Source organism: Salmo trutta, chromosome 14 (assembly GCF_901001165.1).
Source record: "Salmo trutta chromosome 14, fSalTru1.1, whole genome shotgun sequence".
In the NCBI taxonomy this organism is placed as follows: Eukaryota; Metazoa; Chordata; class Actinopteri; order Salmoniformes; family Salmonidae; genus Salmo; species Salmo trutta.
In genome coordinates this window covers 3,708,409-3,780,497 of record NC_042970.1, presented here as the reverse complement: position 1 = coordinate 3,780,497, position 72,089 = coordinate 3,708,409, and the positions used below count along the sequence as shown (strand labels likewise).

At 42.1% G+C, this 72,089-nt stretch overlaps 1 protein-coding gene across 1 annotated transcript in view; it reads left to right on the top strand.

The window, feature by feature from the left end:
• The window catches only part of LOC115207171 (amphoterin-induced protein 3-like), a 42,749-nt gene extending 42,017 nt beyond the window's left edge, over nucleotides 1-732 (top strand). The window contains exon 2 of the mRNA XM_029774155.1: nucleotides 601-732. Coding sequence (XP_029630015.1) covers nucleotides 601-678 — 78 coding nt within the window. The 3' untranslated portion in view covers nucleotides 679-732. The remainder of the gene's footprint in view (nucleotides 1-600) is intronic.
• The last annotated feature ends 71,357 nt before the right edge of the window (nucleotides 733-72,089 follow it).

Sequence of the window (72,089 nt, the reverse complement as noted above, 5' to 3'; positions counted from 1 at the left end):
CCTATTCCCTATATAGTGCACTGCTTTAGACCAGGGCCCTATTCCCTAGGGTGCCATGTGGGACACAACCCTTTACTGACAAGTGTGTGCTAAGCTAAAAACATCATTTCTGTGCAAAACTGTCTGCTGATATAGTTCAAATGTACCAGTGTCTCAGTCATTTCTCACCCAAGTATGACATCTCTCTCCTCTGTCTCTCTTTCTCACTCTCTCCTCTCTGCACACCATCCCTTTCTCTCTCTCTCTCTCTCTCTCGCTCTCTCTCTCTCTCTCTCTTGCTCTCTCTCTCGCTCCCTCTCTTCCTCTCGCTCCTTCTCTTCCTCTCTCTCGCTCCCTCTCTCGTCTCTGCACACCATCCCTCTCTCTCTCTCTCTCTTCCTCTCTCTCTCACTCCCTCTCTCGTCTCTGCACACCATCCCTCTCTCTCTCTCTCTCCTCTCTTTCTCTCGCTCTCTCTCTCCTCTATGCACCATCCACCTCTCTCTCCTCTCTTTCTCTCTCTCTCTTTCCCTCTCTCTCTATCCTCTCTGCACCCCATCTCTCTCTCTCTCCTCTCTGTACCCTCGTCCCTCTCTCTCTCTTTCCCTCACCCTTCTCCAGATGTGTCAAGCTACCTTTACTATCACCGATCAAACTTCTCGTCTGGGAACATGGAACAATCTTCCGTCACCACGGTAACATCAGACCGGCAGGGCAACCGACAGAGGCAGACTCCGGATGACGTCACAAAAACAACAACAACCAATTTCCTGAAAAAGAGAGAAGACTAAAGTCCTTAAAGTAGGACTGAATAGTCTTCTATAACCAGCTTCAATAAAGACCACTGTCTCCTGTATAGGCACAGAGCGGTTTCTCCGTACACCACAAATAAGAGCCAACTACCTATGCACCTCTCACTCTATCACTGTGAATTGTAATGCTTTTAATGGAGCCACAAGGCCAAAGATATCAGTATTATTAGGCTATAGCACGGTGAAATATTATTATGTAGATAGTGAAAGTAGTCTAGAGTAACATAGTATAGAATGACTGACCTATAATAGTGCAGTATTATTTGCAGATTATTTAATGTAGATTATTTGCAGATTATTTATTGTAGATTATTTAGTGTAGATTATTTAGTGTAGATTATTTGCAGATTATTTAGTGTAGATTATTTGCAGATTATTTAGTGTAGATTATTTAGTGTAGATTATTTGTAGATTATTTAGTAGATTATTTAGTGTAGATTATTTGCAGATTATTTAGTGTAGATTATTTGCAGAATATTTAGTGTAGATTATTTGCAGATTATTTAGTGTAGATTATTTGCATATTATTTAGTGTAGATTATTTACAGATTAGTTAGTATAGAATCTTTGCAGATTCTGTAGATAATTGGGACAAGATGAGGGTTGGGTGAGCAGGGGATGGGAAATAAATTAATGGGATTAAAATTGAGAAAGTGCTTGAATATATCAGATAAATAAAACATATGTAACATCTATCTATTCATTTTGTTCTGACTATGCGTGATGATCATGTGCTCTTCGCATTAAGTGGTAGAAAACATATGATTTACTACCACAACTGGGGCTGTGGCGGTCATGAAATTTTGTCAGTCGGTGACTTCAAGCAAATAACTCTGTAATTGACCCTTAATGAACATGAACACATTTAGCGTCTCCTGCCTTCCACGCATAGCCTAAAAGCCACTGACGCAGACCTTTGGAACATCTACATAAATACATGTAATATAGCCTACAACCATTATAATAAATCCATTATTTATTTTAGTCAGGTCTATTTCAGAAGAACAGAAGAGCATACTCTGACTTGTCCTTATGTTAGGCCCTGATCTGGTTATGCCATATGGCTGTGTGCTACACTCGTTCATTAGGCAGACAACTTTTGCTCAGAATTCCATGGCGTTATTCTATATTATTTTATAGTATGAAGAATACAATTGAACATAGCTGAATAAAACAGAAAGGATATTTTCTCCAAACTATTGCGCACGTGGCTATTCTGTGTTGAGCAGTTAACAAAGACGGCTTCATTTAGAGTTATTTATGCAACTTTAGTTGTGATACAAACGTTGGGCTGTATGTGTTGATTTTTAATACATTCTGAAGTATTATGATGAGACTTATGATGCTTTGAAAAAGGTTGTATGAAAGGCATGAGCACACTCTTCATCAGTCTCTCATTTACAATTTGACAAGCACTTGATAATGCCTCGAATTTTCGAGTGGCATCACCTTTGAGTGGTCGTAATAACCACAAAAAAAATCCACACACATCTCTCTCTCTCTCTCTCTCTCTTTTGCACCCGATCACTCTCTCTCTCTCTCTGTCCGTCTCTCTGTCTCTCTCTCTATCCTCTCTGAACCACCATCTGATAATGAATTGCTCCCACCTGGTGTCCTAGTTCTAAATCCGTCCCTGATTCGAGGGGAAGAATGGGGGGAAAAAAGCAGTGGAACTGGCTTCGAGGTCCAGATTTGAATTTGAGGGATCGAAACACAACACATTGCAGGTATTTCAAGCCCGAAGAAAGTTTTATTAAAGAAGTTGTGGACAGAGTTATTTTTTTCCATAGACAAAACCTGTCCACTGAGAAGATAGAATGACTGACTGACTATACTCTCAAGAACATGTCCTTGTGTCTACCTGCTGAAGCTATAAACTTATCATATTATTCTCAGACAACTGAGCAAAAGAATATGGATAGAATGCTAGAAAGACACATGTAGAAAAACAACAATTTAAACTACGGTATGTGTGTGTGTGTGTGTTTTGTGTGTGTATATATGTGTGTGTGTGTGTGTGTGTGTGTGTGTGTGTGTGTGTGTGTGTGTGTGTGTGTGTGTGTGTGTGTGTGTGTGTGTGTGTGTGTGTGTGTGTGTGTGTGTGTGTGTGTGGTCTCTACTGATGTTTCAGTTCTTTATGCCTAAAGTGGCTTGCGAAAGTTTTCACCCCCCTTGGCATTTTTCCTATAATGTTGCCTTACAACCTGGAATTGAAATGGATTTTTTGGGGGTTTGTATCATTTGATTAACACAACAAGCCTACCACTTTGAAGATTTTATTTTTTATTGTGAAGCAAACACGAAATAAAAGAAAAAAACTGAAAACTTGAGAATACATAACTATTCACCCCCTCAAAGTCAATACATTGTAGAGCCACCTTTTGCAGCAATTACAGCTGCAAGTCTCTTGGGGTATGTCTCTACAAGCTTGGCACATCTAGCAACTGGGATTTTTGGCCTTTCTTCAAGGCAAAACTGCTCCAGCTCCTTCAAGTTGGATGGCTTCCGCTGGTGTTGTCATAAGCGTCGTAATGATCGGACCAAAACGCAGCGGGTGCAGTGCTCATCTTCTTCTTTTATTTTACATGAACAGTTAACAAAAAATAACAAACAACGACGAAAACAGTCCTGTAAGGCTACACAGCTATACATAGAAACAACTACCCACAAAACCCATGGAAAAACACCCCAACTAAAAAGGACCTTCAATTAGAGGCAATGAGGAACAGCTGCCTCAAATTGAAGGTCAGCCCAATAAACTAAACATAGAAATACAAGAACTAGAACAAACATAGAAATATATTAACATAGAACATAACCCCCAAAAAAACGAAACACACAAAACAAACACACCCCTGCCACGTCCTGACCATACTACAATAACAAAATGACCCCTTACTGGTCAGGACGTGACAGGTGTACAGCAATCTTTAAGTCATACCACAGATTCTCAATTAGATTGAGGTCTGGGCTTTGACGAGGCAATTCCAAGACATTTAAATGTTTCCCCTTAAACCACTCGAGTGTTGCTTTAGCAGTATGCTTAGGGTCATTGTCCTGCTGGAAGGTGAACCTCTGTCCCAGTCTCAAATCTCTGGAAGACTGAAACAGTTTTCCTCAAGAATATCCCTTTATTTAGCGCTATCCATCATTCCTTCAATTCTGACCAGTTTCCCAGTCCCTGCCAATGAAAACCATCCCCACAGCATGATGCTGCCACCACCGTGCTTCACTGTGGGATGGTGTGTTCTCGAGGTGATGTGAGGTGTTGGGTTTGCGCCAGACATAGCGTTTTCCTTGATGGCCAAAAAGCTACATTTTAGTCTCATCTGGCCTGAGTACCTTCTTCCATATGTTTGGGGAGTCTCCCACATGCCTTTTGGCGAACACCAAACGTGTTTGCTTATTTTTTCTTTAAGCAATGGCTTTTTTTCTGGCCACTCTTCCGTAAAGCACAGCTCTGTGGAGTGTACGGCTTAAAGTGGCCCTACGGACAGATACTCCAATCTCTTCTGTGGAGCTTTACAGCTCCTTCAGGTTTATCTTTGGTCTTTTTGATGCCTCTTTGATTAATGCCCTCCTTGCCTGATCTGTGAGTTTTGGTGGGCGGCCCTCTCTTGGCAGGTTTGTTGTGGTTCCATATTCTTTACATTTTTTAATAATGGATTTGATGGTGCTCTGTGAGATGTTCAAAGTTTCTGATATTTTTTTTATAACCCAACCCTGATCTGTACTTCTTCGCAACTTTGTCCCTGACCTGTTTGGAGAACTCCTTGGTCTTCATGGTGCCGCTTGCTTGGTGGTGCCCCTTCCTTAGTGTTGTTGCAGGCGTGTGTGTGTGTGTGTGTGTGTGTGTGTGTGTGTGTGTGTGTGTGTGTGTGTGTGTGTGTGTGTGTGTGTGTGTGTGTGTGTATACTGAGATCATGTGACAGATCATGTGACATTTACATTGCACACAGGTGGACTTCATTGAACTAAATATGTGACTTCTGAAGGTAGTTGGTTTCAGCGGATCTTATTTAGGGGCGTCATAGCAAAGGGAGTAAATACATATGCACTCACCACTTTTCCGTTTTCAATTTTATTTTTTTATTTTTTTAAAGTCATTTTTTTTCATTTCACTTCACCAATTTGGACTATTTTGTATCTGTCCATTACATGAAATCCAAATAAAAATCCATTTAAATTACAGGTTGTAATGCAATAAGAATAAGGAAATAGGAAAAGCAACAAGGGTGATGAATACTTTTGCAAGGCATTGTATAACACCACAACTGTTTAATTATATCACATAGATATACATACAGACATAATATTCTTCACCTCTATGTCACAAATTACATCCTATTCCCATTTAGTGCACTACCCATAGGGCTCTGGTCTAATGTAGTGCACTACCCATAGGGCTCTGGTCTAATGTAGTGCACTACCCATAGGGCTCTGGTCTAATGTAGTGCACTACCCATAGGGCTCTGGTCTAATGTAGTGCACTACCCATAGGGCTCTGGTCTAATGTAGTGCACTACCCATAGGGATTTGGTCTAAAGTAGTGCACTACCCATAGGGCTCTGGTCTAATGTAGTGCACTACCCATAGGGCTCTGGTCTAATGTAGTGCACTACCCATAGGGATTTGGTCTAAAGTAGTGCACTACCCATAGGGCTCTGGTCTAATGTAGTGCACTACCCATAGGGCTCTGGTCTAATGTAGTGCACTACCCATAGGGCTCTGGTCTAATGTAGTGCACTACCCATAGGGATTTGGTCTAAAGTAGTGCACTACCCATAGGGCTCTGGTCTAATGTAGTGCACTACCCATAGGGCTCTGGTCTAATGTAGTGCACTACCCATAGGGCTCTGGTCTAAAGTAGTTCACTACCCATAAGGCTCTGGTCAGAGGTAGTGCACAATTTAGAGAACTGGGTGCCATTTGCGACGCAGACTTGTGCTAGCAGTTACCATACACTTCCAGTCATTGCGCTAACGCTAGTTGCTAACACTAGTTAACGCTAGTTAGTAACTTCCTTCAAATTAAACGCGGAAACATGAAAACGGTATTCACAAGTTAACCTTTCTCTGGGGAAGTAGAAGTACTATAAGAGCTTCATTGCCAAAAAAAAATCTGAAGTGTCCCTTTGACAGAGTGTAGTTTTCTAGGTTTGTTATGTGCTGCGTATCCGGACTACAAATCTCAGGAGTCAGTATACATCTAAATTACCAATAAAAATGTATCGCCCAGCATGGTCTATTACTGAGAAGATTGTAATTCAATCATTCACAACAACACAGGTGCCGCTGTAAGTAAGTCAAAGTCGAGTTCAATGATGCAGCTGGTGTTAGAATGAACTCCTTCACTATCTCTCTCAGTGGTGTTGTTGATTAGTACAGGCCTGATGCGTCCTACCTTTCAGAGCCGTGCGCTCAATCAGCTGAGGAGTGTTTGTGTGTGTGTGTGTGTGTGTGTGTGTGTGTGTGTGTGTGTGTGTGTGTGTGTGTGTGTGTGTGTGTGTGTGTGTGTGTGTGTGTGTGTGTGTGTGTGTGTGTGTGTGTGTGTGTGTGTGTGTGTGTGTGTGTGTGTGTACATGCGTTTACATGTGCACGTTTGTGCGTTCGTGCGTGTTGTGTTAACATTTGTTCAGTTTAGCTCCCCTCTGTGGAAGAGAGCTCCGTGGGAAACCAAACAAACCTTGAACGGGAAAGGAATCACTTCTATCAACTCCTATCAAAGGAACAAGGCATAAAAGTATTCACTTCTATCAGCCCCCATCAGATGAACGAGGCATGACACCAAGAAATAGAGATGTAGCCACAGACATAACAACACTTCTGTACTTCTTCTATACTAGAACATGGAAAACAGTTTAGCACGAGAATTGTTGTTACTTTCAGTACTTGTGTCAAATGTGTCTCACAAACCAAGTCTGTCTATCAGAGCAGCGGATGTCCCACTTATAGCATGAGCACACTGTGCCTTCTCCACTTAGCCTCCACTGGGAGTCTGGGCTGTTTCATGTTAGCTCAACACTTAGCCTGCACTGGGAGTCTGGGCTGTATCATGTTAGCTCAACACTTAGCCTGCACTGGGAGTCTGGGCTGTATCATGTTAGCTCAACACTTAGCCTGCACTGGGAGTCTGGGCTGTATCATGTTAGCTCAACACCTAGCCTCCACTGGGAGTCTGGGCTGTTTCATGTTAGCTCAACACTTAGCCTCCACTGGGAGTCTGGGCTGTATCATGTTAGCTCAACACTTAGCCTCCACTGGGAGTCTGGGCTGTATCATGTTAGCTCAACACTTAGCCTGCACTGGGAGTCTGGGCTGTATCATGTTAGCTCAACACTTAGCCTGCACTGGGAGTCTGGACTGTTTCATGTTAGCTCAACACTTAGCCTCCACTGGGAGTCTGGGCTGCATCATGTTAGCACAACACTTAGCGTGCACTGGGAGTCTGGACTGTTTCATGTTAGCTCAACACCTAGCCTCCACTGGGAGTCTGGGCTGTATCATGTTAGCTCAACACTTAGCCTCCACTGGGAGTCTGGACTGTATCATGTTAGCTCAACACTTAGCCTGCACTTGGAGTCTGGGCTGTATCATGTTAGCGCAACACTTAGCCTGCACTGGGAGTCTGGACTGTATCATGTTAGCTCAACACTTAGCCTGCACTGGGAGTCTGGGCTGTGTCATGTTACTATAACTCAACCATAGTCTCTTGTAGTATATAAAATTCCACATAATTCTCCCTCCTCATGATACCATGTATTTTGTGAAGTGCACCAGTCCCTCCATGTGACGCCCGTCATAGAGAGGGGACCAAGGTGCAGCGTGGTAAGTGCTCATGATTACATTTTATTTATACTCAGAACACTAAACTTGTGGAGGTCTTGGCTGATTTCTTTTGATTTTCCCATGATGTCAAGCAAAGAGGCACTGAGTTTGAAGGTAGGCCTTGAAATACATCCACAGGTACACCTCCAATTGACTCAAATTATGTCAATTAGCCTATCAGAAGCTTCTAAAGCCATGACATCATTTTCTGGATTTTTTCAAGCTGTTTAAAGGCACAGTCAAATTACTGTATGTAAACTTCTGACCCACTGGAATTGTGAGACAGTGAATTATAAGTGAAATAATCTGTCTGAAACAATTGTTGGAAAAATGACTTGTGTCATGCACCAAGTAGATGTCCTTACCGACTGCCAAAACTATAGTTTGTTAACAAGAAATTTATCGAGTGGTTGTAAACGAGTTTTAATGACTCCAACCTAAGTGTATGTAAATTTCCGACTTCAACTGTACATCTCATGTCTGAGCCATTTAATTGCAACTCCACTTTGTCCCTGTGCTGTCTTTATGTCCCTTTATGATTGCGTTGCAGAGGGCATAGCTAGTCTGTTTGTAAACGTCCATGTTCCCTGTCACCTGGTCACATGGTTAAATGCGATGGTTTGCACAGTTTTACGCAAATGCTGCAATCTATCCACATTTTTTGGTTTGGATAAGTTATAATCGTCACAGTGGGAACAACATCCTCGATTATTGATAAACCCAGTCACAGAGTCAGTCAGTGGAGGACAGGGAGGACCATCCTCCTCATTGAATTTCATAAAAATAGTTATCCTTTAGATAAAAACTATACAAAATATGTTCACGCAACCAAATAATTGTTAAAACACACTGTTTTGCAATGAATGTCTACAGTACCCTCAACAGCACTCTGTAGGGTAGCACCATGGTGTAGCCAGAGGACAGCTAGCTTCCATCCTCCTCTGGGTACGTTGACTTCAATACAAAACCCAGGAGGCTTGTGGTTCTCGCCCCCTTCTATAGACTTACACAGTAATTGTGACAACTTCCGGAGGACATCCCCCAAACCTATCAGAGCTATTGCAGCATGAACTGATATGCTGTCCACCCAATCGAAGGATCAGAGAATTAATCTAGTACTGAAAGCATAAGCTACATAAAATGTGGTGAGTAATTGACTCAGAGAGAGAAAGAAAATAGCTGAACAGATTTGAGCAACTTAATATCTTCAAAAATGAAGAAGTGAGAGAGAGCTAGCTAGCTAGCCATATTTTGTCATATATTTTTTTCACTTTCACCTTCACTTACTTAGCTAGCTAGAGTAGCCTACTCAAACACCCAGCTGAATAGAGAGGAATGCTATGTTAGCTAGCTGGTAAAGGCTATCCAAAACTGGAACTCTTCCAATTCAAGGTAAGCTTTTGTTTTTATTAATTTATTGCCATTGGGGCCTGTCGGTGTAACTGCTAAATTGCTTGCTGATGACTGTACACTGTACTGCAAGATTGTAGAGGGTTTACTAATGCATTAGTTCTTGTAGCTATGTTGATTATGACGTTACTATGGTGACAACGAACGATGTAGTCTGAGTGTAGCGCTTATGATATGAAGGTTTGGAAAGATTTTTACTCCTGGTCACAGACAGCTGATTTGTTCTGCACTGAAGTCCACAAGCGAAGGGAAAAGGTGAGAGGAGGAGAGCGCGTAGATGTGAGAAGGAATTATACAACGATCAAAGGGATCATGCTGTTTGTATGTGGCTGCTATGAAAGGGATCATACTGTTTGTATGTGGCTGCTATGAAAGTGAACTGTGTTTGTGTGTGATCAGGGGTGTATTCATTCTGCCGATTATGCTTAAAAAAAAATCTTAAATGCAAAAAAAATAACAAAATGGGGAAAAACCTAACTGAATTTGTCCAATATAGACTCTCGTTTGCTAATGATTACATCCTAGATCAGCTACATGCAAGCAAGAATGTGCAAGGCGGTATAGAATGTGTCATTGTCTGTCACCTCTAATGTTTCTCTCAACCTGTGTACACCTACGTTCATTCATAGACTAGGTTGTAGCAACCTCATAATGGGTACAGGGAAAATGTGTGTATCACGTAGAAGCCTAAACCTTTCGATGTTCCATTTAACTGGGTTGTCACGTTGGTATGATATGGGTTTTATATTTCACCCAAATTACAGCGTGCCGCGTAAGGGCACTGGGACGAAGACCAAAGAAACCCGTAACAAAAACACAGGCTTGAAACCCAAACAAAAGAGTGAGGAGTACCTTGAATAAATAACCCACGTGCACAATGATTAACCCACGGGACGAGACCCGTAATCATCTGCACAATCCACAAGGGCACGAAAGCCAAAAACACAAAGCACAGGTGCTGACACGCACCATCGGACATTGTAACAATAATCGACCGCACAATGGAAAACAAAGGGCACATTACGTTACGTCCTGTTCAACAGCCTGACTGGCCGGACTTCTATCGCTTTCTGTACAGCTTCTATGAATGGCAGTATGCCATGACAGGTGAAAATGCTATGAGGCCTGAGCCTAAAAAGCGACAGAGAGAGAGAGAGAGAGAGAGAGAGAGAGAGAGAGAGAGAGGTTTTAAAAGGGTGACTGTTATCTGATCTATCTACGTATTACAGATAGAGTGGTAACACATAACCAATGGTCACGTCAATATGAATGGCATCTAATCCAATTCTCTTCTGCTGCTGCGAGGTGTGAACGGCATTGTGTATTCTCTATTACACACCGACACTGTACTAGCTAATAGACATGGGTTCAAATAGTATTGGATTTAAAAAATATATATATATACTTTTGAGCTTGCTCTAGCCTGCATGGATTGCTTTGCACCAGGCAAGCTCAATCAAACACATCACAGCTACAACTATTAATAACAGTGTCAGACCCAGGTCGCCCAGCTATTAATAACAGTGTCAGACCCAGGTCGCCCAGCTAATTATAACAGTGTCAGACCCAGTGTCGCCCAGCTAATTATAACAGTGTCAGACCCAGGTAGCCCAGCTATTATTAACAGTGTCAGACCCAGGTCGCCCAGCTAATTATAACAGTGTCAGACCCAGTGTCGCACAGCTAATTATAACAGTGTCAGACCCAGGTTGCCCAGCTATTATTAACAGTGTCAGACCCATGTCGCCCAGCTAATTAAAACAGTGTCAGACCCAGGTCGCCCAGCAATTAATAACAGTGTCAGACCCAGTGTCGCCCAGCTAATTATATCAGTGTCAGACCCAGGTCGCCCAGCTATTAATAACAGTGTCAGACCCAGTGTCGCCCAGCTAATTATAACAGTGTCAGACCCAGTGTCGCCCAGCTAATTATAACAGTGTCAGACCCAGGTCGCCCAGCTATTAATAACAGTGTCAGACCCAGTGTCGCCCAGCTAATTATAACAGTGTCAGACCCAGTGTCGCCCAGCTAATTATAACAGTGTCAGACCCAGGTCGCCCAGCTATTAATAACAGTGTCAGACCCAGGTTGCCCAGCTAATTATAACAGTGTCAGACCCAGGTTGCCCAGCTAATTATAACAGTGTCAGACCCAGTGTCGCCCAGCTAATTATAACAGTGTCAGACCCAGGTCGCCCAGCTATTAATAACAGTGTCAGACCCATGTCGCCCAGCTAATTATAACAGTGTCAGACCCAGGTCGCCCAGCTATTAATAACAGTGTCAGACCCATGTCGCCCAGCTAATTATAACAGTGTCAGACCCAGGTCGCCCAGCTAATCATAACAGTGTCAGACCCAGGTCGCCCAGCTATTAATAACAGTGTCAGACCCAGTGTCGCCCAGCTAATTATAACAGTGTCAGACCCAGGTCGCCCAGCTATTAATAACAGTGTCAGACCCAGGTTGCCCAGCTAATTATAACAGTGTCAGACCCAGTGTCTAACTCACTGGATTAACAACTGGGGTGACCTCCCATCGAAACATTACTGAGCCCCTACTGATAATAGGGCAGCAGGCTCATAGCCATTAGACACACACACATACACACATACACATACACACACACACACACACACACACACACACACACACACTTAGAGCCATTAGAGAGGGTTGATGACAGGAGGAGAGCAGGATTATTACAGTTGGGGTGATGGTTGATGCGACCCCGGTGAAATGAAGACCGATAAGAGGGCTAATTTCAGATGATCGGTAATGATGCCTTTGGATTGGAGTTACAGTCAGTGTCATTCAAATCTTCTCTGATGTCATGTAACCGTTAGTAGAGAAGAGAAGAGAAGAGTGTTTGTCATCGCAGTCAGGAATAACAAGGTCTGCGTATCAAATGCACCCTGTTCGCTACTGCTCTGGTCTCCAACAGTATTCAGTTGGTAAGATACAGACATTCAGAAAATACCAGGAATAGTGTTCACCATCTATATGTTTGTCACGTCCTGATCAGTAAAGGGGTATTTTGTTATTGTAGTTTGGTCAGGACGTGGCAGGGGGTGTTTGTTTAGAGTGTCTCGGGGTTTGTTGGTCTATGTGCTTATGGAAGAGTGGATGTTTGTTTAGTGTCTGGGGGTTTGTTGGTCTATGTGCTTATGTAAGACTGGGTGTTTGTTTAGAGTGTTCCAGAGTTTTTAGTCTATGTTCTATGTTAGTGTATTTCTATGTTTAGTCTAGTCTATCTATTTCTATGTTTAGTTCATTGGATTGACCTTCAATTGGAGGCAGCTGTTCCTCGTTGCCTCTGATTGAAGGTCCTATGTATAGGGGTGTTTTTGTAATGTGATTTGTGGGTCGTTGTTTAGTATACGTGATTTGTTTGTTTTTTCCTTCTTTTGATTTAATAAAGAAGATGAGTATACACATTCCCGCTGCACCTTGGTCCAATCGTTACGACGCCCGTTACAATGTTATCCAGACAGAAAAGAGAAATAGGCAAAATAACATTTCGATTTAGAGCAATAAAGAAATTGAATCATTTAGGAAACCAGAAACATTTCAATATAGAAATTTAAACAATACTTTAAAACCATTTAAATATAATTCATAGGAAAGTTGTGCTGGACTATGGTAGATGAAGAATCAATATTTTTAGACTGATAGAGTATTTATCTGGTCAATATGTTTGTGTATTATGTATGGCACCCTGTTCACTACTGCCCTGGTCAAATGGCACCTTGTTCACTACTGCCCTGGTCAAATGGCACCTTGTTCACTACTGCCCTGGTCAAATGGCACCCTGTTCACTACTGCCCTGGTCAAATGGCACCCTGTTCACTACTGCCCTGGTCAAATGGCACCCTGTTCACTACTGCCCTGGTCAATTGGCACCTTGTTCACTACTGCCCTGGTCAAATGGCACCCTGTTTACTACTGCCCTGGTCAATTGGCACCTTGTTCACTACTGCCCTGGTCAAATGGCACCCTGTTCACTACTGCCCTGGTCAAATGGCACCTTGTTCTCTACTGCCCTGGTCAAATGGCTCCCTGTTTACTACTGCCCTGGTCAAATGGCACCCTGTTCACTACTGCCCTGGTCAAATGGCACCCTGTTCACTACTGCCCTGTTCAAATGGCACCCTGTTCACTACTGCCCTGGTCAAATGGCACCTTGTTCACTACTGCTCTGGTCAATGGTGGCACACAACATATATAATATGGTGCCATTTGGGATGCAGCCAAGGGGTCATGTGACGGAACGTTATTACTTCCAGAGGTTTCAAAGAGATGGGATTGTGGAGGGAGAGCAGAAAGTTGAGTGAACCTAAAAGTGAACACTGAATAGGCCTACTTAAACGGAACACTGAATAGGCCTACTTAAACGGAATACTGAATAGGCCTACTTAAACGGAATACTGAGTAGTATTCAATTAAGGCAGCCCTCCGCACCTTTCTGATTCAGAGGGGTTGGATTAAATGTGGAAGACACATTTCAGTTAAATACATTCAGTTGAATACATTCAATTGGACAACTGGCTAGGTATCCCCCTTTTTTTTAAGCCGATATAAAAAATTGGCGCAGGCCAATTGTTTGGGAGAAGAAGAAAAAAATCCCATTACGAAACAATGCTTTTAAGCCTACTGAATGATGTACCAGCAATTTGCATAATTTAGTGGAATTAAATTGTCGCTTGTACAGTATATTCTTTCTGTATTTTATTTATCACACACATACAGCATACAGATACAGGGCCTTTGAGTAGAGAATCTGGCACACAGTGCAAGAGCTGCTGCAGCATATTGTGCTACTTTCAAGACAACTGGGAATTCGAAAAATACGAGGTCAAATCATGACGTCAGTGATCTTCATGTCGGAATGTCAGAGCTCTAGAAAGAGGCCTGAGTTGGAATTCTGAGTTGGATTACCAGTTCCCAGTTGTTTTCAACTCACTGAAGTCGGAAGTCTAAGATTTCCGAGTTCCCGGTTGTTTTGGAAGGCAGGCTTCATCAGCGCGTCACACACCACTTTGCAATGAGCTGGAGGCAGAATGCATTTTGAAAACATATATACTTACTTGTTTGAAACCTGAACGTTAGAATACACATTATGAGGCATGTCTCACCTTGCTTCAAAATAGTCTATCAGATTTGTAACGGATCATTTTCTCCCTGTCACATGAAATCGTTCGCATGTGCGGTACCCTTTTTTTGACAAAAAGTGTTTTCCCGCTAATTGCATTATTGAACCAACATTCACACGTAGCCTACTGCCATGTGTGCATTGCTGCTCATATAATCTGAAGAAATAATAGTTGATCAAGCTAAATGTTCTGATCTGTTGCTTTTTATGGAGCCTAGACCTACTGGTTGTATGAATTTGGGATCTATCGTTCCACAACTGTCCTACAATCAGTTTTGAATAGGCCATTTTTTTCCCGGACAAACTGACCAATAGAATAGGTAGCCTAAACCTTTCTACTATAGTAGATTGATATAGGTTAGTGATCTTTGCCGTTCATACTCGTCTTGTTGGCTGAGAAAAAGTAAATCTGGACAGTTATTCTAACATGTTCAACGTACACATCCGAATCCGGTAAGAAGGACCACACATTGTTGCATTCTCAACATCATTGCCTCCAGCCAGCCTCCTTGCCCATCCAACATGTCCTTATCTCCCACCCCTTCAAATGTGACTACCCCCGATGCTCCTCCCTCTTTTTCCCCTGCCCCGCTACAAAGTTTCTCCCTGCAGGCGGTCACTGAGTCCGAGGTGCTAAAGGAGCTCCTGAAAATTGACCCTAAAAAAACATCAGGGTCAGAAGGTTTAGACCCTTTCTTCTTTAAGGTTGCTGCCCCTATCACCGCCAAGCCTTTAACCTGTCTCTCCTCTCTGGGGAGGTTCCCATTGCTTGGAAGACAGCCACGGTTAGTCCTTTATTTAAAGGGGGAGATCAAGCTGATCCTAACAGTTACAGGCCAATTTCTATTTTGCCCTGTTTATCAAAAGTGTTGGAAAAACATGTAAACAATCAACTGACTGGCTTTATTGATGTCTATAGTATTCTCTCTGGTATGCAATCTGGTTTCGGCTCAGGTTATGGATGTGTCACTGCAACCTTAAAGGTCTAAAATTATGTCACCATTGCCCTTGATTCTAAGCAATGTTGTGCTGCTATTTTTATTGACTTGGCCAAAGTTTTTGATACGGTAGACCATTCCATTCATGTGGGCCGGCTAAGGAGTATTGGTGTCTCTGAGGGGTCTTTGGCCTGGTTTGCTAACTACCTCTCTCTCAAAGAGTGCAGTGTATAAAGTCAGAACAGCTGCTGTCTCATCCACTGCCTGTCACCAAGGGAGTACCCCAAGGCTCGATCCTAGGCCCCACGCTCTTCTCAATTTACATCAACAACATAGCTGAGGCAGTAGGAAGCTCTCACATCCATTTATACGCAGATAATACAGTCTAATACTCAGCTGGCCCCTCCCCGGATTTTGTGTTAAATGCTCTACAACAAAGCTTTCTCAGTGTCCAACAAGCTATCTCTGCCCTTAACCTTGTTCTGAACACCTCCAAAAAAAAGGTCATTTGGTTTGGTAAGAAGAATGCCCCTCTCCCCACCGGTGTGATTACTACCTCTGAGGGTTTAAAGGTTGAGGTAGTCACCTCATACAAGTAATTGGGAGTATGGCTAGAAGGTACACTGTCCTTGTCTCAGCACATATCAAAGCTCTATCGTAATAGCTCCTCTTTCACCCCAGCTGCTAAGCTAACTCTGATTCAGATGACCATCCTACCCACGCTAGATTACGGAGATGTAATTTATAGATCGGCAGGTAAAGATGATCTCGAGCGGCTAGATGTTCTTTTCCATTCGGCCATCAGATTTGCCACCAATGCTCCTTATAGGACACATCACTGCACTCTCTAATCCTCTGTAAACTGGTCATCTCTGTATACCCGTCGCAAGACCCACTGGTTGATGCTTATTTATAAAACTCTTTTAGGCCTCACTCCCCCCTATCTGTGATATCTACTGTAGCCCTCATCCTCCACATACAACACCCGTTCTGCCAGTCACATTCTGTTAAAGGTCCCCAAAGCACACACATCCCTGGGTTACTCCTCTTTTCAGTTCGCTGCAGCTAGCAACTGGAACGAGCTGCAACAAACACTCAAACTGGACAGTTTTATCTCCATCTCTTCATCCAAAGACTCAGTCATGGACACTCTTACTGACAGTTGTGGCTGCTTCGCATGATGTATTATTGTCTCTACTTTCTTGCCCTTTGTGTTGTTGTCTGTGCCCAATAATATTTGTACCATGTTTTGTGCTGCTTCCATGTTGTGCTGCTGCCATGTTGTGTTGCTACCATGTTGTGTTGTCGTGTTTTGCAGCCATGCTATGTTGTTGTCTTAGGTCTCTCTTTATGAAGTGTTGTGTTATCTCTCTTGTTGTGTTGTGTGTTTTGTCCTATATTTATATTTCATTTAATTTTGTATTTTTAATCCCAGCCCCGTCCACGCAGGAGGCCTTTTGCCTTTTTGGTAGGCCGTCATTGTAAATAAGAATTTGTTCTTAACTTAGTTTAAAAAATAATTAAACGTACATGTTCTGTTAATACGAATGAACATATTCTAAATGTGATTTGTCATTCTGAGCACTGTGGGTGGACGCCCTAATCAGGTTAAGCACCCAATGCATATGGGTCTGGTACGTTTCAATTCTCAAATGTCTGGTAAATTAGAATGTTTCAGGTCAAATGTCAAGGCGCTACATTTTCTTAATGGAAACCCAGCTCAAAAGGTCAAGTGAAGTGTGGTGACACCAATGAAAGGTGTTTCTTGATGTGTTTGATGTTGAGAACAGAGTACTGAAGATGGTAAGGCAATAGGCATTAGAGGTAGACCAGTAGCCAAGACGGGTACTTTGTGTCATTATCTCTGGGAGACAATAGTGTGCCGTGTTGCACATGAATTACTGCAATTGTTAGGCCAATACAGAAGCTGTTTACTGCCCACAAGTGTAGGTCTATACAGTAGGGATCCCCTCTTATTTCAGTGGGATAGCCTACTGGGATAGCCTACTGCGTGATAGTCTACTGAGATAGCCTACTGTGTGATAGCCTACTGGGATAGCCTACTGTGTGATAGCCTACTGGGATAGCCTACTGTGTGATAGCCTACTGGGATAGTCTACTGGGATAGCCTACTGTGGGATAGCCTACTGGGATAGCCTACTGGGATAGTCTACTGGGATAGCCTACTGTGTGATAGCCTACTGGGATAGCCTACTGTGGGATAGTCTACTGGGATAGCCTACTGGGATAGTCTACTGGGATAGTCTACTTGGATAGTCTACTGGGATAGTCTACTGGGGGATAGCTCACTAGGATAGTCTACTGGGATAGCCTACTGGGATAGCCTACTGTGTGATAGCCTACCGGGATAGCCTACTGTGGGATAGCCTGCTGTGTGATAGCCTGCTGTGTGATAGCCTACTGTGTGATAGCCTATTGTGGGATAGCCTACTGGGATAGCCTACTGGGATAGCCTACTGGGATAGCCTACTGTGATAGCCTACTGTGTGATAACCTACTGTGTGATAGCCTAATGCGTGATAGCCTACTGCGTGATAGCCTACTGTGTGATAGCCTACTGTGTGATAGCCTACTGTGTGATAGCCTACTGGGATAGCCTACTGTGTGATAGCCTACTGTGTGATAGCCTATTGTGGGATAGCCTACTGTGTGATAGCCTAATGTGTGATAGCCTGCTGTGTGATAGCCTAATGTGTGATAGCCTAATGTGTGATAGCCTACTGTGTGATAGCCTAATGTGTGATAGCCTACTGTGTGATAGCCTACTGTGTGATAGCCTACTGTGTGATAGCCTAATGTGTGATAGCCTACTGGGATAGCTTACTGTGTGATAGCCTGCTGTGTGATAGCCTAATGTGTGATAGCCTATTGTGTGATAGCCTGCTGTGTGATAGCCTACTGGGATAGCTTACTGTGTGATAGCCTGCTGTGTGATAGCCTATTGTGTGATAACCTATTGTGTGATAACCTATTGTGTGATAGCCTACTGTGTGATAGCCTACTGTGTGATAGCCTATTGTGTGATAGCCTGCTGTGTAATAGCCTATTGTGTGATAGCCTGCTGTGTGATAGCCTGCTGTGTGATAGCCTACTGTGTGATAGCCTACTGTGGGATAGTCTATTGTGGGATAGCCTACTGTGTGATAGCCTACTGTGGGATAGTCTATTGTGGGATAGTCTATTGTGGGATAGCATAATGTAAGTGCGTTGTCCCCCAACCAACCCCAGCTATCCTCACTAAACCCATTACGCTGCGGAACAATCTGATTAGCTTAGCACTCAGCATTAGCTGCATCTAAAGCCTTTTAGGCAGCAATAACGGAGCACAATTATCTACATAGATTTTCTCCCCTAGATGACATGAGGGGTGGGAGCTGGGAGAGCGGTAGGGATGGGGAGTTATATATATATATATATATATATATATATATTTATTTATTTTTCACCTTTATTTAACCAGGTTGGCCAGTTGAAAACAAGTTCTCATTTACAACTGCGACCTGGCCAAGATAAAGCAAAGCAGTGCGACAAAAACAAACAACACAGAGTTACACATAAACAAACGTGCAGTCAATAACACAATACAAGTCTATATACAGTGAAAGAGAAGAAGAAGGTGGTTGGGGGGGTTCATTTTTCACACAGCCTTCCCTTCCTTACTGTATAGCTGTTGAGTTGAGGGGAGAAAAGGGAGAGGTTGGAGGTTTCGTTTAGACCACTCAGTAGTGAATAGGTCATACAAATAAGATTATTTACTTCCTGTATATAGCTCCACATTGATCTTGTACTGGTACTCCCTGTATATAGCTCCACATTGATCTGGTACGCCCTGTATATAGCTCCACATTGATCTGGTACTCCCTGTATATAGCTCCACATTGATCTGGTACTCCCTGTATATAGCTCCACATTGATCTGGTACTCCCTGTATATAGCTCCACATTGATCTGGTACTCCCTGTATATAGCTCCACATTGATCTGGTACTTCCTGTATATAGCTCCACGTTGATCTGGTACTGGTTCTCCCTTCATAGCTTTATTCTTGTATATTTAATTGTATTATTCAAGTTAGTATGTTTATTTCTGACCTCTGCATCGTTGAGAAGCGCTCCTAAGCAAGATTGTCACAATAAAATCTACACCAGTTGTATTAGGCACATATGACAAATATATGCCAGACAGTTTTTGGTCGGAGCAGGTCTCCGGTGTCATTGGAAGAGCGCGTATTAATCCTGCTGCAGATATCATTATGGCCAGCAGGTCAAAGAAAGGACTTAAATTAAAAAGTCAGTCAGAAAAACGAATCATGACTCTGGAGTCATTAAAAAGCGTTGTTCAAAAAGAACAATCAATTTGCGAGCTTTACGTCACTGCCATTCAGTCATCCTGACTAGGGGTGTGACATTCAAATGAGTTTGGGATCGTTAACGTTCAGAAAAAAAAAACATTTAAAATATTTAAACTGTGACTTTTTTTTATTAAAATCAAAATGCAGTTAGCTATGAATACCAGGCCTGGTTTCCCATATGTTTCATAGTTTTCTATTGTTTCAAGTACTTGCTTTATCTCCAATGTATAGTCCATATAAAAAACCTGTCCAACTAGGATGAATAATATCCAACAATACCTTTTTAATTCTATGTGCAATGCGTTTTGGTACATTTTTTTGCCTCACAATACTGAAGTGTAACGGGCCTCCAGCTGTTTAAATGGACTGGATCATAAAATATTTACCTCCTGGGTCATGTTTCAGTAAAACGGAAATCAAATCCTTCTTGTTGAGTGTCTGATAATCTATCATTTTCATAGGAGTGGTTAAAACATGCTAATAAGGGTCCATCAAAGAAAGGTTTTGTATACAGGGCATTCGGAAAGTATGCAGACCCCTTCCCATTTTCCACATTATGTTACGTTACAGACTTATTCTAAAATGGAATTTCAAAAAAATTCTCATCAATCTACACACAATACCCCATAATGACATCACAATACCCCATAATGACATCACAATACCCCATAATGACATGGTGCTATTATGTTTGTGTTGCTTCACAGTCCCCACTGTTCCATAAGGTGTTTTTAATCTGTTTTTTAAATCTAATTTTACTGCTTGCATGAGTTACTTGATGTGGAATTGAGTTCCATGTAGACATCGCTCTATTTAGTGCTGTTCGCCTTCCATAGTCTATTCTGGACTTGGGGGACTGTGAAGAGACCTCTTGTGGCATGTCTTGTGGGGTATGCGTGAGGTCCTTGTGCTCATAAATGTAGGTCGCAACCCTTTAGTGAAGGCAATTCTTGAACTGCTCGAGAAGTATGAGAGTCTTTAAATCTTCATGGTCCTTGACCTCTTGAGACATGCTTCTTCCCTTGTGAACTCGACATGGCTTTGTGATTCTTTCGTAATTGAACTGTTGTCTGTATGCCTCTGGGACCAACTCGTAAGCCCAAAGGACAGCAACTAACAGTGTCATAATTTGAACTCTAGTCAAGAGATAAAGCGGTGTACACTTTCTGAACTTTTCCCACAAAAACACTTTGGAGGAGCAGTGACTAAATAGCTCATGCCCGTTTTAGGGATGTGGCAATCTGCTCAAACAGAATAAACTGTACATCCACCTCTTTTTAATTAAAAGGCGGCACAAGCCAGCTGTTCCGACCAAGATCAAACTCTGTTGATGCAGGATGGCCTGACTGGATTCGGAGTGTTTCCAGATCTATCGCTCTTAGTCAAATGGCATGCATCTCTTTCCTTTAGCTCTAATTTCTGTTGTTCCCAGTTTGCCTTTAGTTCTACCTCTCTCAGTTGCACATCTCTGGGGTTTACTCTACCACCTGTAGGACACTTTGGACCCTTTTCATCATCCTTCCTGTCCGGAAGAATTTCCCCCTCCACCAAAGCGGTAACGATCAACTTTTTGACTACTGCTTTTGGATCACCAGATGCCACCTTGATGTCATAATGCTTTGAAATGACGAGTAAATTCGCTTTTGCTTTTGTAAATTTATCTAGCGTCTCTCATGTAGAGTTTCCCACAAATTTTTCCAACTTAAAGTCCATGGCTTTATTTATTTATTAAGCTGTGTTTTTATTCAACATTCAAAATGATTTCCCCAATTTTATAACCCCTTCGTGTGGATGAAAGTGACAGAAACTCAACCACAAAAGGGTATTTTGAACACTCAAAGATCTGGTTACAGCAGAGCATTGGAGCAGGTGATTAGAGTGACTACCATACTCATGGGACACAAGATCCCAGACGAGCCCACATTTTGTTACATTCCCACAAGACAAACTCAACATGTCGCTCACAACAAAGAGTAATAAAAAATAAATCACTTTGACAACCAAAACAAAACAGAAAGGTGCTCAGAAGGGGTTCTTAAAGACACCCATGCCTATTGAAAGTTGTAATGGGTTCATGGATGCACACTAGGTTTGCCTCATGTCACCTGGGCCAGCCAGTCTTAAATATCACCTGGGCCAACAAGTCGGTGAGGACATCTACTTTGTGCATGACACAAGTCATTTTTCCAACAATTGTTTACAGACAGATTATTTCACTTATAATTCACTGTATCACAATTCCAGTGGGTCAGAAGTTTACATACACTAAGTTGACTGTGCCTTTAAACAGCTTGGAAAATTCCAGAAAATCATGTCATGGATTTAGAAGCTTCTGATAGGCTAATTGACATCATTTGAGTCAATTGGAGTTGTACCTGTGGATGTATTTCAAGGCCTACTTTCAAACGCAGTGCCTCTTTGCTTGACATCATGGGAAAATCAAAAGAAATCAGCCAAGACCTCAGAAAAAAAATTGTAGACCTCCACAAGTCTGGTTCATCCTTGGGAGCAATTTCCAAACGCCTGAAGGTACCACGTTCATCTGTACAAACAATAGTATTCCAGTATAAACACCATGGGACCACGCAGCCGTCATACAGCTCAGGAAGGAGACGCGTTTTGTGATGAACGTACTTTGGTGCAAAAAGCGCAAATCAATCCCAGAACAAAAGCAAAGGCCCTTCTGAAGATTCTGGAGGAAACAGGTACAAAAGTGTCCTATATCGACATAACCTGAAAGGCTGCTCAGCAAGCAAGAAGCCACTGCTACAAAACCGCCATAAAAAAGCCAGACTATGGTTTGCAACTGCACATGGGGACAAAGATCGTACTTTTTGGAAAAATGTCCTCTGGTCTGATGAAACCTAAATAGAACTGTTTGGCCATAAAGACCATTATGTTTGGAGGAAAAAGGGGGAAGAACACCATCCCAACCGTGAAGCACGGGGGTGGCAGCATCATGTTGTGGGGGTGCTTTGCTGCAGGCGGGACTGGTGCACTTCACAAAATAGATGGCATCATGAGGCAGGAAAATTATGTGGATATATTGAAGCAAAATCTCAAGACATCAGTCAGGAAGTTAAAGCTTGGTCGCAAATGGGTCTTCCAAATGGACAATGACCCCAAGCATACTTCCAAAGTTGTGGCAAAATGGCTTAAGGACAACAAAGTCAAGGTATTGGAGTGGACATCACAAAGCCCTGACCTCAATCCTATTGAAAATTTGTGGGCAGAACTGAAAAAGCGTGTGCGAGCAAAGAGGCCTACGAACCCGACTCAGTTACACCAGCTCTGTCAGGAGGAATGGGCCAAAATTCACCTTATTGTGGGAAGCTTGTGGAAGCCTACCCGAAACGTTTGACCCAAGTTCAACAATTTAAAGGCAATGCTACCAAATACTAATTGAGTGTATGTAAACTTCTGACCCACTGGGAATGTGATGAAAGAAATAAAAGCTGAAATAAATCATTCTACCATTATTCTGACATTTCACATTCTTAAAATAAAGTGGTGATCCTAACTGACCTAAGACGGAATTTTTACTAGAATTAAATGTCAGGAATTGTGAAAAACTGAGTTTAAATGTATTTGGCTAAGGTATATGTAAACTTCTGACTTCAACTGTAAGTCATTATTGTGGAGTCATTGCAATGTTGTTGATCCATCCTCATTTTCTCCCACCATTATGGTGACATCCCTAAGCAGTTTCCTTCCAGAAGGATGACTGTATCTTTGATGTTTCTAGGTTAAAGATATATTCAATGTCTGATTTGATATTGTTACCCATTTATCAATTACTGCCCTTCTTTATGATGCCGTTGAAAAGCTCCCTGGTCTTTGTAGTTGAATCTGTGCTTAAAATTCAGATGTTGTATGTATGGGGGACAGAGGAAGGGGTAGTCATAAAAAAAGCACGTCAACCTCTATTATTTAACACAGAGTGAGCCCACATAAATTATTATGTGATTAGTTAAGTAAGTAATTAAGTAACGACTATATTTTAGTTACTTATATTTTACTATTTTGTTAAAGTGTTTTGAATTTTCTTTTCACTGTGACATTATGGAGAATTTTGTGTAGCTCAATGACAATTTTTTTTTTAAATTAAATCTATTTCAATCCCACTGTGTAACACAACATGTTACAAAAGTTCAGGGGTGAAGGCTCTGTGAGTCTATATACAGCGGCTTTCCAAAGTATTCACCCCCCTTTGGCATTTTTCCTATTTTGTTGCCTTACAACCTGTAATTAAAATAGATTGTTGGGGGGTTTGTATCATTTTATTTACACAACATGCCTAGCAAATATATATTTTTTGTGAAACAAACAAAGCGATCTTTAAGTCATACCACAGATTCTTAATTGGATTGAGGTCTGGCCTTTGACTAGGCCATTCAAATGTTTCCTCTTAAACCACTCGAGTGTTGCTTCAGCAGTATGCTTAGGGTCATTGTCATTGTCCCAGTCTCTGGAAGACTTAAACAGGTTTCCCTCAAGAATTCCCCTGTATTTTGTGCCATCCATCATTCCTTCAATTCTGACCAGTTTCCCTAGTCCCTGCCGATGGAAAAACATCCCCACAGCATGATGCTGCCTCCACCGTGCTTCACTGTGGGGATGGCGTTCTCGGGGTGATGAGAGGTGTTGGGTTTGCGCCAGACATAGCATTTTCCTTGATGGCCAAAAAAGCTACATTTTAGTCTCATCTGGCCAGAGTACCTTCTTCCATATGTTTGGGGAGTCTCCCACATGCCTTTTGGCGAACACCAAACGTGTTTGCTTATGCAATGGCTTTTTTCTGGCACTCTTCCGTAAAGCCCAGCTCTGTGGAGTGTACGGCTTAAAGTGGTCCTATGGACAGATACTCCAATCTCTGCTGTGGAGCATTGCAGCTCCTTCAAGGTTATCTTTGGTCTCTTTGTTGCCTCTCTGATTAATGCCCTCCTCTTCTGGTTCGTGAGTTTTGGTGGGCGGCCCTCTCTTGGCCGGATTGTTGTGGTGACATATTCTTTCCATTTTTTAGTAATGGATTTTATGGTGTTCCGTGGGATGTTAAAAGTTTCGGATATTTTTTTATAACCCAACCCTGATCTGTACTTCTCCACGTACTTCTCCTCAACTTTGTCCCTGACCTGTTTGGAGAGCTCATTGGTCTTCATAGTGCTGCTTGCTTGGTGGTGCCCCTTGCTTAGTGGTGTTGCAGACTCTGGGGCCTTTCAAAACAGGTGTGTGTGTATATACTGAGATCATGTGACAGATCATGTGACACTTAGATTGCACACAGATGGACTTTATTAACAAATTATGTGACTTCTGAAGGTAATTGGTTGCACCAGATCTTATTTAGGGCTTCATAGCAAAGGGGGTGAATACATATGCACACACCACTTTCTCTTTTTTTTATTTTATGTAATTTTTTGAAACAAGTAATTTTTTCACTTCACCAATTTGGACTATTTTGTGTATGTCCATTACATGAAATCCAAATAAAAATTAAATTAAATTACAGGTTGTAATGCAACAAAATAAGAAACATTTCAAGGTGAATGAATACTTTTGCAAGGCACTGTAAAACACTACCAATGGCACTCCCAATCACAGCCAGTTGTGATACAGCCTGGAATTGAACCAGGGTCTGTAGTGACACCTCCAGCACTGAGATGCACTGCCTTAGACCACTGCACCACTCGGGAGCCCCACATTGACAATAGTCTGATTGTAGTCTGATGGGACAACCAAATAATTATTTTTCTGATAGCATATATGAAACGTGTTTATTAGACTATTAGAAGGTTGAAGTCAAAATGACGGGTCATTGGCTCAGAACAGGATGGTTCGAGGACAGGCTTCTGTCTTAACAGCCCGGCTGTACTGAGAGGTATCCTAGGCTGTAAATCTCCATTCGAAATCTCCTTCATCCGTGTTCATGTAAATCCTTTATAAAGTATTGTAATGATATATTCATCACATCACTGGTTCCGCTGCCGACTGTACGCTACCACAGATGCCTGAGGGAAGGAAGATAAGTTTTTTTTTTTTTTAATGAAAATCTATTCAAGACTGTTCACTACTAGTCTCTATGCACCCTGCCTGAGTAACTTGTGGTATTGTAGTGTTGATATGTCCCATACACACTGACACAATAACAATGCACACAATAGCTAAGATATGGAAAGTCCAAATACTTAATAGGTGCTTGATTCAGCTTGTCTGGCTTAATGGACCAATAGAATAGTCCCCAAAGTGCAAACCCCAACCCATCTGGCACATCCAGGCAGGCTAAAGCAAAACACTCAAAATATTTGAAAGAATTCCGTTAGTGTTTGAACCCAGGTCCGCATAACATGGCCAATCCAGTTTCATTACCCATAAACCTTTTACTCAAGCTTCACCCTAATGAAGGTAAAATATGATGGCTATTGAACCATATTCAGACTAGACAGCAGGCTGCTACGTCACACTCTTGAACTGTTCTTTGGAAATACTGATTGTTTTCTTCTGAATTCAGCTTTGGGTTGATTAAATCAATACACATTTGAGGACCTCATTTCAGTCAGAGTGCCTTCAAAGAAAGTGACGGATAAGGCCATGATTAAAAATAAGAAATGAAACAGTATTATTATTTAGCGGTAGAGGGAGAATAAAAAAGCTAACCAATATCGTGGGATGAATCATAACCTACTGTTCTATTACAAATGATCTAGCTGTAAAACATAATGAAATAGAAAACAACTTGACACCTCACTGTTGTGTAAGAGGGAAAGAGATGGAAGGAGAAAGAGAAAAGACAAGAGATTTCATTGTACTATCGAATCAACTCTACCCTTTCATTGTACAGTCGTGGCCAAAAGTTTTGAAAATGACACAAATATTAATTTCCACAAAGTTTGCTGCTTCAGTGTCTTTAGATATTTTTGTCAGATGGTGCTATGGAATACTGAAGTAGAATTACAAGCATTTCATAACTGTCAAAGACTTTTATTGACAATTACATGAAGTTAATGCAAAGAGTCAGTATTTGCAATGTTGACCCTTCTTTTCAAGACCTCTGCAATCCGCCCTGGCATGCTGTGAATTAACTTCTGGGCCACATCCTGACTGATGGCAGCCCATTCTTGCATAATCAATGCTTGGAGTTTGTCAGAATTTGTGGGTTTTTGTATGTCCACCCGCCTCTTCATCAGAGAAAATGACTTTACCCCAGTCCTCAGCAGTCCAATCCCTGTACCTTTTGCAGAATATCAGTCTGTCCTGATGTTTTTCCTGGAGAGAAGTGGCTTCTTTGCTGCCCTTCTTGACACCAGGCCATCCTCCAAAAGTCTTCGCCTTACTGTGCGTGCAGATGCACTCACACCTGCCTGCTGCCATTCCTGAGCAAGCTCTGTACTGGTGGTGCCCCGATCCCGCAGCTGAATCAACTTTAGGAGACGGTCCTGGCGCTTGCTGGACTTTCTTGGGCGCCCTGAAGCCTTCTTCACAACAATTGAACCGCTCTCCTTGAAATTCTCGATGATCAGATAAATGGTTGATTTAGGTGCAATCTTACTGGCAGCATTATCCTTGCCTGTGAAGCCCTTTTTGTGCAAAGCAATGATGACGGCACGTGTTTCCTTGCAGGTAACCATGATTGACAGAGGAAGAACAATGATTCCAAGCACCACCCTCCTTTTGAAGCTTCCAGTTTGTTATTCAAACTCAATCAGCATGACAGTGATCTCTAGCCTTGTCCTCGTCAACACTCACACCTGTCTTAACGAGAGAATCACTGACATGATGTCAGCTGGTCCTTTTGTGGCAGGGCTGAAATGCAGTGGAAATGTTTTTTGGGGGATTCAGTTCATTTGCATGGCAAAGAGGGAATTTGCAATTAATTGCAATTCATCTGATCACTCTTCATAACATTCTGGAGTATATGCAAATTGCCATCATACAAACTGAGGCAGCAGACTTCGTGAAAATGTATATTTGTGATATTCTAAACTTTTGGGCACGACTGTACTATAAAATCAGCTATGCCCTAAAGCAGAATGAAACCAATATCACCGTCTAATTCCCTGTCTCATTCACTGGCAGGTTTTAAACTTTTTAAAATAGTGAAATGTACAAAGCTATTATATACATAGTGTGCATTGCAAGTAAGACATCCTAATAATATAAAGTGCATGACCATTGTAAAAGACTGGCAACATGACCTACCGGTGATTTACTACATATCACCTAGGGTATACAACAGTTCACACTTGAGCTTTGAGAGAATATCACTCTCCCAACTTCACACAAGAACAGCGGGTTGTCTGGGAAAGAGCCGGAACGAGGTGTCTCTTCCCCATCTCTCCATTCAGTGTTCCGGGAAATTAATTAGCAACTGAGACAGATGAACTCTCACTCACTCACACTAGTCTGAAAGGAGAATAGAGGTGTCCATCACACCCTACACGACATTGTTCTCCCTATGAAAACTATCCTCAACTACCATTATTTAAATGGCTGTAATACCAATTTTAACCCAATTATTGGGTACACTGTAGCCTCGTTTTTTTTCTTCTCAAAAAGTAGAATTTTATATAATTACAGTGTTATATAAGCTTCCGAGTGGCCCAGCGTTCTAAGGCACTGCATCTCAGTGCTAGAGGCATCACTGCAGTCCCTGGTTCGAATCCAGGCTGTATCACATCCGGCCGTTATTGGGAGTCCCGTAGGGCGGCACACAATTGGCCCAGGTTTGGCCGGAGTAGGCCGTCATTGTAAATAAGATTGTGTTCTTAACTGACTTGACCAGTTAAATAAAGGTAAAATAAAAAAATTGAGACTGATTTGATAACACTTCGCTTCCCTGGATATCCCATATATCAGGAGACTTGAAACTACCCACAAAATGATTGGAAAAGTCCACAATGCACCACACAGGCTTAAAAATCCTTCTTTAATCTTCCTGTTCATCTACACTGTGACAGAGGTGGATTTAAGTGACAATCAATAAGGGATCACAGCTTTCACCTGGTCGGTCTATGTCATGGAAAGAGCAGGTGTTCTTAATGTTTTGTCCACTCACTGTAGAATTTATAAATAGTCAAACATCAAACATCATAAGGTATCATAAGGTGAATGCACCAATTTGTAAGTTGCTCTGGATAAGATCGTCTGTTAGCCCCATTCCCCCATTCTGTTTTCCCTGTCCTGTTAGCCCCATTCCCCCATTCTGTTCTCCCTGTCCTGTTAGCCCCATTCCCCCATTCTGTTCTCCCTGTCCTGTTAGTCCCATTCCCCCATTCTGTTCTCCCTGTCCTGTTCTCCCCATTCCCCCATTCTGTTCTCCCTGTCCTGTTAGCCCCATTCCCCCATTCTGTTCTCCCTGTCCTGTTAGTCCCATTCCCCCATTCTGTTCTCCCTGTCCTGTTAGCCCCATTCCCCCATTCTGTTCTCCCTGTCCTGTTAGCCCCATTCCCCCATTCTGTTCTCCCTGTCCTGTTAGCCCCATTCCCCCGGGATGCTTGTTATATATGAATCCTACCATTGAAATAGTTTAGTAATCCATTAAGGTGGTTAGAGCGTTGGGCCAGTAACCGAAAGGTTGCTGGATTGAATCCCCCGAGCTGACAAGGTAAAAATCTGTCGTTCTGCCCCTGAACAAGGCAGTAAACCCACTGTTCCCCGGTAGGCCGTCATTGTAAATAAGAATTTGTTCTTAACTGACTTGCCTAGTTAAATAAAGTTTATATAAAAAATATATATAAAATAAAAGGCATCTCTGGTAATATAGAACCGTTTAGGATAGAGAGACAAGACCTCTGGTAAAATAGAGAGACAAGACCTCAAGTCATATAGAGAAACAATACCTCAAGTCATATACAGAGACAAGACCGCTGGTAATATAGAGAGACAAGACCTCAAGTCATATAGAGAAACAATACCTCAAGAAATATAGAGAGACAAGACCTCTGGTAAATGGAGAGACAAGACCTCTGGTAATATAGAGAGATGAGAACTCTGGTAATATAGAGTCAAGACCTCTGGTAATACAGAGAGACAAGACCTCTGGTAATATAGAGAGATGAGAACTCTGGTAATATAGAGTCAAGACCTCTGGTAATACAGAGAGACAAGACCTCTGGTAATACAGAGAGACAAGACCTCTGGTAATATAGAGAGACAAGACCTCTGGTAATATAGAGAGACAAGACCTCTGGTAATATAGAGAGACAAGACCTCTGGTAACATAGAGACAATACCTCTGGTAATACAGAGACAAGACCTCTGGTAATACAGAGACAAGACCTCTGGTAATATAGAGACAAGACCTCTGGTAAAAATGGAGAGATGAGACCTCTGGTAACATAGAGACAAGACCTCTGGTAATATAGAGTCAAGACCTCTGGTAATACAGAGAGACAAGACCTCTGGTAATATAGAGAGATGAGACCTCTGGTAATATAGAGAGATGAGACCTCTGGTAATATAGAGACAAGACCTCTGGTAATACAGAGAGACGAGACCTCTGGTAATATATAGAGACGAGACCTCTGGTAATATAGAGACGAGACCTCTGGTAATATAGAGAGATGAGAACTCTGGTAATATAGAGTCAAGACCTCTGGTAATACAGAGAGACAAGACCTCTGGTAATACAGAGTCAAGACCTCTGGTAATACAGAGAGACAAGACCTCTGGTAATATAGAGAGACAAGACCTCTGGTAATATAGAGACAAGACCTCTGGTAACATAGAGTCAAGACCTCTGGTAATATATAGAGACGAGACCTCTGGTAATATAGAGAGACAAGACCTCTGGTAATATAGAGAGACAAGACCTCTGGTAATATAGAGAGACGAGACCTCTGGTAATATAGAGAGACGAGACCTCTGGTAATATAGAGAGATGAGACCTCTGGTAACATAGAGACAAGACCTCTGGTAATATAGAGAGACAAGACCTCTGGTAATATAGAGAGACAATAGCGAGGGCTATTAAGGGATGCTGAGAGAAGCAGGTGAGTGAGGGTGGGTGGGAGATGCTGAGAGAAGCAGGTGAGTGAGGGTGGGTGGGAGATGCTGAGAGAAGCAGGTGAGTGAGGGTGGGTGGGAGATGCTGAGAGAAGCAGGTGAGTGAGGGTGGGTAGGGGATGCTGAGAGAAGCAGGTGAGTGAGGGTGGGTAGGAGATGCTGAGAGAAGCAGGTGAGTGAGGGTGGGTGGGAGATGCTGAGAGAAGCAGGTGAGTGAGGGTGGGTAGGAGATGCTGAGAGAAGCAGGTGAGTGAGGGTGGGTAGGAGATGCTGAGAGAAGCAGGTGAGTGAGGGCTGGTAGGAGATGCTGAGAGAAGCAGGTGAGTGAGGGTGGGTAGGGGATGCTGAGAGAAGCAGGTGAGTGAGGGTGGGTAGGAGATGCTGAGAGAAGCAGGTGAGTGAGGGTGGGTAGGGGATGCTGAGAGAAGCAGGTGAGTGAGGGTGGGTGGGAGATGCTGAGAGAAGCAGGTGAGCGAGGGTGGTTAGGGGATGCAGCTGTCTGATTACAGCTGCCACGAGTGATATGCGCATTAAAGTGAAATCAATATTATTAGACCTGCGCATACAGGAGACTAATGGCTGTTGCTTGAATTCAACTGGATTTATAAACAAACCCTGACTTTATAAACATTTCATAACAGGCACCAGCAGGTTTTTAGATCGGTAGGGCTGAAGAACTTGATAGTATTAAATGAAACGTTACTACGGTATCCTAAAATGTTGGTATTATAAGTTGTCATGACGTTTTGGTACTGTGATATTACCGCGGTACCATGCAACACCACCGTTAACTACTAGATATTTCTCAATTTGTCCGAGGAGCAGGTGTTAAATGCAACCTCCAGCCTCCAGCAGCAATACTCTAGTCGTATCTTGTCTGATACGTGGCTTCTGTTCTTTTATATCTCAGTAACTGAAGTTTCTTGACACTGTCTCATATCCACAGTTCAGCTTTGGCTGTAATGAGTGCTATTGTGAGGGGGAGTGTGAAGACTCAGTACAAGGGTCCTTTTACAGACGGGGGGGAGGGAGGGTTGGAGGGAGAGGGAGAGAAAGAGAGAGAGAGGGAGGGAGGGGGAGAGAGAGAGAGAGAGAGAGAGAGCGAGGAGAGAGAAGAGGGACGGGGAGAGAGAGAACAAGAGGGTGAGAGAGAGAGAGAGAGGAGGAGGGGGTGAGAGCGAGAGGGTGAGAGAGAGAGAGAGAGAGAGAGAGAGAGAGAGAGAGAGAAGGAGAGGGAAGGGTAGATAGAGAACAAGAAGGTGAGAGAGAGAGAGACAGAGAGGAGGGGGTGAGAAAAGTATATAAAAAGAAGAGGGAATAATAACATCTTCATCTAGCTGCCTGCCTGCCTGCCTGCCTGCCTGCCTGCCTGCCTGCCTGCCTGCCTGCCTGCCTGCCTGCCTGCCTGCCCCTGCCTGCCTGCCCCTGCCTGCCTGCCTGTCTGCCCCTGCCTGCCCGCCCCTGGGTGACTGTCAATGTGAAGTGCCTCTGTGTCTCCAATCTTCTCGTCTCTCTCCAGGTGAAAGGATAAGAGACACATTGACACGCCAAATCACCAGGCAGCCATCTTGTTTCAACAGCGACTGCAGAAGTCAGAGCTACATCACTCTGTAGACTGGGAGTGCTACAACTGAAGAGACAAAATCTGAACTTATTTACATGGTCTCTTTGGAGAAAGGGGAGAGAGGGAGGGACGGAATGTGGGAGGAAGAGAAAGAGAGAGAGAGAGAGAGAGAGGGAGAGGGAGGGGTGAAGTAGGGCAAAGATAGAGAGAGCAAGACAAGCCAGACAGGCAGACAAAGAAGCTTGCCATTTGTAAAAGGTTTGAAGAAGTGAGGAAAATGTCATCCGGTTTAAGTGAGCAAAAAAAATCCCAAATTTGGTAAATGTATTATATGTTACACATTTGCAAAAAACGTATGATATGTTATGAATTCTAGCTAGGTGGCTAACGTTAGCTAGGCTAGGGGTTAGGGGAAGGGTTATCTAAAAGGGTTAAGGTTAGTGGAAGGGTTAGCCAACATGCTAAGTAGTTGCAAAGTAGCTAAATGGTAGTAAGTAGTTGAAAAGTAGCTAATTAGCTAAAATGCTAACGTTGTGAGATTTGAACTCGCAACCTTACGTCATACGCCTACCCATCCACCCTACTTTCGTTTTTTTGCGTTAAGTAACCATCTGTCTTATGTAACCATACTAAACGTAACACATCATGCTAATTTGAGTGTCCCGGATTTATGTTTACTATGTTACGTCGAGTCTATGAGACCAGGCTGGCCTCGGAGGCAGTGTAATCCAGTCTATGTATGACAATCAAAAAAATCCACTCAGGTTCAAAATGTGATTGTAGAGTACATCCTTGACAGCTTGTAAAAGGTTATGTCATGTTAAAATTATACACTGGCAACACTTTGACAGACAGAAAAATACTCCACCACTTCACACCAGAAACACTTAAAAGCACATGTGAAAATACAGACTGTGTTCCCAGTGCATGTGAACAAGAGTCCCGCTCATCGATCATGTCCTTTCCTTCCACAATGCTCCATGTACTCCGCTAAAAATAAAAAACGCTCCGAGAGAGAAAAAAACTGCTGCTCCAAATTCTCTCCATTCATTAAAAGCCCAATTTAACCAACACCCATCTATTTCTGTGACTACCTGGACCTACCAATTGGTTTTTGAAGTATTGAAACCAAACCATATGGATTTGAATGAAAAGTATTTGGATAAACATGAAAAAGGTGAATGTAAGAAGCGAACATCATTTTAAATAGGCTACATGTTATATTAAAACAGCATATAAACACTCTAAATAGGTCAGGAGCCAGACAGGGAGACTAAGAACGAACAAAAAATGAATTATTTAGGCTACATTATTTCAATTATTTTCAAGGCTAGAGCCTACAAAGGAATACATTGTGAAGCATTTGCCAGTGTGACACAATAGGCTGGTAGGGACGTTAAAGCAGTCCGCATTTAAACAACATTTCCTTTTATTAAATCATTACAGTCTATAAATTGAGGATATAGGCTGTGACTTAGAATTAAATACAAATTCAATTAAAAATGACTTATTAGTGTCTTTGAATTCAATTTTAGAAACAGGAGTTTGGTCAGTCTGGGGCTTCAGGCTCATGTGATGGTGCCTGGAGAGACGGCCAGTGTCTTCAGACTCATGTGATGGTACCTGGAGAGCCGGCCGGAAGCAGAGAATATCCTGTCCTCACTTACAGAGCCACTGGGGATGATAAACACCCTTCTGGCCACTCTTGCCAGGCTGGGCAGAGATGCAGAGTTGCTGCATAGAAGGCCAGCATCCCGGAGTCGCCTCTTCACTGTTGACGTTGAGACTGGTGTTTTGCGGGTTCTATTTAATGAAGCTGCCAGTTGAGGACTTGTGAGGCGTCTGTTTCTCAAACTAGACACTAATGTACTTGTCCTCTTGCTCAGTTGTGCACCGGGGCCTCCCACTCCTCTTTCTATTCTGGTTAGAGCCAGTTTGCGCTGTTTTGTGAAGGGAGTAGTACACAGCGTTGTACAAGATCTTCAGTTTCTTGGCAATTTCTCGCATGGAATAGCCTTCATTTCTCAGAACAAGAATAGACTGACGAGTTTCAGAAGAACGTCTTTGTTTCTGGCCATTTTGAGCCTGTAATCGAACCAACAAATGCTGATGTTCCAGATACTCAACTAGTCTAAAGAAGGACAGTTTTATTGCTTCTTTAATCAGAACAACAGTTTTCAGCTGTGCTAACATAATTGCAAAAGGGTTTTCTAATGATCAATTAGCCTTTTAAAATGATAAACTTGGATTAGCTAACACAATGTGCCATTGGAACACAGGAGTGATGGTTACTGATAATGGGCCTCTGTACGCCTATGTAGACACTCCATTAAAAGAAAATCTGCCATTTCCAGCTACAATAGTCATTTACAACATTAACAATGTCTACACTGTTTTTCTGATCAATTTGATGTTATTTTAATGGACATAAAATGTGCTTTTCTTTCAAAAACAAGGACATTTCTAAGTGACCCTCAAAACTTTAGAATGGTAGTGTAAACGATGAAGCTCATCTGCATTTCCTCAGTAACTAATTAAGAATGATCGAATTAAGATCCTACACCTGTTGGTCCAGCCCACAGCAGAGAACTGACTGGTGTTTAATGTCACTGTGCTAGAAAATAATGGGGATGTCTGCAGGACAGCTCTCTGGTCTCTCTCTATGAGTGCCGTGTGCGTGTGTTTTTGTGTGTGTGTGTGTGTGTGTGTGTGTGTGTGTGTGTGTGTGTGTGTGTGTGTGTGTGCCTGGATAGCGGTGGCATGAGAGACATAACAGGCAGCCTGCTCTCCTCCCAGTCTGGTCCTGACCAACACCCCAACGTGTAATTAATAGTGAGAGGGTTTTAATGTGAGAGGACCTCTGTCTGTTTCCTCACAAGCAGAAAGAGATCGTTAACCATAAAAATACAGACTTTGAAATGAGAAATACATACATCCAACTGAAATGAGAAGGTTTTATACACATCCAACTGAAATGAGAAGGTTTTATACACATCCAACTGAAATGAGAAGGTTTTATACACATCCAACTGAAATGAGAGGGTTTTATACACATCCAACTGAAATGAGAGGGTTTTATACACATCCAACTGAAATGAGAGGGTTTTATACACATCCAACTGAAATGAGAAGGTTTTATACACATCCAACTGAAATGAGAAGGTTTTATACACATCCAACTGAAATGAGAGGGTTTTATACACATCCAACTGAAATGAGAGGGTTTTATACACATCCAACTGAAATGAGAGGGTTTTATACACATCCAACTGAAATGAGAAGGTTTTATACACATCCAACTGAAATGAGAAGGTTTTATACACATCCAACTGAAATGAGAAGGTTTTATACACATCCAACTGAAATGAGAAGGTTTTATACACATCCAACTGAAATGAGAAGGTTTTATACACATCCAACTGAAATGAGAGGGTTTTATACACATCCAACTGAAATGAGAAGGTTTTATACACATCCAACTGAAATGAGAGGGTTTTATACACATCCAACTGAAATGAGAGGGTTTTATACACATCCAACTGAAATGAGAAGGTTTTATACACATCCAACTGAAATGAGAGGGTTTTCCACCCATCCAACTGAAATGAGAGGGTTTTATACACATCCAACTGAAATGAGAGGGTTTTATACACATCCAACTGAAATGAGAGGGTTTTATACACATCCAACTGAAATGAGAGGGTTTTATACACATCCAACTGAAATGAGAGGGTTTTATACATATTGCCCTGCAGCTGGACTAAGCAAATGACTACTGTAGAGAAACAAGTAATGTTTACAGATCAGCCAGGGAGCACAGGCCTCCTGCTGGACCCACAGTCACTACTCTAATACCTGCTGGACCCACGCTGTGTAATATACAGTCATTACACTAATACCTATTGGACCCACGCTGTGTAATATACAGTCATTACACTAATACCTGCTGGACCCATCCTGTGTAATATACAGTCATTACTCTAATACCCGCTGGACCCACGCTGTGTAATATACAGTCATTACACTAATACCCGCTGGACCCACGCTGTGTAATATACAGTCATTACTCTAATACCCGCAGGACCCACGCTGTGTAATATACAGTCATTACACTAATACCTGCTAAATCAGCTCGCCAGGCTTGAACACATGAGTGAGGACACCGGGCAAGAGACAGAATACACCGGACCCAGATCACAGAACCCAGGACCCAGATCACAGAACACAGGACCCAGAACACAGGACACAGGACCCAGGACCCAGGAACCATAACACAGGACACAGGACCTAGAACACAGAACACAGAACACAGGACCTAGAACACAGAACACAGGACCTAGAACACAGAACACAGGACCTAGAACACAGAACACAGGACACAGGACTCTGGGCCCATAACACAGGACACAGGACCTAGAACACAGAACACAGGACCTAGAACACAGAACACAGGACCTAGAACACAGAACACAGGACCCATAACACAGGACACAGGACCTAGAACACAGAACACAGAACACAGGACCTAGAACACAGAACACAATACCCATAACACAGGACACAGGTCAAGGGACACATGATGTGGTTACTGTTAAGCACTTTGTCACATTTGTAAAAGTGCCATATAAATATGAAATATATTATATTTTTTCTTTGCTTGATTTGAAGGCAGCAGGATACAGAGTTTACACAAAGAGAAGGGCCAACAGACTTTATTGTTTTGGGGGAAATAAGTCAGTGGATGACAAAGGGTTTGATACATTTAGATCAGTGTGATATTCCAGATCAGTGTGATATTCCAGATCAATGTGATATTCCAGATCAGTGTGATATTCCAGATCAGTGTGATATTCCAGATCAGTGTGATATTCCAGATCAATGTGATATTCAGATCAGCGTGATATTCCAGATCAATGTGATATTCCAGATCAGTGTGATATTCCAGATCAGTGTGATATTCCAGATCAGTGTGATATTCCAGATCAATGTCATATTCCAGATCAATGTGATATTCCAGATCAGTGTGATATTCCAGATCAGTGTGATATTCCAGATCAGTGTGATATTCCAGATCACAGATCAATGTGATATTCCAGATCATTGTGATATTCCAGATCACAGATCAATGTGATATTCCAGATCAGTGTGATATTCCAGATCAGTGTGATATTCCAGATCAGTGTGATATTCCAGATCAATGTGATATTCCAGATCAGTGTGATATTATTACCCATATCCAAGGTGAACAGCCTCTGGCATGGTAGAACAATGTAGGTAAGGGAAGTCGGCACGTCAGATCCGTAGCAAACATTCAAATGAGAATTTTGATTGGTCAAAATGGAGAAGGGTTCCATGTGAACAGCAGTTGAACGTGGGTCAGTCGTTCCTAAGAGACGGGGTAAACGCCGTTCGGAAGGGAGGGGCGATGGCCTCCGTCGCACCCGGCCGATCGAAAGGGAGTCGGGTTCAGATCCCCGGATTCGGGGATAACGCTACCGATCCCGATCAGAAGCTGGTGGGAGACCAAGGGAGAGTTCTCTTTTCTTTATGAAGGGATCTATAGTCTCGACAGTCTCTATAGAGTCTACAGTATCTATATTTTCTATAGTCTCTATAGTCTCTCAGTCTCTATAGTCAGAAATGCTATAGTCTCTATAGACTCTATAGTCTTGCCGCTTCCTATACATATAGAGCTTCGCCTCGTGCACCTTATGCTATTATCAGTGGTTCTCAAAACCATGTAGATACTTCTCATAAATACCTACATACAATTGTCAGTGGGGATTTTCTTTCCCTCACTCTAGCCTTCTCCTGAGACTAGTTATGTCCTTCTCCTAAAAGACTATGTTACCTTTTCCTCATTTTTATGGTCAGTTTGAATGGTTTATTATTATTATTATTTATTTATATAAATTCATTTAAATTGACTAGCTGAAATCAGTTGAGTTGTCCTTCTAGGTTTTGTAGATGTTGTGTTTCCTCCTAGACTTGTCCCATGCGCGAGTCCTCGTGCTCTTTTAGTGAGACGAGAAGATTAAAAATCAGTTTGTGAAGGCAAACTTGTTGTGGAAATCCAACACCTGAAGTCAATATTAAATGAATCACTCTGCGCTCAGTACAGGTTGATCGGAAGCTCCGCCATGGCGGTCCCTTCAGTTCTCTTGCACTATATACGGCTACACTGAAAAGTTATATTTGTATGGTTTACATTATTCATTATTTATCATTAATGTTAATTCTGCACGTGACTGACCAATACCTCACAAGGCTTCTTCTCTCAAAGCTGAGACATTGAAACTGAGATACTGCTTTTTGGTTCCCAGAGCAATGTTCTGGGCATACTGTCTTCATTTCTTATACAGTGATAGCGAGGTTTCCTCCAATACACAATCAATCAGTCACTTGCATGAACCGAACCGAATTAGCTATTAGAAAAGCAGCATTTGGTGGCGCGGATATGACATTGAACTGAGCGGACGTGTTTTTAATTAAGTGCTCTCCTGTCAATTTCAGCTAAACTTCTTTTAATCTCTTATTTTAAATCCTCGTAACAGGAATTTTCTTGGACAATTTCAGGCGTATCTTCATCCATTATGAATCGACTTAAACAGTCCCGGGGAAACGTTTTTGTTACTTACAACCTCATGCTAATCACGTTAGCCTACGTTAGCTCAACCGTCCCGTGGGCATTGGGGACACTGATCCCATTATAGGCTTTGGATGGATATTTGTACTCTGCTCCCTTTTAAGAAGCTAAAGAAGAATACTGCTAATCCCTTTGTTAAAAACACCCTAAATATATGGCACGAAGTACAGCAATATCTGGGCGACTTCCCCTGTATTATCCAGTTTTGCACCAATTTGGGGCAATGACAATTTCACACCCGGGTAAAAATGACTTGAGGGTTTTAAAGAACGTGCAAGGAAAGGTATTGTTAAAATAATGGATTTATAGAATGAAAAAAAAGGGGCTCATGTCGTTTGAAGAACTAAAAGGGAAAGATTTAACTTACCACAAAAGTATTTTTTCAAATACTTACAATTGAGAAGCTAAACATTTTTTCCAAAACAAATCGGCCCCGTCGACCACTTTAGAACCACTCTCTGTTAGTATGTGTTAAGGGAGAGGACAAATGACGTCATTATATGGGAAAATGGTAGCTACTCATAAAGACAACTCTGATAGTTAAAAGACTTCAGTGGATACAAGATATTTCAATCAATCAAATCAAATGTATTCATAAAGCCCTTCTTACATCAGCTGATGTCATAAAGTGCTTGTACAGAAAACTCAGCCTAAAACCCCAAAGAGTAAGCAATGCAGGTGTAGAAGCATATCCCAGAGGACTGGGGTTTGATACGCTCTAGACCTCAGATACAGACAATAAAACACCCGCCTGAGATTGTTGCAATACAATTGGATAATGACAACATATGTCACCCTTGTTAAACTCCACATGTGTGTTAAATCTAACACGCATTTAGGCACCTTCTCTCATTGCCTGTGGGAATGTGCTAAGATACAAAAGTTTTTGAGCTCAGTACTGCTGTCACAGATTTCTTCGTCGTCAGACGATATAGCGAAATCATCGTCGGAGAAAGTGGACCAATACGCAGCGGGTGGCGTGTTCAACATCATATTTATTTAAAGACGTTGACCAAAACAAGAAATGCAGACAATACGACAGGAGACAGTTTCGCAGGCTATACCTAGCAGTGCAAAAAACAACTTCCCACGAAACACAAAGACAAACACACCCTACTATATAGGACTCCCAATCAAAGGCAACTCAACACACCTGCCTTCAATTGGGAGTCCAACCCCAATTAACTATACATAGAAAAACAAACCTAGAACCTATACCAACAACTAACACACCCCACTACACCACACACAAAACCCCATAATACAAAACAAAATATACCTCTGCCACGTCCTGACCAAATATAATAGAAATAATACCTAAATATTGGTCAGGACGTGACAACTGCGCTATATCTCTGAGATCACCTCTACCCCAACACCAGTAACTACGCATTTTTTAACCTTTATTTAACTAGGCAAGTCAGTTAAGAAAAAATTATTATTTTCAATGACAGCCTAGGAACAGTAGGTTAACTGCCTTGTTCAGGGGCAGAACGACAGATGTTGTACCTTGTCAGCTCGGGGATTCGATCTTGCAACCTTTCGGTTACTAGTCCAATGCTCCAACGCTGCCGCCCCAAAATCTTTACCCAGAGGATATCTCTTTACATAGGAGAGAGAGAAGAAAATGGTTGACCTCTGTCTACTACAAGCTAGACGTTCAATTTCTCTCCACAAGGAAGTATGTCAGTTCCCCTCTCACTTGGTCATTGGTTAAAATAATTAGCGTCAAGCCTGGCTCTTGTAAAAGGTTCATTTATATAGTGAAAAAGAAAGAAAAAAGAAAGCCCCAGATGTTTCATGATATTTGGGATCTGTTTTGTGAGTTTTTTGTAAACATCTAATTTACATTGGAATTGGAATTCTGTATATCCTCAATTTTTGGGGGGGTGAATATTGGCTATAGTGGAAGCGTAATCTGCATTATCTGCGACTGCATATTATACTTTTTATGTATTTGTATTTTTGGAAATGTGAGGCCTTTATTTATAATGTATTTTTGTCTGTGATTGTTTGGTTGTTATGTTTTTTGTCTGTTTGGGTTGGGGAGGGAGGGGGGTTGTATGTGTGAGAAATGTAATTATTGACTGTCCTATTTGTATTTAATAAAATATGTGTTACAAAAACATAATGATATTAAAAAGGCTGCATTGATGCTGAACAGACGATCTGATACACAGAAGCAGAAAGCAGGTGCTTCTACACCTGCATTGCTTGCTGTTTGGGGTTTTAGGCTGGGTTTCTGTACAGCACTTTGAGATATCAGCTGATGTAAGAAGGGCTATATAAATACATTTGATTTGATTTGATTAGTAGAGAACCCTGCTGACCAACCAGCAGTGAGGTGCCAGAAGAGACACACACACACACACACACACACACACAATTCCTAGGCCCTACTGAGCATCAGTAAGCCCATTGAACAAAGTGGCCATGAATCATGTATCACATCGCCTCTACATTGTCATGTCAGATAAATGGCTCTGCTGTGTTGGATCTAACCTCAATTTCCTGCATCTTTACACTTCAGACAGAGACTACTTTACCCTAGCCTAGCCTAGCCTAGCCTAGCCTAGCCTAGCCTAGCCTACACTCACCAAGGGCTTGGACTGGAACAGCCATTCTAACAGAACAGTGTAATATTGATATAGCCTGGGGCAGGAGAACAACAGAGGGGTGGTACTAATTGCCTTCTTTTCGTTCAGACTGGGTGTGATCTGTACTGCTTTCCACAGAGGTACAGCATATCTAGTCTAGATCCAAACAGACGTGAAAAGATGGCCAGACTGATTCAGTTTGGATCCAGGTCACAGTATACCTGCATTACCGTAAGACATGGTTTAATAATGGTACCTGGGAGTCGTAGGTTGACCACACAATCAGAGAGGTTCCTTTGTACAGTCACTCTGTTTAACACCTGGTTCATAAACTGGAGGAGAAGGAAAGGGAGGGAGGGAGGGAGGGAGGGAGGGAGGGAGGGAGGGAGGGAGGGAGGGAGGGAGGGAGGGAGGGAGGGAAAAAAAGAGAAGAGTGAGTTTAAAACTACTCAATACATTTTTACTTCAGTGAACTTCAGTCTAAATAGTATCATTTGTTTGTGTTTTTCCAATCTCTGGTACTGAATCAATCCATCCTGCAGTTGATGATTCATTCATTCATTCATTCATTCATTCATTCAGCCATAATTAGAGTGTTTCATTATCAGCACTAGGCTGGCATTGGTACACTGCGTGGGTGAGGGAGGGCGGGAGAGAGAGAGAGAGAGGATAGAGATGAGAGAGAGAGATGAGAGAGAGAGAGAGAGAGGATAGAGATGAGAGATGAGAGAGAGAGAGAGAGCGAGAGAGAGAGGGATGAGAAAGGGAAGTAGGGAGAGAGAGAGAGAGAGAGAGAGAGAGAGAGAGAGAGAGAGAGGATAGAGATGAGAAAGGGAAGTAGAGAGAGAGAGAGAGAGGGATGAGAAAGGGAAGTAGGGAGAGAGAGAGAGAGAGAGAGAGAGAGAGAGAGAGAGAGAGAGATATGATTGAGTAGAGAATGGAACTGATGATAGAGTGTGGAGAGAATGTGTGTGTTTGTGTCCAGGTCTGGAACAGAACACTGTGTTCTGAAACTCTCCTTTCCACTTTAACCTCTACGGGATTGGTGTCCCCCCCCCCCCCCCCCCCCCACGGATGGTTGAGCTAACGTGGGCTAATGTGATTAGCATGAGCTTGTAAGTAACAAAAACAAATCCCAGGACATAGACATATCTTATGTGAGCAGAAAGCTTAAATTCTTGTTAATCTAACTGCACTGTCCAATTTACAGTAGCTATTACAGTGAAATAATACCATGCTATTGTTTGATGAGAGTGCACAATTGTGAACTTGAAAATGTATTAATAAACCAATTAGGCACATTTGGGCAGTCTTGATGCAAAATTTTGAAGAGAAATGCAATGGTTCATTGGATCAGTTTAAAAGTTTTCCCATACACTGCTTCCATGTAGTGGCCAAAATCTACATTTCACCTGGGCTAGACTAATTAATTCTGGCCTTTTTCTTGCATTTCAAACATGATGGTACAAAAAAATGCATATTTTTAATGTGATCTAATGTTATATTTTTTTACTTTTATTTAACTAGACAAGTCAGTTAAGAACAAATTCTTATTTACAATGATGGCCTAGGAACAGTGGGTTACTGCCTTGTTCAGGGGTAGAATGACAGACTTTTACCTTGCCAGCTCGGGGATTCAATCTAGCAATCTTTCGGTTACTGGTCCAACACTCTCACCATTAGGCTACCTGCTGCCCCATTAATTTCACATTTCCACAAAACGTCAAAGTGTTTCCTTTCAAATGGTATCAATAATATACATATCCTTGCTTCAGGTCCTAAGATACAGGCAGTTAGATTGTCATTTTAGGCGAACATTGGAAAAAAAAGAGTAGGATCCTTAAAAGGTTTTAAAGACTTGACATTAACTTTTTTGTTACTTGTTCTTCAGACAAGTAGGACAGATTTTGTTACTTGTCCCAAAAATAAAAGATGGTCTGTAACACAACGCTCCAAAAAGGAATGTATGATGCAAGGAAACACTTCATTAAATAAACATCATTATTATCACTGGAAGGCTGCTGGTCTCTGATCTCATGTATTATATCTCCTGCCGTTGGAAGGTCTGTCTGTCTGTCTGTCTGTCTGTCTGTCTGTCTGTCTGTCTGTCTGTCTGTCTGTCTGTCTGTCTGTCTGTCTGTCTGTCTGTCTGTCTGTCTGTCTGTCTGTGTCTCTCTCTCTTTCTCTCTTTCTCTCTCTGTCTCTCTCTCTGTCTCTCTCTGTCTCTCTCTGTCTCTCTCTGTCTCTCTCGGTCTCTCTCGGTCTCTCTCTCTCTCTCTCTCTGTCTCTCTCTGTCTCTCTCTGTCTCTCTCTGTCTCTCTCTGTCTCTCTCTGTCTCTCTCTGTCTCTCTCTGTCTCTCTCTGTCTCTCTCTGTCTCTCTCTGTCTCTGTGTAACCATGCCAACCCAGGACCTCTACATCTTCTTCACCAACCACCCGGACAGCTGATTAAACTGAGGAGTATTTACGTCTGTAATAATGCCCTTTCCTCATATGAACTATAACTTAATAAAATAGTTGTAATTGTTACATGTTGCGTTAATATTTTTGTACAGTATATATATGACCTCCCCTACTCTACACAGTAAGGAAGACATTCATTCACACTGTAATATTACTTGACCTTTTCCTCCTAAGACCATATTTCTATGTTAAACCTTCATCTTGATGAAAGCCTGTGGCTCTGTGTGTCTCTGTGGCTTTATGGCTGCCCTCTACCAACCAGTAATCCCCTAGGCTGGTCCTCTCATTCCAGTCCTCGAGGGCCTGATTGGTGTCACAGTTTTGCCCCCAGGTACCCAGCTAACACACCTGATTCCAATAATCACCTAATCACGATCTTCAGTTTAGAATGCAATGTGATTAATCAGCTTGTTTGCTAGGGATGGAGAAACAGTGTGACACCAATCAGGCCCTCAAGGACTGGAGTTTCCTACCCCTGTTCTACAGGGGTGGGAAATGTGACCTGTTTCAGAAAGATGGGCTCACTAATTCACAGGAGAGGCATTTTATATATTTTATTTTTTTGCAGAAATGTCTTCTTGTTAACTGGTATGTGCCTTAATAACAAACTAGTATGTCATATTTAAATTCGAATAAACATTTTAAATTACAAGACTAGTTCATTTAGACACAGAAAAAGCGAGGAACCTTCCCGCTAGCCATGATTGGCTGAGATAATGAATGGGCTGGATATGCCAAGAGATGAGTTCTGATTGGTCTGCCATGTAGCACGCTTCTGTCTGTAATGTGAGCTGCTCAGTATTTGTGGATACTCTATTCTACCATGTCTTTTTTATTTAAAGATACAGTATAACGTTAGCCAAGGAGAACTGAAAAGGTGTTGCTAGTGCTCTCAATAACATTACTGCCCTGAATTAAGCAGGTGATATCGACAAAAATCAGTGGGAAAAAGCTCAGATTGACTACTTTCTGGAGGAAAGGACGAACGTGACTCTGCTGACTAAAAATGAATCTGACGATGAGTAAATCCCTTAGGTCAAATCGTTTTTCATTGAACCAGACATTGTAGAGTCTTCCGATGACAGTGATGGGAGAAGAAAATGGAGATCAACAGTGTTGATGTCGTCACGGAAGAAGTTGACCGAGTTTTGAAATCAGTGGAATGCCCGGTGGAGTATGAGTAGGAGATAGAGAAGATTCTGACAAAAAGAGTCGAAAGGAGAACACAGAAGGCCATTGTATAAAACACCTGTCCCTGGATTACATCTTCAAACTAAGAGCAACCATGGCCGTGAAGCATTCATCCATGTATATGGGTAAGAGTCTAGCTACATTTTCACATACTATACATTTCTAATTTTGTCAGAAAGTTGTTTTCATTGCCAGTCAAAGTGTACTGTTAGCTAAATGTTAGCTAGCTGGCTCGCTAGTTACGTGTATGTTCTGTGTAGTAATATTATTAATATCTCAGAAATTCATTTGCATTGCAAGTTATAGTCTAATGTTAGCTAGCTAGCTAACATTGAACCTAGTTGGTTAGCTTTAGCTACCTGCAGATTTATACTTCATCATTTTATGCATGGTGGCTAGTTATGACAATCCGTATTTCTACTGGGTATCAGTTGGAATTATAGTTAATTGTTTTAGCGAGTTAGCTACATGTCTAAACAAAACACTCCACTTCGTCAGGTGTTTACATGACCCATTAACTTAGCCAGTTGTTCGGGAGTGATTACCGCCATCTATCGTATCACATGAACATGTGAACAGGACTATGGAATAGAGACCCATCCACCTAGCTAGATGTGGCTAAGGGGTGGTTATAACCTCTCTTTTATATGACCCATCAATTTAGACAAGTTTGTCTGGGTAAGCCTCATCTAATAATGATACAACAGTCTTATTAATAGAATTTGTCTTTCAGCATCAGCAGAACACACCTGTCTCTCCTCCACCAGTCAATACAAGGAGAATGGTCTAATGCCTCCCATCAAAAAGACAGCAGGCCCAAACAAGCACAGGTTACACCTGAAGCATGAGGACTTGCAGCGAGTGGTGAACTTCATCAACAACCACGCAGAGGATAATGCAATAGTATTACCAGGACGTCACCAGCAGGTCACCTAGGGAAAAAAAAACTTGTGGAAAGCTGCTGCCATCTCATGTGACTCAAAAATATGCCTTGGTATGTAAAGCAGAAACCGCCAACATGATTGGCTTTTATTGAGCTTACATTCTTTAATGCGTTTGAGCTGTCACTGTCAATTCTAGCAGAGGTCCAGTAAACATGCTGATGAAGTGTATACCAACCACACAGTGAAGAGGAATGAGGAGACTGTCCTATTTCCAATGGATCTTTATCACTTTACCTACAGTATCTTTCATCTTAGCTCCAGCACTACTGTATAAATACATACTGTGGTCTGGTCTGCCTTTCTGACGTCACTACTAACATCCTCAAGGGAAAGATCAGTATTGTTTTAGACTCAGACAGAAAAATAATCTCACTCAGACTTGTGTACACACACACACACACACACACACACACACAAACAAAACAAGATGGGTTTAATAAAGTGAGAGAGCAGGACAGAGAGGAGGAAGAGGACAAGACTTACTCTGCATACTGGGTAGGTTGATGTCCTATGTTTTAGTTTTTCAGCAGATGGGGCTAGCTTTGTGTACCTGTACCCAAACCCACCGCTATGTGGGAGAAACCATGGTGACACTGGGGTTAGTGAGGACAATGAAAAAAAGAGGTCAGAGGGAAAGAGAGAAAGAGAGAGAACTCAGAACCCAAAATACACGACAGCAGCATGGTGTTTATGGGGTGAATTCAGGAACAGGCAACGTACACCTCCCTCCAAACTCTGTGTGTGTGTGTGTGTGTGTGTGTGTGTGTGTGTGTGTGTGTGTGTGTGTGTGTGTGTGTGTGTGTGTGTGTGTGTGTGTGTGTGTGTGTGTGTGTGTGTGTGTGTGTGTGTGTGTGTGTGTGCATTGCAGCCATTTTACGGGCTCCTGTCCAATTCAATATTTTGTGTGTTTGTCTGATCGTAATTTGTTTTTTGTACATAATGTTTCCACCATCATTTCCTGTGACCCGAAAAGAGCTTATGGACATCAGAACCGCTATCACTAACTTTGATTTGGATGAATATTTGAACGGCGGCACAGAACATACTGCTCACCCCGGACCAGGCCTCGACACTCGGAAGAGAAAGATGGACCCTGATGAAGCTACGGAGTAAATAAACCATCCATTCTATTGACGAATCACTGGAGAATAAACTGGACAAGCTCCGTTCAAGATTATCCTATCAACGGGACCTGAAGAACTCTAATATCCTATGTTTTCTCTGAAACTTTTCTGAACAAGGAAATTGATAATGGTCCAGCTGGTTTTTCTTTTTATTCCCCCATCGGCAGAACAGAACGGCAGTGTCAGGTAAGCTCAAAGGGGTGTCTTTTTGTTAACAACAGCTGGTATGTGATCTCTAATATCAAGGAAGTCTCAAGGTTCTGCTTGCCTAAGTTAGAATACCTCATGATTAACCTCTAAACCATATTATTTAGCAAGAGAGTTTATCCTTGTTGTTTTTGTAGCTGTTTATTTACCACCACAAACGGATGCAGACCTCACTCAACGAGCTGTATACCGCCATAAGTAAACAAGACAATGCTCATCCAGAGGTGGCGCTCCTAGTGGCCGGTGATTTTAATGCAGGAAAACTGAAATCCGTTTTCCCTCCTTTCTACCAGCATGTCACCTGGGGAACTAGAGGCAACACAACTCTAGATCCCCTTCACTCCACACACAGAGACGCATACAAGGCCCTCCCTCGCCCTCCATTCGTCAAATCTGACCATAACTCTATCCTCCTGAATCCTGCTTAGAAGCAAAAACTCAAACAGGAAGTACCAGAGAAGTGCTCAATACAGAAGTGGTCTGATGAATGGGATGCTAAGCTACAGGACTGTTTCGCTAGCACAAACTGGAATATTTGACCTCCTCCCTATAGTTTACCACATTAGTCTCCGGCTTCATTAATAAGTGCATCGACGACATCGTAGGTGCATATCCCAACCAGAAGCCAAGGATTACAGGCAACATCCACACTGAGCTAAAGGTTAAGGCTGCTGCTTTCAAGGAGAGGCACAGTAACACCGACCCTTATAAGAAATCCCGCTATGCCCTCCGACGAACCATCAAACAGGCAAAGCGTCAATAAAGAACTAAGATCGAATCCTACTACACTGGTTCTGACCATTGTCGGATGTGGCAGGGCATGCAAAAGAAAAAAAATAAACAACGCATTTCAAGAAATAGTTAAGATATTAATTACTAAAAGTAAAAAAATCTAGTCAAATCAAAAAGTAAAACAAGAAAAAAAGTTTGGCCTTCCTTTTCCTGTAGTCCACAATCAGCTCCTTTGTCTTGCTCACATTGAGAGAGAGGTTGTTGTCCTGGCACCACACTGCCAGGTCTCTGACTTCCTCCCTACAGGCTGTCTCATCATTGTCGGTGATCAGGCCTTCCACTATTGTGTTGTCAGCAAACTTAATGATGCTGTTTCAGTCATGCTTGGCCATGCAGTCGTAGGTGAACAGGGAGTACACTGAGGGGCCCCAGTGTTGAAGAACAGTGTGGCAGATGTGTTGTTGCCTACCCTTACCACCTTGGGGCGGCCCGTCAGGATGTCCAAGAATCAGTTGGAGATGGAGGTGTTTAGTCCCAGGGTCCTTAGCTTAGTGATGAGCTTTGTGGGCACTATGGTGTTGAACGCTGAGCTGCAGTCAATGAACAGCATTCTCACATAGGTGTTCCTTTTGTCCGGGTGGGATGGTGCGATTGAGATTGTGTCATTTGTGGATCTGTTGGGGCAGTAAGCGAATTGGAGTGAGTCTAGGGTTTCCAGCATGATGTTGTTGATGTGAGCCATGACCAGCCTTTCAAAGCAGTTCATGGTTACCGAGGTGAGTGCTACGGGGCGGTAATAATTTAGGCAGGTTACCTTAGTGTTCTTGGGCACAGGGACTATGGTGGTCTGTTTGAAACATCTAGGTTTTACAGACTCGGTCAGGGAGAGGTTGAAAATGTCAGTGAATACACTTGCCAGTTGGTCAGCGCATGGTAATCTGGTAATCTGTCTGGTTCCGCGGCTTTATGAATGTTGACCTGTTTAAAGGTCTTGTTCACATCAGCTGTGGAGAGCATGCTCACGCAGTCGTCCGGAACAGCTGATACTCTCATGCATGCTTCAGTGTTGCTTGCCACGAAGCGAGAATAAAAGGCATTTATTATCTGCCACTTTATTCCTAGTTATATGTACACATATCTACCTCAATTACCTCGTACCTCTGCACATCAACTCTGTACTGGTACCTCATGTATATAGCCTAGTTATCGTTAATCATTGTGTATTTATTGTGTATATATTATTACTTGTATTATTATGTGTTTTACCATTCTATTATTTCTCTATAGTCTTTCTCTCTGCGTTGCTGGGCCCTGTAAGTAAACATCACTGTTAGTCCACACCTGTTGTTTACAAAGCATGTGACAAATGAAATGTTATTTGATTTTGATTAGGTGTGTGTGTGTGTGTGTGTGTGTGTGTGTGTGTGTGTGTGTGTGTGTGTGTGTGTGTGTGTGTGTGTGTGTGTGTGTGTGTGTGTTAGACATTTTAGTAATTTAGCAGACATTCTTATCCAGAGCAACTTATTATTATTATTATCATATTCTGATTGGCTGGGCCTGGCTCCCAAGTGCAATTATGCATTCATCTTAAGATAGAGACAACCACATGTCTCTGTTGTAGCAGGTACATTTTCCCTCAATGAAGTAGTTGTCATCCAAGTCAGTGGTAGTAGGAGAAGAGGGGTTTTGGGGGGGGGGGGGGGCTGTGGTATTAACAGAGTACGTACCCTCCATGATTACTGCATACAATAGCTGTAGAATTAACAAAAGTGTTCAGGGCAATTAGGCGGACATAAATTAAGTTACATTGTGTCTGCCGTACACCCCTTAGGATAATGTACATTTGATGCAGCATTTATGACGACTCATTGTCACAGCGGTAGGGATTAACTGAGCTGGTCTTGGATCATTGAAAAGTCATTGTTTCAAACGCAGCCTTGAAATGAGTCCAGGAGCCATTTTTTGATTTGGATGGACTCTGTCATTCCTGTAACCAAGGAGGGTGGGTTTAGCGAAGGCTCAATTGTTCATTGACATATTTGCTACATCATAAGAGCTAGTACTTTCACAAAGTAGAAGACGTAGCTTGGAAGATATATACATGTAGCTGACAATAAGAGACAGGAAATTATATCTGGTGCTGTGCTCTATTTTTGATCTGTTAAGAATACCTTGAGTAAAGAACACACACAAAAATACACACACACACACACACACACACACACAGACACACACACGCACACACACACACACAGACACAGAGAGAGACAGTACTCACTCTTCCTTTGGGATTCTCTCTACAATCCTGAGGGATTGTGGGTAGCACAAATGAATGGCCATATCCTGCACAAGATCTACGGGTAAAGAAATGAACAAACACAAACACAAACACAAACACAGAGAGAAACAAACAGAGTGAAAATCAAAATACAGACTACTTTACCAGACAGCAGAATCGACCATGTTTCTGGGGAAATGTTTAATTCAGAGCTGATCCTTATTCCTCTGTCCTCATTTCACTCTTTGTTTTTATCCTCCGACCACTATGTAGTTTCTGGGCCAATCAAGGTAGCCTATTTGTTGTGAGCCCTGGGACTGGGAGGGGACTAGGAGAGGACTAGGATAGATAAGACTAGGAGAGGTAGAACTGGGAGAGGAATAGGAGAGGTGGGACTAAGAGATATAGGATTAGGAGAGGTAGGACTAAGAGAGGTAGGACTAGGAGAGGTAAGACTGGGAGATATAGGACTAGGAGAGGTAGGACTAGGATAGATAAGACTAGGAGAGGTAGGACTAGGACAGGATTAGGAGAGGTAGGACTAAGAGAGGTAGGACTAGGAGAGGTAAGACTGGGAGATATAGGACTAGGAGAGGTAGGACTAGGATAGATAAGACTAGGAGAGGTAGGACTAGGACAGGATTAGGAGAGGTAGGACTAAGAGAGGTAGGACTAGGAGAGGTAAGACTGGGAGATATAGGACTAGGAGAGGTAGGACTAGGATAGATAAGACTAGGAGAGGTAGGACTAGGAGAGGTAGGACTAGGAGAGGTAAGACTAGGAGAGGTAGGACTAGGAGAGGTAGGACTAGGAGAGGTAGGACTAGGAGAGGTAAGACTAGGAGAGGTAAGACTAGGAGAGGTAGGACTAGGAGAGGTAGGACTAGGAGAGGTAAGACTAGGACAGGACTAGGACAGAGAGGACTAGGAGAGGTAGGACTGGGAGAGGACTAGGAGAGGTGTGAATAGGAAAGGTAGGACTAGGAGAGGACTAGGATAGATAAGACTAGGAGAGGTAGGACTAGGAGAGTACTAGGATAGATAAGACTAGGAGAGGACTAGGAGAGGTGGGACTAAGAGATATAGGACTGGGAGAGGTAAGACTATGAGAGGTAAGACTAGGAGAGATAGGACTAGGAGAGGTAAGACTAGGAGAGGTAAGACTAGGAGAGATAGGACTAGGAGAGGTAAGACTAGGAGAGGTAAGACTAGGAGAGGTAAGACTAGGAGAGGAATAGGAGAGGTGGGATTAGGAGAGAGAGACAGATAGGTATCCACATGCTGTGCATTGTTACAGAGACAGGACACTGGACTCAATATGTGAATATCTGAAGGGTTTAAAGCTACAGTCTGGGTTTTGGGAATCTGCTCAAAGATCAGATGTTTACGAAAACCAGTGCTGGGTTTGTTGTTTTGCTGAGAAATGTATCCCAGAGTGTAGCTTTAACAATTCATGACTGAACTGAATCACAACTAAAACATTAATATCAGATTCCTGAGATCTGAATAAGGTGAAAGTTTCATATCTCCTCCGACATATAAAACCATCTGAGACAGTGAAATATGAGGATGTCATTCTAATGAACCCAACACAAACATGATGGAGCATAAATAAGAAGACTGGGTCCTGTCTTACCCTTGACATGCAACCATGACAACAACACAGAGAGACACACAACGCTGAGCCCAGCGAATAAACAAACACACTAATCATGAGTTCCAAATGGCACCCTATTCCCTATTTAGTGCACTACGTTTAACCAGGGCCCATAGCACCCTATTCCCTATTTAGTGTACTGCTTTTGACCAGGGCCCATAGCACCCTATTCCCTATTTAGTGCACTACTTTTAACCAGGGCCCATAGCACTCTGTTGCATATTTAGTGCACTACTTTTAACCAGGGCCCATAGCACTCTGTTGCATATTTAGTGCACTACTTTTAACCAGGGCCCATAGCACTCTGTTGCATATTTAGTGCACTACTTTTAACCAGGGCCCATAGCACCCTATTCACTATTTCGTGCACGACTTTTAACCAGTCTCATGTGGCTCTGGTAACAAAGTATTAGAACACATACAGTGTCTGAGAATAATGATAAATACTGAAGATATTACATTACCTTAGATATGTTATTTAGGAATACTAAGAAGTTTATCTTACCAACAGAGTTATGTTCATCCCAAATGGCACCCTAATCCCTGTGACTCGTTCCAGGAAACTAGCTGTATGTCACGCTTCATTACTTCACAGGAGAGCCATTTGAATGTAAATGTTTTTAGCCTAAATGCCCTCTGCAACATGTGAACTTTCATGTTCCTTTAATAACAGACTTGTATTCCATCTGTAAATATGAATCAAATAGTTAAATTACGGGCCTAGTTGGTTTAACCACAGAAAAAAGACAGGAACCTTCCCGCTAGCCATGATTGGCTGAGATAATGGGTGGGCATACCAAGAGATGAGTTCGGATTGGTCAGCCATGTAGCACGCTTCTGTGTATAATATAAGCTGGTCAGTATGTATAGGTAATCTAACGCAGCTTTTTTCAAAGATATCGTGAAGAACTGCAAAAGTGTTGCTCTCCACTTTCTGTAGGACCGAGTTTTGAAATCAGGAGATGGAGATTCTGGTATTTGATTGCAAATATGCAGAGGGAGAAGTGTTTATCCATATTTATGGGTAAGAGAGTCTAGCTAGCTACATTTTCAGATAATATACGTTCCTAATTTTGTCAGAAAGTCGTTTTCATTACAAGTTAAAGCGTACTGTTAGCTAGATAACTAATGTTATCTGGCTGGTTCGCTAGCTAACGTTACCTGTATGATCTGTGTAGTAATATTATTCGTATCTCAGAGCCATTTGCATTGCTACGTATGGCCTAATCTAATCTAATTGGTTTAGCTACCTGAGATTCATGCAGGGTAGTAACGTTATGAGTTGGGATTTATGGTTCATTCTTTAGCTAGCTAGCTACAGTGAGGGGAAAAGTATTTGATGCCCTGCTGATTTTGTACGTTTGCCCACTGACAAAGAAATGATCAGTCTATAATTTTAATGGTAGGTTTATTTGAACAGTGAGAGACAGAATAACAACAAAAAAATCCAGAAAAACGCATGTCAAAAATGTTATAAATTGATTTGCATTTTAATGAGGGAAATAAGTATTTGACCCCTCTGCAAAACATGACTTAGTACTTGGTGGCAAAACCCTTGCTGGCAATCACAGAGGTCAGACGTTTCTTGTAGTTGGCCACCAGGTTTGCACACATCTCAGGAGGGATTTTGTCCCACTCCTCTTTGCAGATCTTCTCCAAGTCATTAGGGTTTCGAGGCGGACGTTTGTCAACTCGAACCTTCAGCTCCCTCCACAGATTTTCTATGGGATTAAGGTCTGGAGACTGGCTAGGCCACTCCAGGACCCTAATGTGCTTCTTCTTGAGCCACTCCTTTGTTGCCTTGGCCGTGTGTTTTGGGTCATTGTCATGCTGGAATACCCATCCACGACCCATTTTCAATGCCCTGGCTGAGGGAAGGAGGTTCTCACCCAAGATTTGACGGTACATGGCCCCGTCCATCGTCCATTTGATGCGGTGAAGTTGTCCTGTACCCTTAGCAGAAAAAAACCCCCAAAGCATAATGTTTCCACCTCCATGTTTGACGGTGGGGATGGTATTCTTGGGGTCATAGGCAGCATTCCTCCTCCTCCAAACACGGCGAGTTGAGTTGATGCCAAAGAGCTCCATTTTGGTCTCATCTGACCACAACACTTTCACCCAGTTGTCCTCTGAATCATTCAGATGTCCATTGGCAAACTTCAGACCGGCATGTATATGTGCTTTCTTGAGCAGGGGGACCTTGCGGGCGCTGCAGGATTTCAGTCCTTCATGGCGTAGTGTGTTACCAATTGTTTTCTTGGTGACTATGGTCCCAGCTGCCTTGAGACCATTGACAAGATCCTCCCGTGTAGTTCTGGGCTGATTCCTCACCGTTCTCATGATCATTGCAACTCCACGAGGTGAGATCTTGCATGGAGCGCCAGGCCGAGGGAGATTGGCAGTTCTTTTGTGTTTCTTCCATTTGCGAATAATCGCACCAACTGTTATCACCTTCTCACCAAGCTGCTTGGCGATGGTCTTGTAGCCCATTCCAGCCTTGTGTAGGTCTACAATCTTGTCCCTGACATCCTTGGAGAGCTCTTTGGTCTTGGCCATGGTGGAGAGTTTGGAATCTGATTGATTGATTGCTTCTGTGGACAGGTGTCTTTAATACAGGTAACAAACTGAGATTAGGAGCACTCCCTTTAAGAGTGTGCTCCTAATCTAAGCTCGTTACCTGTATAAAAGACACCTGGGAGCCAGAAATCTTTCTGATTGAGAGGGGGTCAAATACTTATTTCCCTCATTAAAATGCAAATCAATTTATAACATTTTTAACATGCGTTTCTCAGGAGTTTTTTGTTGTTATTCTGTCTCTCACTGTTCAAATAAACCTACCATTAAAATTATAGACTGATCATTTCTTTGTCAGTAGGCAAACGTACAAAATCAGCAGTGGATCCAATACATTTCCACTGCTCCAGAGCTTTACAACACTCCAGAGAATACATTTCCACTGCTCCAGAGCTTTACAACACTCCAGCGGACACTTGGCACATGGGGTCTTAGACTTGTGTGCGGCTGCTCGGTCATGGAAACCCATTTCACGAAGCTCCCGATGAATGTTGAAAGTCACTGTGCTCTTCAGTAAGGCCATTCTACTGCCAATGTTTGTCTTTGGAGACTGCATGGCTGTGTGCTTGATATCACACACCTGTCAGCAACGGGTGTGGCTGAAATATCCAAATCCAATAATTTGAAGGAGTGTCCAAATACTTTGGTCATGTAGTGTATTTTCTGTAATTCTGCCATTTACTTGTAAATAATGATCTTGTTGTGAGTTTATTTTCCTGTAATAATAAATACAAATTAGCTAAAGTTAAGATGTCAGCTATATGACATTGTCATTATTTGAACTGGCTTGCCAGCTAACTTAACGTTAGCTAGCTAGCTAACAAGTATAATACTAACCAAAACATTGTTTAGAAAGTTGTTTTTAGTTGCCTGGTTTGCTTGATTGGCATATACTAAAATATATATTTATTTATTTTTTGGTGGGGGGGGGGTTAAAATACACTAGTTATGCTATTTTGGACCTTCCGGCTGCTGATGTCGTGCAGCCTGTATTTTTTTGTGTTTATAGTTTTTCATAACGACAAGTTTTATGTCGGACGACAATAGAATGTCAATGATGTCACTGTGACAAATGTCTACAGACATGTTGATAGATGTAATATAAACCAGCCTTTAGTCCTGAAATCTTTTGTTGTTTAGTACACTACCGGACTCACTCTGTTTAGCACATGGCCTCACATGTGAATCCTTAAAGAGATGGGTGGGGCTAAGGCTTGAGGTTTTATCAAAAGTGGGGTTACAAGTTTATCAACTTTCAACGCATAATTACTTTCCCATTGTTCCTCTAATGCAGTGTATGATATACCATTTTGAAGCTCTGAGTCTCTACTTTTATCCTATGTAAAAAACACAATTTAAAGTGTTGCTACTGTCTTGACGTTGCCATGTTGGGTGAGGTTTATGACCCTCTCCCCATAAATACCTTTCTCCCTTTTCTCTCCACCCTACAGAATGGACTCTTGGAGAGCCCTTTGTTAACATAGAGAGAGTATGGTAACATAAAAACGTTGGGGAATGGAACAATATTTCCCTTTCTCAACCAGTTGAAAGTGTCCGTTGGTACTTAAAGAATATGATGTCAGATCAGTTGGTGTCTGGGACATTATATCTGATGATAGGATGACATAACTAGAATGTGTAGACTTTCCAAGATACACTTGATCAGATTCACATGGAATTGTTGTGCAATTTAAATGTTTAAATATGAAACTATTTACAAAAATATTAAATGTAATTTTAGCTTCTAAATGAGAGAATTGCTTTCATAAGTAAACTATGCTCAACTCAGTGGCCACGCCCAAGTGAACAGACATTGGTTGAGAACTATGAAACATGTACTTCTCTCCCCCAATACAAAAGCCCGTTGACGGAAGTCAACCTCATGTTCCCGATGATGTGAGGACTGGTGTCCATATGTTTAAAAGTGCAAATTTCAACGTGGAAGTGACGATCACCATGCTGAAATGGTGAATTTCGACAAGACCAGACAGAATACAGCACGAGCTGATTATTGCAACTTGGTATGAACTTTGAACGATTATTCACTAAAAAAGTGATACATCCTAGACATCGAGTTATCAGCTGCAGCTGTAAACGTACGTGGCCTAGGAAAGGACAGACAATCTCAGAAGAACAACAGGGTACTTTAACGTATCCGCTCTACAACAATACGACCAGAAAGATTCTTCAAAGGACAATGGCGATCTCTGCTGTGTAAACCAGTCTTCCATCTTCGACCCATCTATCGAAGCGCAGCTCAGAGTAAATATATATATATATATATATCTTGCATTTTCCTCTTCTGAATGGGCGGTTATTAGAACGCATAGGATTCTTTATTTACTGTAGCATAGCTTCTCAAGGTCCCATAGAGACCATCCCTTTGTCCCTCAGTCTTCCCGCTCTTTCATTCAAACCCAACCCCCTTCCTTTGTGTAACCAGCCGTCCTATCAGGTTAGCCCTCTAGGGGCTTTTCATGACATGATTGGTAATCGATGTATGATCTGTCCTGTGTACATATATGTAATTTTGTGTGATTATTTAGGTATTTAGTAAATAAATAATTAAGCCAATTTGTGTATTGCTGATTCAACTTGTTAGCTAGGGTTCATGCAGATAAACAAGTACTTACGACAATCAGAATGAGACCGATCGATGTGACTATTAATAATGAACTGCTATTGATATTAAAGATCTTCAGATCTTTAAGAGAGTGGATTCGGGAGATAAACTCTCTAGCTCTATATAAATGAATGCTTCCGTGGTGCCCCAGGTTATTAATGGTTTACTTGTTGCATGGTTTAATTCAATCACGTAATCAATTAAACGTTAGGTAATCGATTTGCTAAAAAAATAGCATGTCATATAATTTAATCAGTCGGGGACACGACACTACATAAAACCAAATCGAGACGGTCGGTCACATAATCCCTATGGGCTCTGGTCAAATGTAGTGCCCTATTTGGGGAAAAGGGTGCCATTTGTGATACATACTAAGACATACTATTCTCAGTGCCAGATCAGGTTAGATTACAGTAAGACTGTTAGACTATTAGACAGTGTCTGACAAGCATGAAGAACTCAAGGATTCAAATGAATACTGAATATCAGACCTGGGTTCAAATACTATTTGAAATCATTTTCAATCCATTGCCTGGGCTTGATTGCATTTGCCTGGCTTAATGGACCAATAGAAAGGTTCCATAACTGTAACCCCACCCCTCTGGCCAGCAGACAAGTCTAAAGCATACACTCAAAGCATTTGAAAGAGTTCAAATAGTTTTTGAACCCATAGTGTGCTGAACCCTGAATATAAAAAAACACCTTCATCCTTCCACAATAATCACAGAACGTGACGTTACCTTTAACAAAAACAAGACCTCTGTCAGGGCTTTCAGAAGGATCGGACCAATACGCAGCGTGATCGTAGTTCCACATATTTTATTCAATTGTGAAACTAATGCAATAAACAATAAACTTGAAATACAAAAAACAAGAAAGCCGTGACGCAGAGCAGGCATACACTACTCACAAAATGAATCAACCAGAAAACACCAGTGGGACAAACATCAACTTAAATATGGCCTCCAATTAGAGACAACGACAACCGTCTGCCTCTAATTGGAGGTCATGCCAAACAAAAACTAACCTAGAAATACAAAACAAGAAACTAAACATAGAAATACAAAAACGGACAAACACCTCCTGTCATGCCCTGACCTACTCTACCAAAGAAAATAACAACTTACTATGGTCAGGACGTGAAAACTTGTAACGCCCTGGCCATAGAGAGGGGTTTTTTGTTCTTTATTTTGGTTAGGCCAGGGTGTTACATTGGGTGGGCGTTCTATGTTCTGTTTCTATGTTTTTGTATTTCTTTGTTTTGGGCCGTGTGTGTGTGTGTGTGTGTGTGTGTGTGTGTGTGTGTGTGTGGCTCCCAATCAGGCACAGCTGAAGTTCGTTGTGGTTGATATGGAGTCACAAATAAGTGCATGTTTTTCCGTTGGGGTTTTGTGGGTAATTGTTTCTGTTCAGTGTTTCACCTGACAGGACTGTTGGCTGTCAGTTTCTTATTTTGTATTTGTATAGTGTTCCATTTTATAATTAAATATGATGAACACTAACTCCGCTGCGTTTTGGTCCACTCTCTCTCTCACAACAGTCGTTACACAACCTCCTTTCTAATGAAAGCTACTCTCAGGTCAACTTTAAATAGGATTATAAAACACAAGCCACTAGAAGATGAAGGGGAAGGAAAAGGGCAGAAAGACATTTCCTTGCTTTCCCTCTGTCTGGCTGGAGCTCAATTGTAAAAAAAAAATTATAATGTAATTATCCGTTTATATGAAGAAATTAATCAGGTTGAAGAATAGCAGGCTATATTAGGTCTACATTTCCCATTAAAATAACTGGTAAGGAATGACTCTGTCCCTTTGTATTACCGGGCAGCTTTATCCTGCTTCCATAATTTGTCATACAGTTGTAGGTAATAAGGCTGGTGTAGACATCAGTACAGACAGATCTGTCTGTCTGTCTATCTGTCTGTCTGTCTGTCTGTCTGTCTGTCTGTCTGTCTGTCTGTCTGTCTGTCTGTCTGTCTGTCTGTCTGTCTGTCTGTCTGTCTGTCTGTCTGTCTGTCTGTCTGTCTGTCTGTCTGTGTGCAATGCGTCGACGTGTTTAACTATACTTGTGGGGGAACAGAAGTCCTCACAAGAATTGTCAACAAGCAAAAATTCTAAACAAGTGGGGGACATTTAGCCGGTGTGTTGATGTGAGGTAGAAAAGATTGTAACGGACCAGGTCGCTTCCCAAATATCACCCTATTCCCTATACAGTGCACTAGGACTCTGGTCCAAAGTAGTGCCTTTTCTAAGGAATAGGGTGTCATTTGGGAAATCAACCAGGATGACTCATTTACACGTTGTCGACGTGTGTAGAGATGAACGTGTAGTCTCTGTCATTCCTCTTACCTAAACCTGTTAGCTAATAAACAAGCAAAGAAATAACAAACTATTTTAGATGAGGTGCTGACTAACGGACGATAAATCAGAGTAATTCATCTCTGACCATGTGACGTGAGCAGGTAAAACTCCAGGCCATAGTAACTCACGACCCAGAGTTCCTCGTGGTCAAGTCGATTCTCTTCAGTAATGTGTTCAGGAAAACTCTGGGCCCCTACTAATAAATGCGATTGATTTTTAATGTGGTTTATAATACGATGGATATTATTGCCATTGATTTATAATGTGATTTATAATATGATGGATATGAACGCAGTTGATTTATAATGTGATTTATAATTTGATGGATATGTTTCTGATTGGCTCCCACTGATCTGTCCTGACGATGCATGGGTGCTTAGAGAGGATAACATCGAGTTGAATCAGGGTGTCCTCATAGCCTGGGGATAGGGCACACGTGCACACACACGTGCACACACACACACACTAAAAAATGACAGGGAGATTAACGACAACATCACACAGTCAATAGATATACATTTGTTCCACTGTGCTGCTTCTGTTTCTGTTCTTTAGGGCTCTGGGACAGGTTACAGGGCTCTGGGCCAGGTTACAGGTCTCTGGGCCGGGTTACAGGGCTCTTGGCCGGGTTACAGGGCTCTGGGCCGGGTTACAGGGCTCTGGGAAGGGTTACAGGGCTCTGGGCCGGATTACAGGACTCTGGGCCGGGTTACAGGACTCTGGGCCGGGTTACAGGGCTCTGGGCCAGGTTACAGGGCTCCGGGAAGGGTTACAGGGCTCTGGGCCGGGTTACAGGGCTCTGGGCCGGGTTACAGGGCTCTGGGCCGGGTTACAGGGCTCTGGGCCGGAATACAGGGCTCTTGGCTGGGTTACAGGGCTCTAGGCCAGGTTACAGTAAAAGCCTCTGGGTGAAAGCGTTTGACGCTGAAGTGTCAGCCTGTTTGTGTCCCGTAAATAAATATTTTAGCTCTATGCAGAAACAGTAATTTTTCCTTTATTTTCCTGGATAGTCACCCGTCCTGGTGTGAGGAATACATTCTGGTGTGAGGAATACATTCTGGTGTGAGGAATACATTTGGGATTTTCAAGTCCCTCAGTCGAGCACCTGCCTCACTTTTGTGTTAAAGCTGGGCTGAAGCGCGTTTAAGTACACCTTTATTACTGTAAATGCCCTTTGTGACAACTGCAGATGTAAGAATGGCTATAAATAAATACATCTGATTGATAAATAGTGACTCTGTCAATAGATACTACAGAGACTTCAGAAAGTATTCACACCCCTTGACCTTTTCCACATTTTGTTGTGTTACTTCCTGAATTTAAAAATGATGAATTTAGATGTGTTTGTTGTGACTCTGACAGATCTCCAGAGTTCCTCTGTGTAGATGGGAGAACCTTCCAGTAGGACAACCATCTCTGCAGCATTCCACCAATCAGGCCTTTACTGTAGAGTGGCCAGACGGAAGCCATTCCTCAGTAAAAAGCACATGAGAGCCCGCTTGGAGTTTGCCAAAAGGCACCTAAAGGACTCAGACCATGAGAAACAAGATTCTCTGGTCTGATGAAACTCTTTGGCCTGAATGCCAAGCGTCACGTCTGGTGGAAACCTGGCACCATGCCTACAGTGAAGCATGGTGGTGGCAGCATCATGCTGGGGGGATGTTTTTCAGCGGCAGAGACTGGGAGACTAGTCAGCAACGAGGGAAAACTGAACAGAGAAAAGTACAGAGGGATCCTTGATGAAAACCTGCTCCATATTGCTCAGGACCTCAGACTGGGGAGAAGGTTCACCTTCCAACTGGACAACAACACTTAGCACACTGCCAAGACAACTCAGGAGTGTCTCGGGACAAGTCTCTGAATATCCTTGAGTGGCCTTGCCAGAGCCCAAGATCTGCAGAGAAGAATGGGAGAAACTCTCCAAATACAGGAGAGTCAAGCTTGTAGCGTCATACCCAAGAAGACTCGAGGCTGTAATCACTGCCAAAGGTGCTTCAACAAAATACTGAGTAAAGGGTCGGAATACATGTAAATGTAATATTTAATTTGCTAAAATGTCTAATAACCTGTTTTTGCTTTGTTGTTATGGGTATTGTGATGTCATTATGGGGTATTGTGATGTCATTATGGGGTATTGTGATGTCATTATGGGGTATTGTGTGTAGAAGGAAAAAAACGATTTAATACATTTTTGAATAAGGCTGTAACTTAACAAAATGTGGAGAAATGCACTGGGAATTGGGTGTCATTTGGGACAGATATTTTAGCCTCCTACCTTGATCTACAGAACACTTCTAATCCAATGGTTGCCTTGTTGAAGCCCATACAACAAACAGACAGCCTCTTACGAGCTGTTGATGAACACTTAGGTTGTACATAATCACAATCCCATCTAGAATCTCCAGCAGTGATTGGCTGGTCGGGCTCATGCAATGGTTGCCCCGGCAACAGGCCGTCGTTACCATGGCTTCCCTCGACTGGAGGTGAGGGAAGGAAAGAAAATATGTAGGTTAGGGAAAAGAGAGAGAGAGCGAGAGAGAGAGAGAGAGAGAGAGAGAGCGAGAGAGAGAGAGAGAGAGAGAGAGAGCGAGAGAGAGAGAGAGAGACAGAGAGCGAGAAGCCAACTAATACACCTGCTCAGCATGCTCTGCTCAAACCTAAAGGTTCAAAACTAAACCACACGAAAACAACACTAGGCAATATGGAACACAAAGCTTTTACATTTACATTTACATTTAAGTCATTTAGCAGACGCTCTTATCCAGAGCGACTTACAAATTGGTGCATTCACCTTATGATATCCAGTGGAACAACCACTTTACAATAGTGCATCTAAATCTTTAGGGGGGGGGGGGGGGGGTAGAAGGATTACTTTATCCTATCCTAGGTATTCCTTTTACTATCTTATCCTGGAATATACAAGGTCTGAAGTCATCTACCTTTGGCATAAAGAGCAGGAACCCAAAGAAATTGGAAATACAGGCATTGTCATCCTACAAGAAACATGGTATAGTGGAGATGGTTACCTTCTACATTACAGAGAGTTGGTGGTCGCATCCACCACCAAACTACCAGGTGTTACACAGTGAAGAGACTCAGGCAGTATGCTAATTTGATATAAAGCAGACATAACTCAATCATGAGGCATCAAAGCCAAAGGAACTGCATACTTGTGGAAGGAAAGCAGTGTAGAGACCTACAAACAACAACAAATCAAATCCCTTTAGACATCTTCCTGGACTAAACTTCTCACTGTAGTAGTGAAGGTATAAACTACCAAGAACCCATTGGATTATCAAATTACATTGAATATACTACAAAACAAAATACAAACACTCCAACCCCAAAAAGGCCTGTGGTGTTGATGGTATCCTAAATGAATTGATCAAATATACAGGCCACAAACTTATATTGGCTATACTTAAACTCTTCAATATTATCCTCAGCATCTAGCATCTTCCCCAACATTTATTAATATAATAATATAATATAAAGATAACATAAGGTCTGATCCACAAAATTGGAGACAAATTTGACCCCAATAATTACCATGGAATCTGTGTAAACAATAACCTCTGGAAAATCCCTTGCTGTATCATCAACAGCAGACTCCAACATTTCCTCAGTGAAAACAACGTCCGAGCAAATGTCAAAATTGTCTTCTTACCAAAATACCGTACAATAGACCACATATATACCCTGCACACCCCAATTGATAAACAAACAAAAGCAAAACCTTTTCATGCTTTGTTGATTTAAAAAATATATATTGTATTCAATTTGGCATGATGGTCTGCTGTATAAACTGATGGAAAGCAGTGTTGGGGGAAAAAAGCTCTATATAAATTAATTGGCAAGGGCACTCAAACTGTCTGCAACACCCGGCCTCACCCTACTAGAATCTGAAGTAAAAAGTTTCACTGTTTGCAAATGATCTGGTGCTTCTGTCCACCACCAAGGAGGGCCTAGAGCAGCATCTAGGTCTTCTGCACAGATTCTGTCAGACTTGGACCCTGAATCTCAGTAATACAAAGATAATGGTGTTCCGAAAAAGGTCCACGAATATAAATTCTATCTAGATATCATTGCCCTAGAGCACACAAAGAATGACACATACCTCGGCCTTGTAAAGGGTGCATAACTGGTGGCAGGGAAGTCAGCCACAGGAGAGCAGAACTAAGTAAAAGCCGGAGTAGTTTAATGGCAAAACCAACGGCATCAAAAATAACAACACATGGGTACAAAACCCGTCGCGCACCAGTCAACAACTGCACAAGCACTTACAACAAACAATTCCTCACAAAGACATGGGGGGAACAGAGGATTAAATACACAACAATTAATGAGGGAAATGAAAACCAGATGTGTAGGAAAACAAGACATTTTACATTTACATTTTAGTCATTTAGCAGACGCTCTTATCCAGAGCGACTTACAGTAGTGAATGCATACATTTCATACATATTTTTTGTACAAAACAAATGGAAGACAAAACAAAGGGAAAATGAAAAGTGGATCGACGATGGCTAGAAGACCGGTGACACCGACCGCCGAGTGCCGCCCGAACAAGGAGAGGACCCGACTTCGGTGGAAGTCGTGACAGGCCTAAACATCAGTAACACAGATAACTTCCACAAGGCTGTGAACGATCTGAGACAAGGTAAGAAGGGCCTTCTACGCCATCAAAAATAATTTACAATTGCACATCCCAATTAGGATCTGGATAAAATACTCCAATCAGTTATATAACCCATCGCCCTAACCTGCAAGGAGATTAACTTAGAGAAAAGTCCCCTCAGCCAGCTGGTCCTGGGGCTCTGTTCACAAACACAACAGACCCGACAGAGCCCCAGGACAGCAACACAATTATGCCCAACCAAATCATGAAAAAACAAAATGATAAATACTTGACACATTGGAGAATAAAATACAAATAAAAAATAGAGCCAACTAGAACGCTATTTGTCCCTGAACAGAGAGTACACAGTGGCAGAATACCTGACCACTGTGACTGACCCAAAACTAAGAAAACCTTGACTATGTAAATAGGCATGCCATAGGACAATCTGGCTCTCAAGATAAGACAGGATATGTGCACACTTCCCACAAAATGAGGTGGAAACCAATGCTGCACTTTCAAACCTTATATGTATCAGGAATCGAGGTAAGACCCAGACACAGACACCCCCATCTGGGTCTTGAGAGGCAGCAGGACTGATTTGCATAGATGTATTTTATAACTTGAGATAGACCTGAATTTGTCTATGTTCTTCAAAGCTTTTGGTTGTTATTGAGATACGTTGTCTAGGTGAAGTAAGGCCCAGATGCAGACACGTTGAATTGATTTGATTGGTTTAATAATCCAACAGGGGCAGGAAATAGACAGGTCAAGGCAGGCAGGGATCAGTAAACCAGAGGTGGAGCAATGGTACCGGACGGCAGGCAGGCTCAAGGTCAGGGTAGGTAGAGGTCAATAATCCAGAGGTGGGGCAAAAGTACAGGTCGACAGGACGTAAAGGACTGTGAGACATCGGTTTGACTCTGGACACATGAAAGGTGGGATATACAGTTGAAGTCGGAAGTTTACATAGACTTAGGTTGGAGTCACTAAAACTTGTTTTTCAACCACTCCACAAATTTCTTGTTAACGAAATATAGGTTTGGCAAATCGGTTCTTTGTGCATGACACAAGTCATTTTTCCAACAATTGTTTACAGAAGGATTATATCACTTATAATTCACTGTATCACAATTCCAGTGGGTCAGAAGTTTACATACACTAAGTTGAGTGTGCCTTTAAACAGCTTGGAAAATTCCAGAAAATGATGTCATGGCTTTAGAAGCTTCTGATTGGCTAATTTACATCATTTGAGTCAATTGGATGTGTACCTGTGGATGTATTTCAAGGCCTACCTTCAAACTCAGTGCCTCTTTGCTTGACATCATGGGAAAATCAAAAGAAACCAGTCAAGACCTCAGAAAGACCTCCACAAGTCTGGTTCATCCTTGGGAGCAATTTCCAAATGTCTGAAGGTACCACGTTCATCTGTACAAGCAATAGTATGCAAGTATAAACACCATGGGATAAAGATTGTACATTTTGGAGAAATGTCCTCTGGTCTGATGAAACAAAAATGGAACTGTTTGGCTATAATGACCATCGTTATGTTTGGAGGGAAAAGGGGGAGGCTTGCAAGCCGAAGAACACCATCCCAACCGTGAAGCCCGGGGGTGGCAGCATCATGTTGTGGGGGTGCTTTGCTGCAGGAGGGAATGGTGCCCTTCACAAAATAGATGGCATCATGAGGGAGAAAAATTATGTGGATATATTGAAGCAACATCTCAAGACATCAGTCAGGAAGTTAAAGCTTGGTCACAAATGGGTCATCCAAATGGACAATGACCCCTAGCATACTTCCAAAGTTGTGGCAAAATGATTTAAGAACAACAAAGTCAAGGTATTGGAGTGGCCATCACAAAGCCCTGACCTCAATCCTATTGAAAATGTGTGGGCAGATCACATTTCACATTCTTAAAATAAAGTGGTGATCCTAACTGACCTATGACAGGGAATATTTACTAGGATTAAATGTCAGGAATTGTGAAAACCTGAGTTTAAATGTACACTGCTCAAAAAAATAAAGGGAACACTTAAACAACACAACGTAACTCCAAGTCAATCACACTTCTGTGAAATCAAACTGTCTACTTAGGAAGCAACACTGATTGACAATAAATTTCACATGCTGTTGTGCAAATGGAATAGACAACAGGTGGAAATTATAGGCAATTAGCAAGACACCCCCAATAAAGGAGTGGTTCTGCAGTTGGGGACCACAGACCACTTCTCAGTTCCTATGCTTCCTGGCTGATGTTTTGGTCACTTTTGAATGCTGGCGGTGCTTTCACTCTAGTGGTAGCATGAGATGGAGTCTACAACCCACACAAGTGGCTCTGGTAGTGCAGCTCATCCAGGATGGCACATCAATGCGAGCTGTGGCAAGAAGGTTTGCTGTGTCTGTCAGCGTAGTGTCCAGAGCATGGAGGCGTTACCAGGAGACAGGCCAGTACATCAGGAGACGTGGAGGAGGCCATAGGAGGGCAACAACCCAGCAGCAGGACCGCTACCTCCGCCTTTGTGCAAGGAGGAGCAGGAGAAGCACTGCCAGAGCCCTGCAAAATGACCTCCAGCAGGCCACAAATGTGCATGTGTCTGCTCAAACGGTCAGAAACAGACTCCATGAGGGTGGTATGAGGGCCCGACGTCCACAGGTGGGAGTTGTGCTTACAGCCCAACACCGTGCAGGACGTTTGGCATTTGCCAGAGAACACCAAGATTGGCAAATTCGCCACTGGCGCCCTGTGCTCTTCACAGATGAAAGCAGGTTCACACTGAGCACGTGACAGACGTGACAGAGTCTGGAGACACCGTGGAGAACGTTCTGCTGCCTGCAACATCCTCCAGCATGACCAGTTTGGCGGTGGGTCAGTCATGGTGTGGGGTGGCATTTCTTTGGGGGGCCGCACAGCCCTCCATGTGCTCGCCAGAGGTAGCCTGACTGCCATTAGGTAACGAGATGAGATCCTCAGACCCCTTGTGAGACCATATGCTGGTGTGGTTGGCCCTGGGTTCCTCCTAATGCAAGACAATGCTAGACCTCATGTGGCTGGAGTGTGTCAGCAGTTCCTGCAAGAGGAAGGCATTGATGCTATGGACTGGCCCACCCGTTCCCCAGACCTGAATCCAATTGAGCACATCTGGGACATCATGTCTCGCTCCATCCACCAACGCCACGTTGCACCACAGACTGTCCAGGAGTTGGTGGATGCTTAAGTCCAGGTCTGGGAGGAGGTCCCTCAGGAGACCATCCGCCACCTCATCAGGAGCATGCCCAGGCATTGTAGGGAGGTCATACAGGCACGTGGAGGCCACACACACTACTGAGCCTCATTTTGACTTGTTTTAAGGACATTACATCAAAGTTGGATCAGCCTGTAGTGTGGTTTTCCACTTTAATTTTGAGTGTGACTCCAAATCCAGACCTCCATGGGTTGATAAATTGGGTTTCCATTGATTATTTTTGTGTGATTTTGTTGTCAGCACATTCAACTATGTAAAGAAAAAAGTATTTAATAAGATTATTTCTTTCATTCAGATCTAGGATGTGCTGTTTAAGTGTTCCCTTTATTTTTTGGGGCAGTATATTTGGCTAAGGTGTATGTAAACTTCCGACTTCAACTGTATATACACATCTCAAATATTATTGCCCACAACAATACAATACTTTTTTTAACCACTAATAATATATTTTAAATGTTGTTATTCTCTTCAAAAGTATTGTGTGTGTGTAATGTTCACTGTTAATGTCTGGTTGTTTTTGTCTTTGTTTTGTTTAATTGCTTTGGTAATGTAAACACGTTTCGATGCCAATAAAGCCCTTTGAATTGAATAGAGGGTGAGAGAGAGAAGGAATTCGAAAACAAATCCAATTTGGATCAACTCCCATATCTACTCGGTGAAATACCACAGTGTTCCATCACAGCAGCAAGATATGTGACCTGTTGCCACAAGAAAAGGGCAACCAGTGAAGAACAAACACCATTGTAAATACAACCCATATTTATGTTTTTTTTCCCCCTTTTTGTACTTTAACTGTTTCCACATCGTTTCAACACTGTATATATACATAATGACATTTTTAAATGAGGGTACAATATTCATTTTCCTCCCATCTGTCCTCCTTCACTTAATCACTCCCCTTTGTGGTTCTACCTATTTCCCTGCTTTCATATTATCCAATCAGATACGTGAAGGAACGGGACTGAACTAAGGCAGAGGAACATCGTATTTAATATAACTCATCAGGTTACATCTCCCGGTGCTATGGCAACAGACACTTGTCAATCAAGGCCTGGTGGGAAGGCTCCTGTTGCTACTGCTGCCTATGAATTCAGATCCTAAACTACTGCAGAAAAAAAAAGTTGTGAACTATATAGGGAACAGGATTGCTTTTGGGAAAGGCTGACCCCATTTAGAGACTGGTCGATAGGTTGTTGGTCGACCCCCATTTAGTTGACTGGGCGATAGGTTGTTGGTCGACCCCATTTAGTTGACTGGTCGATAGGTTGTTGGTCGACCCCATTTAGTTGACTGGTCGATAGGTTGTTGGTCGACCCCATTTAGTTGACTGGTCGATAGGTTGTTGGTCGACCCCATTTAGTTGACTGGGCGATTGCTCTGTTGGTCGACCCCATATAGTTTACTGGTCGATAGGCTGTTGGTCGACCCCATTTAGTTGACTGGTCGATAGGTTGTTGGTCGACCCCATTTAGTTGACTGGTCGATAGGCTGTTGGTCGACCCCATTTAGTTGAATCGTCGATAGGTTGTTGGTCGATCCCATTTAGTTGAATTGTCGATAGGTTGTTGGTCGACCCCATATAGTTGACTGGGCGATTTCTCTGTCGGTAGGCTGTTGGTCGGCCGAAATGTCTTTAGTCGAGCAGTCGAGCAAATTAATTTTGTTTCCCATGGTGCACAAGACACCTGTCTGATTCTTCGCCCTGTCTAAGTGGACTAATCCATTGCGGAGGCCACTGAGATGGCACAGTCCGTCACTTTAAGACATGTGATACTGAAATTGTATTTGGTTATATTATTCCCCAAAGAATAATGATATTTATTTTATATATTTTATATTATATATATATATATTATATTATATATTTTATATTATTGTATAACAAATACGGTTTCTCCTACGTTGGATATCGGTTGCTGTCTACGTTTCTCAAGTATAATCTTCAGTGTGCCGTTGAATTGGCACCTTTCCCTCTCTTGCTACGTGCATAATAGCAAAGTTGACCAGCATGTTGGTGTTGAGAACAATGTGGCGGAGGCAGCAGCAGAGTGAGGAGAGGAGAAACCAGCCCTTGTCTTTAATTGTCTAAAATTAAGGAGAGAAGAAACCCCAACTTAATTAGCTCTATAATCAATAGTCTAACTGCTAATAAATGCGCCTCGCTTCATAAATCATCCACATATGTCTACAGAAATAAAAACCCGATCCTGCTTCTGTTTCCTGTTGGAGTGTTTGTTTAACAGCCCTACTGATTCCGTGAGCTCCAAGCCGCATGTGACCACAACGTGTAAGACTAAGAAATGGAAACAAATTCAGCTGTTTTGAATCTTTGCTGTAATAAATGATTTACACCATTTATACATACACCAAATAAGACTATTTTATAACAATTGAGCCTTTCTCCCACGTTGGATAGCGGTCACTGTCCATTTCATAATAGCAACGTTAGCCAGCATATTGGTGTTGAGAACAATGTGGCCGAGTCAGCAGCAGAGTGAGGAGATGAGAAAACAGCATTTGCCTTAATTGAGGAGAGAGGAAGCCTCAACTTAATTAAGTTTATAATCAATAGCCTAACTGCTAAACTAAACTACAGAAGTAAGACCGATCCTGCTTCTGTTTCCTGTTGGAGTGTTTGTTTAACAGCCCTACTGATTCCGTGAGCTCCAAGCCGCATGCGACCACAACGTGGCAGACTATGCGATTTAACAAATGTCGATGTTTTTCCCCCATCTTTGCTATGCTTCTTTGTTATACAACAGACTGGTATTACATCTAATTTATTTAATGTTATTTACACTGTTCCTTGTTTTTGTCACACATAGTTTGCACGCAGAACTCACTCCTATACCCTTCTTTTTCTTGATCTCCTTCTTCTTATTGTTGTCATCAATATAATAAGTCATGTCATTATCATTAGTAGGCTTCATATAGTAATAGTAGTATCCTTGAATAACCACCCATTGAGCTGTAAACCTGAGAGATGTCCTTAGTCTTAATACTGCAACTTAGGCCTTTATAGGCTACTGAATCAATCTATCAATCAATCAATCGTTCTTGTCGTCACATAGCGAACAGTCTCATTCATGCTTTGAAATGCAATCAAGCATTTTAGTTTGAAAATTAAACAACAAAGGGAGCAATTCACAAATGCAACTTTATTCTTTGCTGTAATAAAAGGTTTGATATATATATATGTTTTGTGTGTTAGAACAGACTTTCTGGTACACTTATAATGTATTTGGTGTTGTTTACACTGTCCTAAATGATCAGAAGAGATTATAGTACTGTAATCTAACAACAGCTGTTTGGCATAATACTCACGCAACACTATACCTTCCTTCCAGTAGTTTCCACAGTCAAATACTTTCCACAGATCTGACTTCCCCTTTCCCGCCTGAACAACCGGCCAACATTCGCTCTTTTCGAGTTTCTTCTTCACGTCCTTCACAGCCATTTTGCTGTCACATGTGTTACGGCGTTTGGAGTTGTAACCAATTTTATTCGATGCGATTTCGGTGAGTGATTTTGGTTACGGAACTTTTCATTCAGAGAAACAAGTAGGAAAACTAAATGGCTGTAATTATGTTGCACTTTCAGCATGGAAACGCTGTGATGACAGCATGATGAACAGTTGGCTGTTTGCAGCAGCAGGGAGGGAAAAAAAGAGACAACATGCACCAGTCACAGGAACTCGCTTTTCTTTTCTTTTCCTTTTTTTTACACAGCGTGGCCATCGGGCTCCCTCGAGTCATTTGTGTGTCTTAATTATTTAATCAAACACCTAAATCCTCGGATAAGCTCAGTGCATAGAGTTGATTTGATTAAAACACATAGGATGTGTCTATATATGGAAAAATACACATTTTTAACATTTTGACCAATCAATTAGTCGAAAGAACAGATGAGTCTCGGTCAACCAAGTTTTTTATTGTCAAAGACGGCCCTAATTTTTGTACACATCCATCTCAGGTCCTGCTCATCACCAGCCAGCTGTTTCTTCTCCTAACACTAAAGAGGTTAACATCTTGAGATTATTCTTTTACACAATGTAATGTCAAACTAGATTAAAGAGAGGAGAATAAATAAAATAAAAAACTCACTGATGCTTCCCTTAGTTGAGATGTTATTCTGTAACTAATGCACTGAGAGTCGGGTAGCAAGTTCAGGGAGTGAGTTTTTTTAAATAAATAAATGAAAAAAATAAACACGTAACACAAAAACGCACCGACATGAAGACAGTGTGAATAACACCTGAGGAAAGAACCAAGAGGAGTGACAGATATAGGGAAGATAATCAAGGAGGTGATGGAGTCCAGGTGAGGGTCATGAGGCGCAGGTGTGCGAGATAATCAGTCGACTGATGACCTAGAGACCGGAGGGGGAGGGGGAGTATACGTGACAAATGTAGTTGCTAAAATATACTTAAGTATCAAAAGTAAAAGTATGAATAATAAAAAAAATTGCTTATATTAAGCACAGTATTTTAATTTTGTTTTATTTGAGGATAGCCAGTGGCACACTGCAACACCCAGACATCATTTACAAACAAAGCATTTGTGTTCAGTGAGGCTGCCAGATCAGAGGCAGTAATGACCAGGGATGTTCTCTTGATAAGTGTGCAAATTTGACCATTTTCTGTCCTGCTAAGGATTCAAAATGTAACGAGTACTTTTGGGTGTCAGGAAAATGTAAGTAGTAAATAAGTACATCATTTTCTTCAGGAATGTAGTGAAATAAAATTAAAAGTTGACGAAAATATAGATAGTAAAGTAAAGTACA